Source organism: Lissotriton helveticus (genome assembly GCF_964261635.1).
Source record: "Lissotriton helveticus chromosome 1_1 unlocalized genomic scaffold, aLisHel1.1 SUPER_1_unloc_3, whole genome shotgun sequence".
Classification (NCBI taxonomy): Eukaryota; Metazoa; Chordata; class Amphibia; order Caudata; family Salamandridae; genus Lissotriton; species Lissotriton helveticus.
The window spans coordinates 1,653,764-1,725,852 of record NW_027611670.1 but is presented as its reverse complement, the minus strand read 5'-3'; the positions used below and the strand labels follow the sequence as shown (position 1 = coordinate 1,725,852).

The 72,089-nt window shown below is 47.0% G+C and overlaps 1 protein-coding gene and 1 long non-coding RNA gene across 2 annotated transcripts in view; both read right to left on the bottom strand.

The window, feature by feature from the left end:
- Positions 1-6,854, bottom strand: part of LOC144805857 (uncharacterized) — a 303,652-nt gene extending 296,798 nt beyond the window's left edge. The window contains 3 exon segments of the mRNA XM_078672338.1: positions 5,650-5,861; positions 5,942-6,499; positions 6,752-6,854. Of these exon segments, the coding sequence (XP_078528464.1) occupies positions 5,650-5,861; positions 5,942-6,499; positions 6,752-6,854 (873 nt within the window).
- A 13,118-nt stretch (positions 6,855-19,972) lies between these two features.
- Positions 19,973-38,427, bottom strand: LOC144805850 (uncharacterized). The gene is made up of 4 exons (XR_013605612.1): positions 38,339-38,427; positions 30,379-30,449; positions 29,697-29,750; positions 19,973-20,023 (listed from the first exon to the last, which is right to left on the bottom strand). It is a non-coding gene; the product is annotated as an uncharacterized LOC144805850 (long non-coding RNA).
- Positions 38,428-72,089: the final 33,662 nt, after the last annotated feature.

The following is a 72,089-nucleotide window of genomic DNA, read 5'->3' as shown; positions in this document are numbered from 1 at the left end:
GACCACATCTCTCCTGCCTTGAAAGCCCTGCATTGGTTACCGGTTGCCAGAAAATCCGCGCTCAAGCTACTTTGTATCACCCACAAAGCACTATATGGAATGGGACCGCTCTTCATCTGGAATAAAATCATCAAACACATTCAACAAAGGAACATCTGCTCTAAAGGGGCATTGTGCCTCAAAGTCCCAAAATACCAGAAAAAAACATGGGTGGCACATCCTTCTCTGTTCAAGCAGCCAAACTATGGAACTCTTTACCCCCCAACATAAGATCCCCTGACAACCACCTTATCTTGAGAAAACTACTCAAGAATTTGCTCTTCCCCACCGAAGCACTATACGCAAATAGAAATTTACAGCATATCCCTCTGTATATAAGCATTTATTTCACTATAGATTTGTACCTATCTTTGTGTATTGCATTGTATAAACATGCAGAATAATTATGTTGTTAATAAAAAATTGTAAAAAAAATAAAAAATCATCTTTGGTCTACATGTACTTTCTTCCATTGTGCATCTATTTACCTTCAATGTACTTGTATCTGTGTGTCAATTACTTTTCTCCTGGAAAATCATATCCATAATTAGTCACGAAATACATGTGCTATATACAATGTGAAACTGTTAACTTTACATCGTGCTTTTAATAGTGCATCCATTTGAGTACTCATGCTCGGATTTTATAAGTATTTTCTTGTACTCTCCAAACATGTTTTACCCTCATATACTGAATGTTCAAACATGTTGAATTCTTCCCGCTTTCGCATTGTATATAGCACATGTATTTCCGGACTAATTAGCTTTCAATGTTTTTTATGTGTTTCACCACAATGTATATACTTCTCAGAAATAATGATGTCCCAGGTTTATTATGCCAGTGTTAATGCACTATCATAACTCAGGCATCTGTCACACGTGACAGGAGCTTTCCTCTCCTTCTCTGGTAATCGGCACATTGCCTTGTGAGTCTTTCAACTCTGGCCCACAGCGCATGTCCTCAGTAACCTTTTCCTGCAGCCTCCGGTATTTAATTATCCTCCGAGCGGGGCTGCACTTGCAATTCGTTTGTTGCTGAGATACCGAAGTGTGAGGACCCCTGTCTTCAGGTAATTAACCACGCAACTCGCGGCGTAATTGTAATGCTTTTACAGCCGCCTGCCTTTCCTTGCCAGCATGACTGAGCTTTCGCAAATTTACTTCACAGACCGCTGATCGCCTTGAACCGTGATTAATACATGGACCACGACGGTGCCCCTACCTTTACAACTATGTCCAGGCTTCATTCCTGAATAACACTGAGGTATGTCTGATCAGCACTGTAACCGACATATACGCTATCCTCGATGGCGGTCAAGGCATTTTCTCTCCATTTTTCCTCCTTAGTTAATTAATCTTCTTGATGGTTACTCCAAATGGAATTTACTAGTGAATACGACATGGCTTGATGAACTCATCCCTTGGCTTCTCACCACATGCGGGGGGTAAGCCTTACCTTTTTCAACCACGCGCACTGCTTCTTGATGCGCACCTTTACATACAGCAACGGACCTGACCCAAGCTTTTATTCCCATTAGGTGACTTATCCACCTTTATCTGGGTTGCCCCACACCACCCCAGTCCTGAAGAAGATTTGCACGGCCGAGGTTGTGAAATTCCCTTGTGCCCTAAGTCGGAACGAAATGTCAACGCTCTTGGATAGGCCTAAACTTACCCTTTTGTGTCCTCTATCATGCAAATTTTGAATATTATTCTGCAATTTTACATATGACTTAAATTGTGTACAAATACATGTGGAGCTAGGCTGCTTATGACGATGAATGACAACCGATCATAGAATACGCATCTCTTATTTTCTCCTATGTCACTGATTTCTTTCCTTCTTAACACTGAGCACTCCTCATCCTATGAGCACCTTCCCCCTTTTGGAGCAGCCTCTACTTAACCGGTAATTCTTGAATATTACCTGTCTCTTGAATATTACTTGAGTATTCACCAGAAAAACTAGTATATTAAATGACTTGGTGCACATATATTTTTTGGTCTGTTTTGTCTGTTGATCCTTATGTATACCTGAGTTTTTGAAATGTACAAGCAGATATAAACCAGGCTTTCCTGTAGTACCAGACGTCTGTATACCAGGCTGTGTTGGGAGTGCAAGCGCCCCAATTAGATGAGTATTTTAATAGACTGTCGATCCCCAGACTTAACCCCCTTCAGGGACATACACCAGATGAAACCCTGACCACTGAGGAAATTGGCTTCATGATTGACTAGATCACGTGCAACAAAACTCCTGGGATGCACGGGTAGAGCAACCCTCACTCCAAACCTACTCCAAATGTACCAACAGGCCCGGCAGGAGGGCACATTGCCGGGATCCCTATGGGAGGCTATGATATTGGTCCTGCCTAAGCCCAACAAGGACCCCCTGGAGCTACGCTCCTACTGGCCACTGTACACCGACCACTAGATTCGCAGGAAGGTCCTTGCAAACAGGTTGCTCCCCTGCCTCTCTACATTGGCACCAAGACCAGAATGGTTTCGTACCTGGGAGAAAAATGTGTCTAAACCTATGACGCCTCTGCAGCTGATGGAAAAGAATCTTCAAGAATTTGCCTCCATAAACAGCACTCTCACTAGATATAGAGAAGGCCTTCAACACCCGGAGTAGTTTTATTTAATGAAAGTGCTGATGTGCATGAAAGTAGGTGCAGAAATACTGCACTGGATAAATCGCTGACCCGCATCCGGACAGGCAGAGATCTCAGTTTCTTTTGAAGCATGTGGCAAAGATGCCCGCTGTCGATTACTTTCGCCCTAGTCATGGACCTGTTCGCTGGCTTGTTTCGTTCACAGCACCCAGCAGTCGGTATACCAAGTGGGCCAAATTGGGAGGTCATTTCACTGTATGCTGATGATGCATTTGTGTACCTCAGGTACGTGTATGCGTATCTACTGCAGGTGATGGAGGTTCTAGATGATTTTGGTAGGGATTCTGGACTGAGGCTAAATTGGACCAAATCTAGCTTATATCCCATGCGAAAACTCACAACTTAGAACAGGAAGTGCTGCCCCAATTAGCACTGGGTTGGCACCTTGACATCTGCAGGTATTAAGCGGTGAACTTACCACACTGACGAAGAACTTATACAGGGCAACTTAGATGATGTTCAATGTTTGCATCTCCCTGTCGTTTTGGGGCTCCCTGCCACTATCAACCCATGGGTAGAGTGGAAGTTGCAAAAATGCTGTTAATACATTTATACTGCTTCTCTGCCCCTCTAGTTTACCTGCCCTGGCGCTTTTTCAGGAAATTGGACTCTGTTTCTGTTCTTACGGACTTAATCTGGGGAGCGGACAACAAGAGAATTGCGCTTCGCAAACTTTACTCTACCTTGGAACATGCTGGGTGGATGTACATTTAAAAGACTGAAGAACTACAAACTACTGTGTGACTTTGGAAGATGATTATTTCTCAATACAGCCCTTGTTTGTGATCTCGTTACAGTTCTCACATTTTCACCCGCACTAGAAGAAATGGGAGCCTGGAGTGTCTGATCACAGAAACTCATTTACATACAAAGGGGGGGTGAGAGCCTGTTCACAACGCACAGCACAACTTGTTTATGTAAAGGTTTGTACATTGCACAGGGATTGTGATACAGGTAACAGTGTGAGTGTTGTATGGCAGCAGCGAGCAGTCTTAGTTGCTGAGATATGAATCTATGACGGGTGCATCTTTAGCTCTTTCAACTGTTTGAGAGAGGGTGGCAGTCTCAAATTCTTGGGGCACAGATACCAACAGCTTAACTCATAAGCTTTACTTTTTGCATCTACAGTTGGTGCAGATGTCCCTAAGAGAGTAACCATAGTGTGCTTTCTGTAGTCAGCCTGCTTTGATTTTCCCAAACTTTGGTCAGCAAAGGTAAATGTGTCTTCTACCAAGTGTTCTTAGCACGCTTTTGGTAACGTGGCTTGAGCAGTATGGCCTAAGGCACGCTCAAAGGTAAAGAAAAACAGTGGAAGTCACAAATTTCAATAGTGTATTAAAAATAGAGAAGGAATTTTAGGATTCAAACCAAGTTTAGATCAAAAAGAATATTTAATAATTATTCAGAAGCAAAATCTAAAGGTGGGCTGTGATTTAAGGATTACTAATTAGCAAAACCACTGTCAAAACCAAATAATAAGGTAAATGAATAAAAAAAAAGCAGATCCACTGAATCAATCAGGAAGTCACCTACAAAATTGTAGCTGACTTTGGTAGCTATGCTCGAGAGGACAAAGATACGTTTAGTCTCTGGTGATGATTAACACTGGAATTTGAAGCAAGGTTTTTGGCTGAATCAGTGTCAGAAGGTGACGAGCTGCACAGAAGTGGCTTGAAGTGCAAAACTCCCACAGAGTAGAGTTGGGCTAGCAAGTTGAACCTGAATCCACGGCCATCAAAATGCGGGAAACTTCAAGCAGTTACAACAGCTGCAAATTCTTCGGCGCTTCCAAGTTATGGAGATGGTTCAAGGTTGATGATAAGAGCCAAAGCATGGAACCTGGCAGGCCTGAGGCATGGTTAAGGGGATAGCAGGTTCCATTTGAAACAAAAAGAAGATGGAAGGAGGCCACTCGTGTGGATCTTTGTAATACGAGGCTGTGTCCTTTTGGAACAGAAGTCATTAGGACTATTTAGGATGGGGCCACGAATGGTTTGCATATGGCTGACCTTGTCTGTAGTTACACAAAGACTAGAGAATAATGTGGCGGGATGGTGCCAAGATTAACTACCAGCCCATCCATCGCCTTTAGTTTTTCTCAATGATCAGCCCTACGTGGCACAGGCATGAGCAGACGTTGGCCCCTTAGAGACCTACGACAAAGGGACTCCTGCTGCAGCCCCCTGGTGAGGCTCATTAAGGCTGGAAACAGTTTGAGGTTACATACATTCAAGACCCTTGGGGACGTGGCCTCAAAGTTCAGGATCCAATGGACTTTGTGGGTCAGTCATTGCTAATAAACACTCAGGGAACAAAACACACTGAACGGAATGAGGCCACAAATAGTAACAAAGGAATGAGGTTAATTCAAGCATTTCCATCCCACGCTGTGTTATTTTCTGAGTAGACAGTTTGTTGGACAATTAATGGAGTGGAGTCTTTGTGGCTGCTTCATGTAAATGTTTTGCGAGGCTGAAAGCTCCTCCTCAGGGTTTACAGTGAGCACCTTTTATTCTACCACATTGTCTTTCCTATGTGGTAAGGTTACATTTACAACTGAAGTTTTTGTCACATTGAGAGCACAGATCATTTTCTTTCACATTGTGGGTTCTCTATTGTTGAATCAACCTAAATCTCCAGCAGACGCTTCCCAGGCATTTAGAACAATGACAAGGTTTTCCAGGTAAGTTCTCGCAGGTTGAGTGAGACCAGATTTCCGGCTGAAACTTTTCCAGCATTCAGAGAGCTAAGACGGTTTTTCCCCCAGTGTGAGTTCTCTCATGTGTAGTGAGAGTTGCTTTATGACTGAAGCTTTTCTGGCATTCAGAACACTGATACGGTTTATGCCCAGTGTGGGTTATTTCATGTACAGTAAGGCTGGATTTCCGACTGAAGCTTTTCGAGCATTCAGAGCACTGATAAGGTTTTTGTCCAATGTGAGTTCTTTCATGCACAGTAAGGTTGGATTTGCAACTGAATCCTTTCTAGCATTCAGAGCACCGATACGGTTTTTGTCCAGTGTGGGTTCTCTCATGTCTAGTTAGACTTTCTTTCAATCTGAAGCTTTTTTGGCATTCAGAGCACTGATACGGTTTGAGCCCAGTGTGGGTTCCTTCATGCACAGTAAGGTTGGATTTCCAACTGAATCCTTTCCGGCATTCAGAGCACCGATATAGTTTTTGTCTAGTGTGGGTTCTCTCATGTCTAGTGAGACTTTCAATCTGAAGCTTTTTTGGCATTCAGAGCACTGACACGGTTTGAGCCCAGTGTGGGTTCTTTCATGCTTAGTAACGTTGGATTTCTGACTGAATCCTTTCCGGCATTGAGAGCACTGGTAAGGTTTTTGCCAAGTATGAGTTCTCTCAGGGTGAGTGAGAGTTATTTTATGACTGAAGCTTTTCTGACATTCAGAACCCTGATACGGTTTGAGCCCAGTATGGATTCTCTGATGCTGAGTTAAACCAAATTTGTAATAGAAACCTTTTTGGCATTCAGAACACTGATACGGTTTATGCCCAGTGTGGGTCCTTTCATGTTTAGTAAGGTGGCCTTTTTGATTGAAGCTTTTACAGCATTCAGAGCACTGATACAGTTTATGCCCAGTATGGGTTCTTTCATGTACCGTAAGGCTGCTTTTCTGACTAAAGCTTTTACAGCATTCAGAGCACTGATACGGTTTATGCCCAGTGTGGGTTCTTTCATGTACAGTTAGAGTGGATTTGCTACTGAAGCTTTTACAGCATTCAGGGCACTGATAAGTTTTTTGTCCAGTGTGAGTTCTCTGATGTTTAATCAGACTACCACTAAAACTGAAGCTTTTTTGGCATGAGGAGCACTGATATGGTTTTCGTCCAGTGTGAGTTCTTGCGTGTATAACAACACTAGATTTATGACTGAAGCTTTTCTGGCATTCTGGACACTGATAGGGGTTATGCTCAGTGTGGGGTCTTTCATGTACCGTAAGGTTATATTTGCGAGTGCAGCCTTTCTGGCATTCAGGACACTGATACGGTTTTCGTCCAACGATAGTTTTCTCATGTTTAGTGAGGTGGGATTGATAACTAAAGCTGTTCTCACATTCATTGCTCTTATTCGAGTTGTTTGTTTCTCCAAGTTGGGTTTGTTCCTGAATACATGCCATCTTAACCTCATAGCTGCTATTACACATTCCTCCCCAGTGCTGCGCTGTCCATTAGAACTAGTGCTGAATGGACGTTCAATGGTCGTGCGCAGCACTGGGGAGGTAGCGCTGCTGACGACCACTGGCCGTCAGCAGCACTTAAGGGGTTAAGACTGAATCTGATTTCGGATCGTGTACTTGTTTATGTTACAACTCAACAATAACTTCCTACCTCTAAAGGCACCGATCTAACTTGTCTTATTAACTTTCACTGAGGAGCCCCTTGTATTGATTAAGAGGCCTCTCATGGATTCATTTTCTCCAAGTTATGCCCGGGTAAATTCTCTCTAGTTTAATTAGTCTCATTTAGTGATTCTAGTTTATCACATTTGATTTAGGAGTTTTAAAAGCACTGATAAGGTCCTTGGGGTTTAGTGTTTGCCTGTTAGGTATGTTTGTTCATACAAGTAATGATAGATGATTAGGGCATGCCAGGGTGGGTTATGAATTATCAACAGCGTAACACTGGCCCCTTTTATACTTTCTGTCAGTATATGCTTTTTTGCTAAGTGGCTAAGACAGGTACATGATCCACTTTGGAGGTACAGGACACTCTGAAACCACTCGGATCAACCCAAGAGTTGGTGGGGAAAGCTTTGTATATTGGAAATGATAATCCAGCATCTTTGCTGTAACGACATCTGAGAAAGCGTATTTACATTGACTTCCTTTTAAACAATCTTTTTTCTCCTCTCGTCTCTAGGAGACAGAGACAAAAGCTTGCGCTTGTAAACCGAGGATATTAGTCTTTTTGACGGTTCTGTCACATCACATCACATCTACGGATACTGATCTGTTGGGGAGGGTTTAGGTCTCCAAAGCATTTCTCATAAGCCATCAAACAGAATTCACAGCACTGAGTTTTCTCAAGTGCACTGGGTGGGGACCAATTGTGGCCAATGTTCTCCTCAATCTCAGTTACTGACACTTGGTTAATATATATGATCATTTTACTTTAGGGATTTGACAACTTTCACATTCACCAGTTTCTTCCGCTCCAACATTCTCACCATTCCTGCCACATAGAAGGTGTTTCTTCTCTAGAGCTCGAGAATGTCTTTACTTTCCTTGAAGTATTCCTTTTCGTTGTATTTCACTAAATTTAAACCTTCTTTTTTGTCTTCATGCTTCTGTCACCTGTAGAAATGGGGTTAAAAATTGTAAATGAACACAAAGAAAAAATATTTGTGACCTTATACTTTGCACAAAGAAAGTATTAACAAAAACAAGATAGGAAATCAGTTTGAGCTGCATTTCTGATAGTGGTGAAACAGAGACCTTGGGATCACTGGAAATCAAGGATGTGAGAGCAAAAGAAGTGAATATTTAAGAAAGAAACACAGATTCTCAGAAGCAGACAACACTATCAAATTGCAACTTCTGTGGCAACGGCTGGCGTCATAGTGTGATATTAGTGAAGTAGTGTGGCTCACTGGTTAGAGGCGGCAGACCCGAGAGCAGAGGACGGCCCGGGACCAGGGTTCGATTCCCGGTGCGGCAGGTTTCTGGACCAGGGTCAGCGGACTCGATAATTCTCTCGCCTCGGTGCCCACTCTGATCAGCGATCACACTCGGCAACTCTGGGCATTAGCTTGCCTCATCTTCACTAACGGCCTCACCAGACCGCCGGGGATGCCTGGTCTCACCCTGGAGATACCCATTAAGGGACCATCTCTCAGGGAAGCCAGGAAGGGTTTCGCAGCGGTTGTAGCGCCTTGGGACCCTACGGGTAAGTAGTGCGCTATATAAATGCCTATACATTTACATTTACATATTTGTAATACTTTTAATGAAATATTAGATGTTATTTACTCCCCTGCCAACCTTGACTGTTAATCAAATCCTTTTTCCAGTGATCTAGGAACCGACATTTTATTGAATAGCACAACAGTAAAGGAAACCAAAAAGGGTCAAGAAAAGAAAAACACAAAACAGAGGAAAGAGAAAAAAGGCTATCTTCCACTTTTACCACAGGGGTCCGGCACAGGAAACTCTGCGGCAGATGCTTGTAAACACATAAGTTACTTCTAAACACAGTGCCCCCAAGGTCAGCACCAGGAGCAGCTCCACCGGTCGCACCACCCTAATGCAAGCCCACATGTACTGTGTCTTTTGCTTGTAGTAGACAAGTCAGAAAAGGGTAGGATGGGAGGACGCAAAGAGATGAAAGTCAGATCCAGAGATGAAAGATGCCGAAAGAACAGACAGAGGGAGCAAACTTAGCCCAGGGGCATCAAGGCGCTCCGGATAGGGATCATGATCAGGGGTGTCCATAGATACAGGGATTACAGATTCGTATTGGTAAAGAGCCAGGTCTTCAAGGCCTTACGGAATGAGGAATACGTTTCCAGAATCGAAATTGAAAGAAGAAGGGAGTTCAATAGCCAGCGAAAAGGACCTCCCCCCATCTAGATTTCCTGAATCTAGGCACAGTCACCAAATTCTTGCTGGAAGATCTTAACTGCTTACCAGGGACATATCACCAAAACAGTTTTTTAATGCCTTCTGATCACATATTGTAAAAGACCTTGTGCACCAAACACAGGACTTTAAACTCAATTCTCTGACCCAAAGGAAGCCAATGAAGGCTCTTGATGGTAGCTGCAACAGAGTAGAATTTAGCAAGGCCCATCACCAGCCTGCCAGCAGCATTCTGCACAAGTTGGAGTCGGTGTAGGAGACTGTTCTATTTATTTGGGGGCCCAAGGAGAGGGAGGTATCAACTCTGATGCCTTGATTTTTGGCACTGAGGCCAGGGCCAGGGCAAGATCCAAGCGCATCTGGCCACCAGGCCCTGGACCAAATCTCCTGATTGTCTCCGAAAAGTAAAATCTCAGTTTTATCCCCATTGAGTCTTAGATAGTTCTCTACCATCTATGCAGCTACCGCCTGCATGCAGCTTTTAAAATTTGCTGCTGAAGCTTCAACACTCTCAGTGATGCTAATCAGGATTTGAGTGTCATCAGCATAGGATAACACTTCTAGGCCAAAAGATCTTACAACCCAGGCAAGCGGGGCTACATAAAGGTTAAAAGGGTTGGACTCAACGAGGATCCATGGGGAACTCCGCAGAACAGCCGTTTAGGAGAAGAAAGGAATTCACCCATTGTAACTCTTGACGCCTGTTCCGTGAGGAAAGTTGTAAGCAAAATAAGGGCAGAACACTCAATCCCTATTTCCCGGAGCCTCCCAGCCAATCTAAGGGGAGAGATAGTATAGAAGGCTGCCGTTAGGTCCAGAAGGGTCAGTAAGGGGGTGTGACTTGTGTCGACCTGCTGTCGAATGTTGTTAAAAACAACGGTTAACGCCGTCTGGATAGGTGCTAAGATGGAGGTTCAGGTAGTTCGCCAAGATTTTAGCTGGGACGGGCAACAGGGAAATAGGCCGGTAGTTCTTTAGTTCCGCCGGATCTAGAGAGGAGAGGGCTTCATTAAGAGAGGTTTAACCATGGCTGTTTTGCAGGCAGTGGGATACTGGCCAGAAGTAAAAACTTCGGGCTGGACTGTTCCCATGAGGCACAGGGTCAGACTGATTTGCATATGACCATGTCTGAACTGGGGTGGCAGAGTGGGCTAAAGAACGGTGATGGATCAAACCCAGATCTGTTGACTGAGTGTGAGTGTTTGATTGGTTCAGATGCTCCGTCCAGCACCACCCCCTTTTGTACCAGAAGTAATAACGGCATTAAGAACTACGGACAAAGTAGGAACAATAGCCTCCATTCGTAGTTTCAGGATCTTCAGGGGACATGCCTCCGTGGGGGAGCCAGATCTAATTCCCCTTAACATCCGCTCCATGCCTTCTTGAAGTATGGGGTGAAAGGCGCTCAATCATCAATCCTTTGGAGGAGCTACCAGAGAATCCGAAGGACCGTCGGCCTTTGACCCTCCGACATTCGATATCTCCAGGGAGGAATATATGTCCTTGATTTTGTCATACAAAAGCATGCCTTTTTATCACATAGTTCCTGGGAGACCTCGGTGTTGGCAGAAGCCGAGGGGGCTAGGAGGGAATTAATCACAGTGAAGAGTTCCCTCTGGGATTTGATGGATTCCGTCATCTTGGAATAGTAGATAACCTTTTCCTCATTAATAGCTAGCCTGTATTCCTTCAATCTGAGTTTATGCAGGTCCCTTTCGGCTGGGATAAGCTCACAGCGCCATATTTTTTCCTGCCGTCGGCATACCTGCCTAAGGTTTCTCAATCTTTTGGTGAACCAGGGTGCCGAAGGGCGTTTTCTGGCCACATAAAGCTCCTTAAGAGAGGCAAGAGAGTCCAGAGCCGCCAAGAGCCAGTTGGAAAAATCATCAAAGATTGAGTTAACATCCAGGTGGGTGAGACAGCAATAATTACTAAGCTTAATTAGAAGACCCTCCTTATTTATGCGGCTAAGGTTTCTCTTCATCTCCACCCTGTTTTTAAAATTAGGATCTGGGTGGGATTCTGCAATTCGCAGAAAAAATTGAATGGCATAATGATGAGACCAAGGGAGTGGGATAGGATCATTCACCTCTATCCTCGGATCGTTAGAAAAGATCCCGTCCAGAATGTGTCCCGCCGTATGAGAGGGGCTCCTCCCCAGCTGAGGAAGGCCGCAGGAGTCCATAGCTTCCAGGAAAACCTGCATTTCAGAGCAGAGTTTTCTCCAAATGGAAGTTAAAATCACCCAAAAGAGTAACATTGGATCTAGCCAAATAAGGCACAATCCGATTGCTGAAGTTATGTTATGTTATGTTACATACATTTGTAATGCGCACTGCTGCCCCAGCTAAGGGGCGTCCAGGCGCATGGCAGGTAAAAATGCAACACCACAGGAAACACAACAGAAATGAGGAAAGTGAATTTATTAAAACAAAAAGGTTTTTAAGGCTTTACGAAAGACTAAAAGATCATCTAACAGTCGCATCTCTACAGGAAGGGAGTTCCAGAGCTCGGCTGCTCTGACCCGGAAAGAACGGCCACCGACCCGACACAGTCTGTATCGGGGAATCACAGTAAGTGCATGTGGACTGTGGGTTGCTGCGGGCCGGAATAACAGGCGTGGAGGCCGTATATATTGGGCTATGGTAGCTCTTTTATTGTTCTTTTCGACAACAGAAAGGGGGTATGTACATAAAGGACTCCGGGGTGTAGCTTTGGTCGTCTCCCAGCGGTACGTGGTCCAGGGGATCTTCCAGAGGTCTTCACGTCTTCCGGGCGTTGGGATGACCTCGGAGGGAAAATAGAGAAGCAGGGGTTAGTCCTTAGGTAAAGACTTCTCTGGTACCGTTACCAACACCGGGGTGTGTGGGGGAAAAGAGAGAACCGTGAGGAAGGGGCGGATAGGGGTGGAGAAGGGGGGGGAAAAGAGGTGGGAGAGGGTAGAAGGGAGGTGCGCTGGTGTAGGGGGGGTGTAGGGAATATTATACAAGATTGACTAGTGAAGTGCCTCTAATTTAGTTTATATACAGTGCAGAGGTGCTCTAACAGTGAGATCTAACTCTATACAAATATCTACAGGTATCTACAGAGGGGGTACACGGAGACGGTAACAAGGTACTCACGTGCCCCGCCGTAACTCTTCCGCGAGTTACGGCCGCTCTCCAGCCACCTCCTGAGGACTCCACCACTCCTCGGTCCAGACGTCCTCCAACTCTCCGTCTTCGATCCTCGTACTCCTCTCTCTCTCTCTCGATGGTTCTCTGTGCGCTGTCTCCTGCCACGAGTCGGCTATCGGGAACGTTCTCCTCTCTTCTTCGGCGTCTTTTATAGTTCCGGGCCCTGTGATGGAGGTGGGACTTCCGGTTTCCCGGTAGGCGGCTTCCGGTTTGGGACTTCCGGGGTCAAGGCGCTCGGGAGGTTCCGTTTCCGGGATGAGTCTGGGTTGGTTCCAATGGTTGTGTACCTGCAGGGGAAACAAAGAAGAAGGACTCCTGGTTGTCAGAGACGCAGGAGGATTAGAACTCGAGGAACCCTCACTCGAGGGTCTCTCCGTTGAGGTATGTCTCGTTCCCCTTCCACATCCCCTTTCCCTAGCTATCCTTCTTGTGGGGGTGGAAGGTGGGGGATATCTGGACAGGTAGTCTGCATTTCCCTGCTCGGCCCCTTTTCTGTGTTTTGTCTGGAACCTGTAGGGCTGTAAGGACAAGAACCAGCGTAGGACCCTGTCATTGTGTCCCCTGTTGCGTGCCATCCATTCTAGGGGTGCGTGGTCCGTATACAGAATGAACTCTCGCCCTTCTAGGTAATAACGCAAGCTCTCAATGGCCCATTTAATGGCTAGAGCTTCTTTCTCGACTACCGCGTAGTTCATCTCACGGGGAAAGAGTTTCCTACTGAGGTAGAGGATAGGCCTCTCTATGCCTGCCTGGTCTTTTTGAGATAGGACCGCTCCCAGTCCCTGTTCCGAAGCATCAGTCTGGAGAATGAAGGGTTGTGTGTAGTCCGGACTGATGAGAACTGGTTCGGACAACAGTGCATTTTTCAGGTTCTGAAAAGGCGTCAACATTTGAGGTGAGGGTTGTCGTAGTAGGGTTTCTGTTCCAGGGGTTTTCTTCAGGAGATCGGTTAGGGGTACTGCAGTCTGAGAAAAGTTTGGGATGAACCTCCGATAGTATCCTAACAGCCCAAGGAAGGCCCGGAGGTCCTTTTTGGTTTGGGGGAAAGGGATGGACTGAATGGCTTTTATTTTGTTATCTTGAGGTCGTATAACCCCCTTCCCGAGGAGGTAACCCAGATACTTCACGGTTTGGGCCGCCAGAGTAGTTTTGGCAGGGTTAATGGTGAACCCATATTCCCCCAGGGAAGTGATTACTCTTTCGAGATGGGACAGGTGTTCAGGCCAGTCGTTGCTATAAATGACTATATCGTCAAGATAAGCTCCTGCGTATTGGGCATGTGGTTGCAGGACAATGTTCATAGCCCGTTGGAAGGTTGCTGGGGCCCCGTGAAGCCCGAAGGGCATAACTCGAAACTGAAATAGTCCGTCCGGCGTAGAGAACGCCGTTTTCTTTTTATCTTCGGTCTTCATGGGGATCTGCCAGTATCCTTTACAAAGATCCAGCGTACTGATATAGCGAGCCCGTCCAATGCGTTCTATCATTTCGTCTACCCGGGGTAGTGGATACGTGTCGAAACTTGATACTTTATTGACTTCCCGGAAGTCAATACAAAATCTTGTGGAGCCATCGGGTTTCGGAACAAGCACGATGGGTGAGTTCCAACAACTAACGGAGGGCTCAATAATACCCATTTTCATCATTTCTTGTACTTCCTCTTGGATGATTTTGCGGCGGGCCTCTGGGATGCGGTAGGGACGTTGTCTCACGATTTTTCCAGGTTCTGTTTGGATCGCATGCTCGATGACTGTGGTGTGTCCCGGAGACGTGGAAAACACCTTTTGTATGGGTGATAGGATTTTCCTGAGGTCTTGTCTCTTGTTGGGCGGAAGTTCCGGGTCAACACATTTTACGAAGAGCGGATCCCCTGGGTTGAGCCTGCTGGAGAGCACGGGTTGAGGCCCCTCCCATTTCTTAAGCAAATTTATGTGGTAGATTTGCCTCTGTTTACGAACAGGGTCTAGTTCAATCTCATATGTAACAGGGGTTACCTGTTTTGTCACCGGATAAGGGCCCTGCCATTGTCCAAGCAGTTTGTGGTCGGATGAGGGTATGAGAAGTAACACTAGGTCTCCAGGAACAAAGGTTCTGGGTTTGGCTCCCCGGTCATATTGCCGTTTTTGTGTGGCTTGGGCGGTCAATAGGTTCTGCCTCACGATTTCCCTAATTTGGCCCAGATGAGTTTTAAGGTTGGCGACATATTCCGGCAGGGGTCGGGTACGGTCAGGCTCGGCTTCCCAGGCTTCCCGAGCCATGTCTAGGAGGGTTCTCGGGGGTCTTCCGTAAAGGAGTTCATAGGGGGAGTAGCCTGTGCTGCTCTGGACCTTGCAGCGGATAGCGAAAAGGGCCAAAGGAAGCATTTCCTCCCAGCGACGGCTTTCTAGTCCGAGCAACTTCTTGAGAGTGGTCTTTAGAGTCGCGTTGTACCGCTCTACCAGTCCGTCGGTCTGGGGGTGATAGGCAGAAGTTCTTATTTGTTTTATGCCCAGTTGTGAACACACCTGACGCATGAGAGACGAAACAAATGGGGTACCTTGGTCTGTTAATATCTCACGGGGAAAACCCACTCGGGTGAAGATGGTTACCAGGGCTCTTGCAATGTTCTGAGTGGTGGGATGTTTTAACGGGATGGCTTCAGGGAACCGAGTGGCATAGTCCACGAGAACGAGAGCGTACCGACATCCACTTTTCGAGGGCAACATGGGGCCTATCAGGTCCATCCCCACCCTGGTGAAAGGGACATCAATAAGGGGGAGTGGCTGAAGGGGGACTCTTGGAGGCCGGTATCGACTGTTCTTTTGACATACCGGACACTCTTTGCAGTATTGACTCACTTGTTTATGTATGCCCGGCCAATAGAATTTCTCCAGTATCGTTTGTCCGGTTTTGTCGTCCCCGAAATGGCCTCCTAACAAATGGCTATGTGCTAAGAATAATACCTTCTCACGAAAGGGACCTGGAACGAGCAGCTGGGATTCTTGTTGGGGTCCACCTTTCCTATACAATAGACCATTTCGTTTAAAGAAATAGGGACATACGTGCAAGGGATCCTCATTATCAAGGGCTCGTCCCCAGGCGTCCTGTAGTACTGGGTCTTCTTGTTGTGCTGCACGGAACTCTCGGTCATTTTCCCAGGGATGCGGTTCCACCTGCACAGGATATGCAGCGGCATAGGACCTTTTCTCTTTCTTCTTTTGCCCTTTTGTCTTCGGAGCCTTGGTTGCGGGCTCTACAGGAGGTGGATTACGGGAAAAAGGAGCCTCGGACCACCATCTCTCCAAGGAGTTGGTGGCGTCGTGTAACAGTCGGGGAAGTCCGTGGTAATCACTGCCCAAGATTACCTGTTCCGGCAGGTTGGGTACTAGTCCCACATTAAGGGGACTACGCTCTCCCGAGTACTGTTGTACTTGTACCCGGGTGGTGGGATATCTCCGGGTATCACCGTGTACACACTGGATGTCTACGGTGCCAGTCATCGGCCCCAGAGGGTTGGGCATTTCTTGCGGTCGTATCACGCTTTGCCGACAACCTGAGTCAGCTAAGGCCATCATTGGATGTCCGTCGATCCTTACCGGACATCGGAAGGGAGGTGGACTAACCTCCTGGGTGAGACATACATAGTTCCTAGTAAGGCCGACCTCCATTGGTTCTTCCTTTTGAGGGCAGAACCTTGCAATATGTCCATAACCCCCACAATGGTAGCATTGAGGGCCGGGAGGAGTTGGTCTTGGGGTCACCGGGAAGGGAACAAAAGGAATAGGCTCCGGTTTTCGGGGTACTAACGGCCTCGGGGGTCGAGGATGGCTTCCATGGACCGTTCGTGAAGGATGTTCGTCCTTCTTCTGAAAGTCCTGTGCCCGGCTAAAGGCACTGGCGATTTCGACTGCGGTGTCTAAAGTGAGTCTCGAGTGCTGACGGACCCACTTCTGCGTAGCTGGGTGCAGGGAGGCCAAAAACTGTTCCAAGTAAATTTTTGCAAGGATTTCGTCTTTGGTGGATGTGGCGGGCTTCAGCCAGCGGTTGGTGAGGTCTTGGATGCGGAAAGACAAGGCTCTGGGGGTTTCCTGCGGTCCTTCCCGTACTTGTCGCAGCCTTGTCCTGTAGGTCTCGTCGTCGATCCCAAGTCGCTCAAGGATGCACGTTTTTATGTCCTGGTACGGGGTCTGCCCTTGAATATTGGCCTGTTGGTATGCCGTTTGGAGTTCGCCCGTCAGCAGTGGCCCAAGGTAGTGGCTCCATCGGTCAGCGGGCCAAGCAGCAGTCTCAGCCAAGCGCTCAAAGTTTGTAAAAAAGAAGTCCGGATCCTCTCCGGGAACGTACTTTTGTAATACCACCGAGGGCAGGGTAGTTGCTGGTCTCGATTGTCCCATGACGTCCACAAGCTTCCCAAGGGCTCGATCTTGAGAGGTGCCCTGGTCTTTCAGGACATCGTGCAGCTGGCCACGGTCATCCTCGGCGGTTTTAAGAAACCGCTCCATCATCTTCCCTAGGAGTTCCTGGCTTTCAGCGAGTTGCTTCACGGCGGCCTCCATGCTTCCGGATCCCACTTCTGACACCAGGTGTGGACTGTGGGTTGCTGCGGGCCGGAATAACAGGCGTGGAGGCCGTATATATTGGGCTATGGTAGCTCTTTTATTGTTCTTTTCGACAACAGAAAGGGGGTATGTACATAAAGGACTCCGGGGTGTAGCTTTGGTCGTCTCCCAGCGGTACGTGGTCCAGGGGATCTTCCAGAGGTCTTCACGTCTTCCGGGCGTTGGGATGACCTCGGAGGGAAAATAGAGAAGCAGGGGTTAGTCCTTAGGTAAAGACTTCTCTGGTACCGTTACCAACACCGGGGTGTGTGGGGGAAAAGAGAGAACCGTGAGGAAGGGGCGGATAGGGGTGGAGAAGGGGGGGGAAAAGAGGTGGGAGAGGGTAGAAGGGAGGTGCGCTGGTGTAGGGGGGGTGTAGGGAATATTATACAAGATTGACTAGTGAAGTGCCTCTAATTTAGTTTATATACAGTGCAGAGGTGCTCTAACAGTGAGATCTAACTCTATACAAATATCTACAGGTATCTACAGAGGGGGTACACGGAGACGGTAACAAGGTACTCACGTGCCCCGCCGTAACTCTTCCGCGAGTTACGGCCGCTCTCCAGCCACCTCCTGAGGACTCCACCACTCCTCGGTCCAGACGTCCTCCAACTCTCCGTCTTCGATCCTCGTACTCCTCTCTCTCTCTCTCGATGGTTCTCTGTGCGCTGTCTCCTGCCACGAGTCGGCTATCGGGAACGTTCTCCTCTCTTCTTCGGCGTCTTTTATAGTTCCGGGCCCTGTGATGGAGGTGGGACTTCCGGTTTCCCGGTAGGCGGCTTCCGGTTTGGGACTTCCGGGGTCAAGGCGCTCGGGAGGTTCCGTTTCCGGGATGAGTCTGGGTTGGTTCCAATGGTTGTGTACCTGCAGGGGAAACAAAGAAGAAGGACTCCTGGTTGTCAGAGACGCAGGAGGATTAGAACTCGAGGAACCCTCACTCGAGGGTCTCTCCGTTGAGGTATGTCTCGTTCCCCTTCCACAGTGCATGACCCATGGATCTCAGGGGCCGAGTAGGCACATACCAAGACAGAAGGTCCGCAAGAATAGGGGGACCTACCCCCCTCAAAATCTTGAACGCCATACACAGCACTTTAAACTGAATTCTGGCCCTGATAGGCAACCAGTGCAGTGATCTCAATGTGCTGGAGACAGAACAAGTACGGGGTAGGCCAACAATAGCTCTCGCCGCAGCGTTCTGGACGCGTTGGAAGCGGGTAACCTCAGCCACATTGGACCCTGCAAGAAGAGAGCTGGCATAGTCCAGGCGAGATAACACTGTAGCCTGGACTATCAGCTGCCTGGTGCGATGGTCAAAGAACTTCAAAACAGGGCGAAGCGACCGTAAGATACCAAAGCAACAGGCCGCGATTTTCTTCGTGTGGCCAACGTAGCTGAGGGAGGGATCCATCCATACTCCTAAGTTCTTTAATTCCGTGACCGGAAGGGGGGCCGGCCCCAGCTCCATAGGCCACCGCCTGTCCCCCCATAGCTCCGATCTCTTGCCGACGATCATGATCGCTGTTTTCTTAGCGTTGAGCTGGAGACAGTTGTTCTTCATCCAGCTCGCCACTGCCCTAAGTCCACTCTGAAACCTGGGGGCATCCCGGTCCGCATCCCCGCTGATCGTAACCGCTAGCTGAGTGTCGTCAGCATATGAGACCATAGTCATGCCCCATTGCTTGACGACCTCAGCCAGCGGTCTCACGTAGAGATTAAACATTCCTCTGGGTCCGGGAGGCCGGAAGGTGAACACTCCCACAAAACTATCAGTGGGTAGGATCTTAAAGGAGAAATATAGGGCCTGATAGGGATCTGAGGGAGTGGTGAGGGCCTCTGTGAAGCACAAGAAGGTGTCTTTATAAAGTACTCCCAAACCCCCCATCTTTCCTCCCTTATCAAGTCTGGACAGAGCATACCCTGAGGGGATGGCCTCCACCAGGTCAGGCCCTGAGCAATGTCTAGCCAAGGTTTCAGTAATAAATACCCAATCAGGCCTACGGAAGGAGACAAAATCATTAAATTCTGCCCTATGTTTAATCAGAGATCAGGCGCTCAGGAGATACCCTGAAAAGGACTGTTTCATAGGTAAGGGTAGGGCTGACACGTCCCCTTGGGTTTTTTAGCTACCGCAAATGGAATGACTGTCTTACACTCATAAAGCCCAATGCTCACAGTTCATCGACCTGCAGTGCACATCCTTCTGTCATTGAAATTCCAAGAGCTGTCCTCTTGCGTAAACAAGGGGTTTATCAGGATCTACAATAAAAAGGCCACCGTCCCTGGCACAAGGCGTAAACTTGGCACAGACAGGCGTGTCTTTGGCGCGCCTGCTGCGTGCATTTGCAGCGCGTCCGGCCTGGCATTCAGATTAAATAGCTGGGCCAGTCAGAAACAACTAGAGCACTGCCCATCGATCTGGGACAGGAAGTGGAGTAGAGAAGCAACAGTGAAACACCCACTTCCTTCCACACAATTGGCGAGCCGTGGTGGACCGGGAAAGGAGCAAAAGACCCTCACAAGCCCCCACCCCCCTGAGATGAAAAAAAAAAGCAGAAGAGCGCCTAATATTTTTAAAATATTGCCCCATTAGAACACACAAAATGATTCAATAACATTTTTAAATCACAGTCACTTGCTAAACTCAGTAGCTGCGCAACAGCATGGCACCTCTAATCAGGGTGAACCACCACCACGTGGTGTAGAGGAGGAGACAAATGTGCTAATAGTTAAGGAACTGCTAGGCAAAACTGACCTAAAAAGGAACTGGACCTGCACTACAACCCCCAACATGTTCCAGGAGGAATGTGGCTCCATCAGGTGATTATCAGAAGTTTGATAACAACAAGAATAGTGCACAGAGGGAGTAATAGAGTTATAAGAATCCTTACCTGACAATTATTTTTTTGGTTCCCCCAAGGGTGGCAGCCACGCTGCACTTCCTGTCATCCCAGAATACCTTGAAAGGAAGTAAAGAAATTATTTTGCATCAGACGACAATCACACTTCATCACATTTTACAAATAACCGTCCTGGATTTACATAACAACCGAGCACAGGGAGAACCAGAGTCTGACTTCAGCCTCCTTCCACAGCTATTGCTGTGAATGTTCCACAATTAACCACCGTGGTCCCGCATGCGGCTGTTAACTGTTAACATTCACAGCAACAGCTTTGAAACAAAGGTTTCAGAGTACCGGAGGTGTTTCAACCCCCTCGGTCTCTGGGACACCGTTGTTTTATTAATTAACACATTCTGCCCTCATGGGGCAAACAGTGTAAAGACCTTATAGTCAGCCGTAGCAGGTAATACAGCCCATTAAAGGACCGCTCCCTCGGTAAAGGCCCTTGCCTTTGGAGCTTCAACAAGCTTCAAAGCTATATTAAAGGTATCAAATAATTACTGAAGACATAAACATGGTTACTCAGTCACAGAAATAATTTTCATAATATTTGCAGGAGAATCACATAATGGTAACCTCTAAAGTATATCAAAAGCCAGAATCAGCAATAGCTCTATCTGTAAAGTCAATTGACAGACCACCACAACAAATGTGTGCTTAGAAATAAGAAAACGTTTTTCTATAATATCAAATAGCAAACTGACATAGAATCTGCTTAGTTAAAAATCAAGGAAAAGTTCTTAAGTACAAAATCAGTAAGAGGACTGACATGTAGTCTGCCTTTAGGAAAAGGGTAAAATAAGACAATTGCAGCAAGTATCCCAAAACAGTAATTTTATACTTTTTTTTAGACATAGAGAAAACATTATTTACATGTTTCATGATGAGGTAAAAATGACAGCACACAATGAATATTCATGAAAACATGGCGCAACAAAATGTAATTTCATAAACCAAAACCTACAAAATGAATAATGAATTGTGACTCTTCCCCTAAAAGCCACAAGTAATTTTGCAAGGTTATTCCCTAACATAATAACTGGATCTTAAGTTTAAGTTTCTGGCCATTCATCATTGACCTAATTTGTACGGGAACATTTGCTGGCAGCTTATTAGTTGTTTATTAGAAATGCCTACAACTTGGAATCCTTTCCCAGGAGGGGTTGGTTGGGCGCTCCCATCAGTCTGACTGTGGAACGGGTAGCACATTCATTGATTAAAAGAGATGCCGGATTCCCATTTACTTCTTCTACTCCTGTAATACTCCTAACAGCATGCGACTCTTCTGATACTACTACCAGCACTCTCACACTCGTGCAATACTACTGAAAGCACACCACTCTTCTAATACTACTGACAGCACTCCTCATTCTAATACTAATAACATCACTCTTACACTCTTAATACTGCTGACAGCAAACCACTCTTCTGATACTACAAACAGCACTCTTCTAATACTACTAACATCACTCTCACACTCTTAATACTGCTGACAGCAAACCACTCTTCTGATACTACAAACAGCACTCTTCTAATACTACTACCAGCATTCTCACAATCCCGTAATACAGCTGAAAGCACATCACTCTTCTAACACTACTGACAGCACTCCTCATTCTAATACTAATAACATCACCCTCACACTCTTAATACTGCTGACAGCAAACCACTCTTCTGATACTACAAACAGCGCTCTTCTAATACTACTACCAGCATTCTCACAATCCTCTAATACTACTGAAAGCACACCACTCTTCTAACACTACTGACAACACTCTTCTACACTACTAACATCACTCTCACACTCTTAATACTACTGACAGCATGCCACTCTTCTGAAACTACTACCAGCACTCTTCTAATACTACTACTAGCATTCTCAGAATCCTCTAATACTACTGAAAGCACACCACTCTTCTAACACTACTGACAACACTCTTCTACACTACTAACATCACTCTCACACTCTTAATACTACTGAAAGCAAACCACTCTTCTGATACTACAGGCAGCACTCTTCTAATACTACTAACATCACTCTCACACTCTTAATACTACGGACAGCACAGCACTCTTCTGAAACTACTACCAGCACTCTCACACTCCTGTAATACTACTGAAAGCACACCACTCTTCTAACACTACTAACATCACTCTCACACTCTTAATACTACTAACAGCATGCCACTCTTCTGATACTACCAGCACTCTCACACTCCTGTAATACTACTGAAAGCACACCACTCTTCTAACACTACTGACAACACTCTTCTACACTACTAACATCACTCTCACACTCTTAATACTACTGACAGCAAAGCACTCTTCTGATACTACTAACATCACCCTCACACTCTTAATACTACTGACAGCAAAGCACTCCTCTGATACTACAGACAGCACTCTTCTAATACTACTAACACCACTCTCACACTCTTAATACTACAGTGGTGTGCTTTCAGTAGTATTACCGTAGTGGGAGAGTGCTGATAGTAGTATCAGAAGAGTAGCATGATGTTAGTAGTATTAGGAGTGTGAGAATGATGTTAGTAGTATGTTTAATTGATGGAGCGCAAAGAGTGATATAAAATGATGGACTGAGAAAAAAGTAACTGGAAAATTGATGCAATTTAACATAAATTGAAAACCAAAAACGAACTAGATAACCACAGCTGTGTGACTTGGAAGCCTATTATTTCTTGATACAGTCCTCGTTTGTGATTACGTTACAGTGCTCACATTATCATCTGCACTAGAAGAGATGGGAGCCTCGGGTGTCTGGGCACAGAAGCTCATTTACATACAGAGGGGGATGACACCCTGTTCACAACGCACACCACAACTTGTTTCTGTAAAATGCTTGTACACAGTACACTGTAAAGTGACTCAGGTAACAGTGTGACTGTTGTATGATATGAGTGGGCAGTCTCAGTTGTTGAGACCTGAATGTCTGCAGGGTGCATCTTTAGTTCTATCAGCTGTTTGAGAGAGGGTGACATTCTCACATTCTGGGGACACAGCTGCAAACAGCTCCCCTCATGGTTTTTACATTTTTCATCTAGTCGGTGCAGATTTCACCTAAGACAGTAACCTTTCCAGGTCAATGGTCTGCTTCCTGGAATCAGCCTGCTTTCCTGTTCCAATACTTTGGTCAGAAAAGGTAAATGTGTCTTTCACTAAAGTGTCCTTAGCTCGCTTTTGGTAACGTGGGTTGAGCAAAAAGGCCATGCTTGAAAGTAAAGCAAAACAGTGGAAGACACAAATTTCAATACAATGTAGTAAAAGCTAAAGAGACAAAGAAATTCAACATTCAAACCAAGTTTAGATAAACAGTAATATTTAATAATTACTCTGGAGTAAAATCAAAACCAGGTCAGTGTTTTAAGGATTATTGATTAGCAAAACAGCTGTCCCAAAGGAAATAAAGGGCACAGTTAGTTCTGTCTTCGAAACCACAAAAAAAGACAATTAAGAACAAAAAGCAGATCCACTGACTCAATGATGAAGCCACATACACAATAGTATTTGTCCTCATTAGCCATGCTCAAGGTGGCACCAGTAAGTCCAGGTTCTGGTGATGATTATCACTGGAATTTGTTTCAAGGTTTTGGACTCAATCGGTCCCAGAAGCTGACGAGATGCACAGAAGTGGCTTGAAGTTAAAAATGAACACAAAGTAGAGTTGGTTCATCAAGTTGAACCACAATTTACGGCCATCAAAATGCGTGAAACTTCAGGCAGTTACAACAGCTGGAAAGTCTTCAGAGCTCCGTGTTATGGAGATGGTTCAAGGTTGATGATCCCAGTGAAAGTACGGATTGTGGTATGAGAACAAGCAGGGTACTGGAGCTCACGCTGATGGTTCAAACATGAAACTTGTAACCGTCAAGTTACATCACAACAGGTTCAAAGGTCAATCAACGCTTCAAACCCATATTTCAGTTATCCACGTGTAAAGGTAGAATACCAATGAAGGCAGCTCAAGGTGCAGGGATCTCAGATTTTGGGCTCTCGCTGCTTACATTGTAGTCGTACAGCGAGAGTAATAACTGTTCATCGTGTAAGAATAAAAGCCCCTCAGAACCAGTTAACTGCAGATGAGATTTCAGCACCAATGTGCCGGTAAATACAACAACTTCAGGTAATAGGAAGAGGAGAAGGGTACATATCAAATCAAATCATGATAACATGGTTAACAAAATGGAGAAAGTACCTTATCCTACTACTACAGTATCAAATAGCTGCTACAAGAGTCCCTCAGGAGGCCGAGGGAAGTAGCAGGTCCAGGAAAATTACTTCAAGATATTCGTTGCTGCTCCTCAGCCAAACAAACACATCAGACGAGTGCTCTGTTGTTTTCGCAGGATCATCCTATTCACTCTAATAACTGCCCAAGTGCTGCGTCCACTTTAGCATTACCACAAAAATGAAACTCTCAGGTTGAGTTGGACGCCTCGAGGCTATTCACAAATGTATCTTACACCAGTGTGTAATCTATACATGCAAGGATGCTCTTAGAGTAACTTTGCTACTTTTAGCTATTCACCATTACAAGTATAAAGTTACTGAAAAGTGTGGACTTCTACGTCTTCACACACTTAAATAGAGGTGGAGTAAAATTTACAAATGAAACTTACTACATACAAAGTGGAGCAATAGAAGGTGCAGCACCACACATGGCCAACCACTGGTAATGCAAAACCGTCCCTTAGAAAATAATGGAGGGAGAGACCTAAAAATCGAACCCGTTAGAAAATAAAGATAAAATAATGTGTTTTGCCTTATAAAACTACATATACCTTCAAAAGAATGCTGTAAAATGACATATACTTTAAAATTCATTAGTTTGTGATAACATATTTTAATCTTTTAATTTTAAAAATATTGCAACTATAAAAAAAGAATTAATTTTATACATACATTTTTAAGGATGTGTCCCCTCTGAACAGAAGTAAGGAAATTCAGTAATTCTGAGTACATAATAGGAAAATAAGATGATCTTACCTAGTTTGGATTTTTAAACAGATCTTTAAATAATTTTTTTTACATTTAAAATGAATTAAATATCTAATTAAAAAACAAAATATTACTGTAGCATTTCTTACTTTGTTCTATATTTAAAGTATATACAAGTTCCATTTGTATTTAACATAAAAATATTACATTTTTTTCAAGTGTAATGAACAATTGAAACATTCTTTATATTTTTTACACAGGGAAAACTCCACCCAAGTTGAAAATATAGAAGATTATATTCTTTTTAAAGTTCAATTAAATGTGTCCCACCTAAATTAACATTTATATTATGTATTAATAATTTTGTAAAAAATGTGATGAGGAGCATTAATTATAACAAATGTAATTATACTTTTCTAAAAATGAATGTTATATTAGTGTTTCAATCAAACAGATGTTATTAAAACATTATAAAATAATGAGTTTTGTTTTCTTTTTAGATATTTTTTGCCATTGAATTTATTTTATTTAGATTTTTAACTAATTTAAAATATTTAATTTACCATGATTTCCTACGGGGTTTTAATTCATGTCCGTAGCTCCATTATTATTTATGGGAGTGTATTGCAATTCTAGTGGATGGCCGTATGTGTTGTTGCCCTTACTCCGGCTCTGAGCTGGAGTACATTTAGAACTGTTTTACGTACATTAGGCCTGTAGTGACTTTAGAGCTGTGTTTTATAAATAGCAATGGGTTTACTCATTTGTGGGTGAGTGCTTGTGATTCCCTAAATCCCTCCTTACTCCTTCCTTAGCCCTCCCCTTTATTCATAAATATTACACATTTTACATCCACTCCCCTCTGTCCCTCTCACATTTGCTCCACAAAAGTATACATGTGCAGAAACTAAGCAATCGAGGCAGACAACTCTACAAAGAAAAAGATAGGAGAGGTAGAATGACCGCACGTAGTTTGTGAATAGCATTTTGTTGTATTTTAGTCATATAGTAGTTTATGATTAGGCTCTTGGGTGTATCTGATGTGATTGTAAAGCTGGTGAAACTGTCCTCAGCAGATAGGAAGCAGGTTCCATTTCTAGCAAAAAGGACATGGAAAGAGGTCAATAAAGTGGATCTTTGTAATACGAGGCCGTGTCCCCTCAGAACAGAAGTCATTAGGACTATTTATGGTGGGGCCAAGAATGGTTTGTATGGAGTTGGCCCTGTCTGTAGTGGTACAAAGACTAGAGAATGATGTGGTGGGATGTTACTGAGATCAACTACCAGTCCATCCATCACCTTTAGTTTTTCTCAATGATTGGCCCTAAGTGGCACAGACATGAGCAGATGTTGGTCCCATAGAGACCTACGACAAAGGGACTCCTGCTGCAGCTTCCTGCTGAGGCTCATTAAGGCTGGAAACAGTTTGAGGTTACTTAGATTCTTGATCCAAGGGGCGTGGCCTCAAAGTTCAGGATCGAATGGACTTTGTGGGTCCGAGCCACGGCTTATAAACACTCAGGGAGCAAAACACACTGAACGGAATGAGGCCACAAATAGTTATTAAGGAATTAAGTTATTACAAGCATTTCCATGCCTCGCTGTGTGCTTTTCTCAGTAGAGTTTGTAGGATAATCAATGGATTGATTTCTTTGTGGCTGCTTCATCTGAAGGTTTTGCGGTTCTGAAACTTCCCCCCAGGGTTTACAGTGAGCAAATTTTATTCTCCCACATTGTATTACAACTGAAGTTTTTGTCACATTGAGGGCACTGACAATTTTCTTTCACGCTGTTGATTTTCATGTTGAATCAAATTGAATCTCCAGCAGACACTTCCCTGGCATTTAGAAAAATTACAAGGTTTTTCTCGGTAAGTTCTTGCAGGTTGAGTGAGACTAGATTTCTGGCTGAAACTTTTCCAGTATTCAGAGAGCTAAGAAGGTTAGTGCCCAGTGTGAGTTCTCTCATGTCTAGTGAGATTTATTTTCTGACTGAAGCTTTTCTGGCATTCTGAACACTGATACAGTTTATACCCAGTGTGAGTTTTCTCATGTCGAGTGAGCTCAGATTTCTGAATAAAGCTTTTCAAGCATTCAGAGCACTGATAAGGTTTTAGTCCAGTGTGAATATTCTCATGTCGAGAGAGCTCAGATTTATGAATAAAACTTTTCCAGCATTCAGAGCACTGATAAGGTTTTTCCCCAGTGTGGGTTCTCTCGTGATGAATTAAAATGGATTTCAGACTAAATTGTTTATGGCATTCTTTGCATTGATAAGGTTTTTGCCCAGTGTGGGTTCTTTCATGTACAGTGAGGTTGGATTTCTGACTGAAGCTTTTCTGGCATTCAGAGCACAGATACGGTTTCTGCCCAGTGTGAGTTCTCTCATGTCGAGAGAGCTCAGATTTCTGAATAAAGCTTTTCCAGCATTCAGAGCACTGATAAGGTTTTAGTCCAGTGTGAGTATTCTCATGTCGAGAGAGCTCAGATTTCTGAATAAAACTTTTCCAGCATTCAGAGCACTGATAAGGTTTTTGCCTAGTGTGGGTTTTCTCATGATACATTAAACTGGATTTCAGACCGAATTGTTTATGGCATTCTATGCATTGATAAGGTTTTTGCCCAGTGTGAGTGCTCTCATGGTTCGTGAGAGTTATTTTCCGACTGAAGCTTTTCTGGCATTCAGAGCACCGATACAGTTTGAGCCCAGTATGGACTCTCTCATGTACAGTTAAACTGAATTTCTGATGGAACCTTTTTGGGCATTCAGAACACTGATAGGGTTTATGCCCAGTGTGGGTTCTTTCATGCACAGTAAGGTTGGATTTCCGACTGAAGCTTTTCCAGCATTCAGAGCACTGATAAGTTTTTTGTCCAGTATGAGTTCCCTGATGTCGAATCAGACTACGCCAATAACTGAAGCTTTTTTGGCACGTGGAGCACTGAAATGGTTTTTGACCAGTGTGGGTTTTCACATGTTGCATGAGAAAAGATTTGTGACTGAAGCTTTTCTGGCATTCAGGGCACTGGTAGGGTTTTTGTCCAGTGTGATTTCTCTTGTGTTTAGTGAGGGGGGATTGAAAACTAAAGCTGCTTTCACATTCTTTGCTCATACTCAAGTTGTTTGTTTCTCCAATTTGGGTCTGTTCCTGGATACATGCCATCTTAAGACTAAATCTGATTCCAGAGTCTGTACTTGTTTATGTTACACTCAACATTAACTTATAAAATGCACTGCAGATGATCTTCATAACATTTGTATTTAACTAATTATAGTTTTTACCTGGAGATCATGTTCCTACCTTTAAAGACACCTATCTAACTTCTCTTATACACTTTCACTGAGGAGCCCCTTGTGTTTATTAAGATGCTCCTCGTGGATTCATTTTCTCCAAGTTATGCCTGGTGATTTTGTGACTCCAGTTTATCACATTTGATTTAGGAGTTTTAAAAGCACAGACGAGGTCTTTGATGTGAAGTGTTTGCCTGTTAAGTGTATTTGTTCACACAAGTAATGACAGATGATTAGGGCATGCCTGGGTGGTTTTATGTATTATCAATCACACAACATTGGCCCCTTTTAAGCTTTCTGTGCCAGTACATGCTTTTTACACCTACCGGCTAAGGCTAAGGCATGTACATGATTGACTTTGAAGGTCTGGGAAACTTGGAAACCACTCGGATCAACCCAAGAGACAGATTTGGTGGGGAAAAATCTTCCTATATTGGAAATGATAATCCAGCGTCTTTGCTGTAACGACATCTGAGAAAGGGCATTTACAATGACTTTCTTTTAAACAATGTTTTCTCTTCTCTGAATCACAGGAGATGGAAACAAAAGCTTGCGATTGTAAACCAAGGATATTAGTCTTCTTGACAGTTCTGTCACATCACATCTACGGATACTGATCTGTTGGGGAGGGTTTGGGTCTATAAAGCTTTTCTCATAAACCATCAAACAGAATATACAACACTGAGTATTCCCATGCGCACTGCATGGGCATCAATTGTGCCCAATGTTCTCCTCAATCTCAGTTACTGACACTCAGTAAACATTTATGGTCAGTTTCCTTTAGGGATTTTGACAACTTTCACATTCACCAGTTTCTTCCGCTCCAAGTTCCTCACCATTCCTGATACATAGAATGTGTTTCTTCTCTAGAGATCCAGAATGTTTTAACTTTACTTGAAAAATCCTTTTCGTTGTTTTTCACTAAATGTAAAACTTTTTTCTGTTCATGCTTCAGTCACCCGTAGAAACGGAGTCAGAGATTGTAAATGAACACAAAGAAAAATATTTATGACCTTATACTTTGCACAAAGAAAGTATTGACAAAAACAGGATAGGAAATCAGTTGAGTTGCATTTCTGATAGTGGTGTAACAATGCAGATCGGGAGCTTGGGATCACTGGAAATCAAGGATGGGGGAGCAAACATAGTGCATATTTAAAAAAGAAACTCAAGTTGCACATATATTGCGCCACAGATTTCAGAAGCAGCCAACACTTTCAATTTACACTCTCTGTGAAACAGGCTGGTATGATAGTGAGATATTTGTAATTCTTTTAATGAATTATTAAATGTTACTTACTCCCCTACTCACTTAAATTATTCATCTATTCCTTTTCCAATGATCTAGGAAGGGACATTTTATTGACCAAAGAAATTGGCCTTGTTGCACTCAGTTCTTTAAATGGCACTGTAGACTGAGGCTGTGTCCCTTTAGCTCAGTGGAATTCACTATTTCAAATTGTGCGGATGATATGGACTTACTTGGTGGCTCACAACTCATCACACTCCTCCGACAGGACCCGGGCAACGCAACACCTGAAAAAGAGAAAAAAACAGCACAACAGTAAAGGAAACTAAAAAGGGTCAAGAAAAGAGAAACACAAAATAGAGGAAAGAGAAAAAAAAGCTTTATTCCACTTTGACCACATGTTCCAGCACAGGAAACTGTGCAGCAGATGCTTGTGAACCCATAAGTTACATCTAAACACTGTGCTCCCAAGGTCCGCACCAGGGGCAACTCCACTGGTTGCACCACCCTAAAGCAAGCACTGTGTGCACGTGTCCACACATTTGTACTGTGTCTTTTGCTTGTAATAGACAAGACAGAAAAGGGCAGGATGGGAGTGCGTAAAGAGATGGAAGACAGATCCAGAGAGAAAATATGCCGAAAGAACGGACAAAGAGAGGATAGTATAACGTGGTGTTGAGGAGGAGACAAATGTGCCAATAGTTAAGGAACTGCTGGGCAAAACTGACCTAAACGGAACTGACTTTGCACTACAACCCAACATGGTAATTACCAGAAGTTTGATAACAACAAGAATAGTGCACACAGGGAGTCAAATATTGAAGTGAAGAGACAAAAACAAAACAGAGAACAAGAAAGGGAATAGAGAAAGAAGAAACAGGGGAAAAGGAAACTTAGAGTTATCGGAATCCTTACCTGGCAGTTATTTTATTTTGTGTTCCTCCAAGGGTGGCAGCCACAAGCACTGCCTGGTCATTCCAGAATACCTTGAAAGGAAGGAAAGAAATAGTTTTGTGTCAGACGGCAAATACACTTCATCCCATCTTCCAAATAACCGTCCTGAACTTACAAAACAAAATAATTTCTTGTTCTCTGGAGGCCATTGTGAGAAGCAACTATGGTTAATGAATAAGTACTTTTTTGGTTCACCAAGAACCAAGATCCCTGGCTGGTAAAGGTCTCTGTGAATATAGCGTGCACTCACAGTCTCAGAGAACAAACCCTAACAACCCAGTCCACTTCATAAGCACATCTTTCCATTTACAGATCATGAAACTTACAAATCAAAAAAATCTGGTTAGCAAAGGTACGTTAATGTCCTTGTACATAATTCTGCCCACACTTCATGAATCTACCACACTCTTAGATTTATAGAAACCATGCTCTCTCAGTTCAAGTTCAAGTTGATGCAGAGTTCGAATGCTGAGCAATGTAAGCAACAAGGCATCAATGTGTTGGCGCTTTTTATTGATAAATTATCTGAAGGGATGATGTGGAGGGTCAGTGTCTTTTGAGCCCTATAGGACAGCGACCAAAGTACTAGAACATTGGAATAAATCCTTCACGAGACAAAGCTTGGAACAATGAAATGTTGAGACCTCCATTGGAGACAACGGAGCAGCAGCAGCCTATACAACCTGATCTAGGCCCGCTGCTCTCAACATTACAATGTCCTTATACACAGCCTCTGCCTCTCTGAAATACATGGAGTGGGCAGGAAAAAGCAAAGGAAAGAGCCTGCAGCAGGGCACACAGGAGCCTCCCCCATTCCTCCTCCCGTAGCTCCCAGTGTCAATGGCGTCTCAAAGGGAAGCGGGGGGGTCCTGCTCATCTCCTGCATCTGTTTCGGCTCACCTGAATGATGAAAATCAGTTTAGACGAGCCCAGGGAGAGCCAGGGGCTGACTTCAGCCTCCTTTCACAGCTATTGCTGTGAATGTTCAACAATTAACCACTGTGGTCCCGCATGCGGCTGTTGACTGTTGAACATTCACAGCAAAATCTGTGAAACAAAGGTTCCGGAGTACTGGAGGTGTTTCAACCCCCTCGGTCCCTGGGACACTGTTGCTTTATTAATTAACATATTCTGCCCTCATGGGGAATACAGTGTAATGACCTTATAGTCAGCAATAGCAGGCAATACTGTCCATTAAAGGATCGCTCCCTTGGTAAAGGCCCTTGCCTTTGGAGCTACAACAAGCATCAAAGCTATATTAAAGGTTTCAAATAATTACTGAACATGGTTACTCAGTCAGAGAAATAATTATCATAATATTTGCAGGAGGATCACATTTTGGTAACCTCCAAAGTATATCAAAAGCCAGAATCAGAACTAACTCTAGCTGTAAAGTCAATAGACAGACCACCACAACAAATGTGTGCTACGAAATAAGAAAACATTTTTTTTATAATATCAAATAGCAAACTGACATATAACCTGCTTATTTGGAAATCAAGGAAAAGTTCTTAAGTTTTTAGACAGAGAGAACACATTATTAACATGGTTCATGATGTGGTAAAAATGACAGCAATCAATGAATGTTCATGAAAGCATGGCACAACAAAATGTAATTTAATAAACCACACCTACAAAATGAATAATTAATTGTGACTCTTCCCCAAAAAGCCACAAGTCATTTTACAAGGTGATTCCCTAACATATTAACTGTATCTTAATCACAGTTTAAGTTTCTGGCCATTCATGTATGACCCAATTTGTACGGGAACATTTGCTGACAGATTTTTTCTTGTTTATTAGAAATGCCTACAACTTGGACTCCTTTCCCAAGCGGGGTGGGTTGGGAGCTCCCATCAGTCTGACTGTGGAACGGGAGGCACATTTATTGATTAAAAGTGATGCTGGATTCCCATTTACTTCTTCCACAAAAGGGCCACTCTGGGTGACCTCTAGGACTGCCCCAAGCATGCAATCCGTCTCCCGTCCCAGGCACCGTCATTGTGTCTGATTCAGTCCAGTAGAAACTCCTAGTATAGATGTAAGTCGTGGAAAATCCATAATAATCACTAAAGGATTTTGTTGAAATCCTGAATTTGTTGAGAATTTGGCGTTCTATTCTGCATTGGGCTGTGGGACTATCTGGACTGAAGGTATGTTCCAATATATCAGCCTTTGTTTCTGCATGCTCGGCACAGAGGCCATTTGGCGCTGGGACAATTGACTGAGACATCTCTTTCGGTGCCATCTGATTCATGTTCCAGTTTCCCAGGTTCCTGAAAACATCGCACAGGTCATGTCTTATTCTGCACATTATTAGTGTTTGAGGTATTTAAATTGCCACTGTTAGTAAACCATATACCCTAAGCAGGGCCGGACTGGCCTTAATGGGCTTCCGGTTTTTCCCCAGGAAGCTATAAGAGTGGGGACCGATTGTTTAGTGCCGGGAAACATATTGGTCACTCGGGGCTGGTTTTGCTGTGGTGCTGCTATATCGCCCCCCCCAGCAACAAAAGAGGCAGGGAGCTGGTCCGTCGAAATTGTCAGGCCTGGTTTGGGTTCCCAGTACCGCCCTGACCCAGAGGAACAACATTTCCTCCTTCCACATAATGAACATCATTATTCTGTACACCAACGCTGTGCATATCCAAATTCATACCAGTCACAAACCCAGAATCAAAACAAGAATACAATCCGTGAGAACCACTTTCGTCACCCGTCTCGAAAATTTTTGTCTGAGCGCTCATTATTATTATTTTGATCTTCTTCTGCTTAGTAATACAATTGTCACTACAGTACTTTGGTTACAACAAAGTCTCATCCAGAATGTTGGTCTGCAGCGCCTCACATTTTGCTGGACATGTGCACTAACCTCTGGATGCAACGCTAAATGATGCGTCCTCTTTCACCCGGTCTTCGACTTTGCAATATTGTCTGTAAATCTGCATTATTCTCTTGTAATACATAATAAAATATTTTGAGGCGCTTCACTCTGTGGCTCTTCAATTGGCCAGTTTACAAGCAACTTACACTCATTCCACAAATCTCTTGGGACAACAATGAACAAACTTAAACTCAGCTCTCTACCACCCTGCCTGGACGAACAGGTCTCATCTCCACTGCATCCCTCCTGGACAGGCCCCACCTTCTATGAACCACCCAAACACAGGACAGGCTTCACCTCATCTGCACCCCTGGACAGGCCTCTCCCCCTCTGCACCCCTAGACAGGCCTCACCTCCTCTGCACCCCTGGACAGGCCTCATCTCTTCTGACCCCTGGACAGGCCTCATCTCCTCTGCACCCCTGGACAGGCCTCACCTCCTTTGCACCCCTTGACAGGCCTCTCCCCCTCTGCACCCCTAGACAGGCCTCACCTCCTCTGCACCCCTGGACAGGCCTCACCTCCTCTGACCCGTGGACAGGCCTCACCTCCTCTGCACCCCTTGACATGCTGCACCTCCTCTGCACCCCTTGACAGGCCCCACCTCCTCTGCACCCCTTGACAGGCCCCACCTCCTCTGCACCCCTGGACAGGCCTCTCCTCCTCTGCACTACTAGACATGCCTCACCTCCTCTGCCCACCTGGACAGGCCTCACCTCCTCTGTACCCATGGACAGGCCTCAACTCCTCTGCATTCCTGGACAGGCCTCACCTCCTCTGCACCCTTTATCAGGCCTCACCTCCTCTGCACCCCTGACCAGGCCTCTCCTCCTCTGCACTGCTAGACAGGCCACACCTCCTGTGTACCCCTGGACAGGCCTCACCTCCTCTGACACCTGGGTAGGCCTCACCTCCTCTGCACCCCTGGACAGGCCTAACCTCCTCTGCACCCCTTGACAGGCCTCACCTCCCCTGCAACCCAGGCCTCACCTCCTCTGCTCCCCTCGACAGGCCTTTCCGCCTCTGCACCCCTGGACAGGCCTCTCCTCCTCTGCATGGCTAGAAAGGCATCGCCTCATCTGCACCCCTGGACAGGCCTCTCCTCCTCTGCACCCCTGGACAGGCCTCTCCTCCTCTGCCCCCCTGGACAGGCCTCACCTCCTCTGCACCCCTGGTTAGACCTTTCCTCCTCAGCACCCCTGGACGGGCCTCACCTCCTATGCACCATGGACAGGCCACTCTTCCTCTGCATTCCTGGACAGGCCTCACCTCCTCTGCACCCCTGGACAGGCCTCACCTCCTCTGCAACCCTGGACAGGCCTCACCTCCTCTCCACCTCTGTACAGGCCTTACCTCTTCTACACCTCTGGACAGGCCTCAGCTCTTCTGCACCCCTGGACAGGCCTCACCTCCTTGCACCCCTGGACAGGCCTTACCTCCTCTGCACCTCTGGACAGGCCTCTCCTCCTCTGCACCCCTGGACAGGCCTCACCTCCTCTGCACCCCTTGACAGGCCTCTCCTCCTCTGCACCCCTGGACAGGCCTCACCTCCTCTCATCTGCACCCCTGGACGTGCCTCACCTCCTCTGCACCCCTGGACAGGCCTCTCCTCCTCTGCACCCTTGAACAGGCCTCTCCTCCTCGGCACCCCTGGACAGGCCTCACCTCCTCTGTACCCCTGGACAGGCCTCACCTCCTATGCACCCCCTGGAGAGGCCTCACCTCTTCTGCACCCCTGGACAGGCCTCACCTCCTCTGCACCTCTGGACAGGCCTCACCTCCTCTGCACCCCTTGAAAGGCCTCACCTCCTCTGCACCGCTAGACAGGCCACACCTCCTCTGCACCCCTTGACATGCCTCACCTTCTCTGCCCACCTGGACAGGCCTCACCTCCTCTGCACCTCTGGACAGGCCTCACCGCCTCTGCATCCCTGGACAGGCCTCTCCTGCTCTGCACACCTAGACAGGCCACACCTCCTCTGCACCCCTGGACATGCCTCACCTCCTCCGCCCACCTGGACAGGCCTCACCTCCTCTGCACCCATGGACAGGCCTCACCTCCTCTGCACTCCTGGACAAATTCAAGTTCAAGTTCAGGGATTTATATAGCGCACTACTCACCCAGAGGGTCACAAGGCGCTTGGGGAAGGGGGTTTGGCCTCACCTCATCTGCACCCCTGGACAGGCCTCAACCCCTCTGTACCCCTGGAAACAGGCCTCATCTCCTGTGCACCCCTAGACAGGCCTCACCTCCTCTGACCCCTGGGCAGACCTCACCTCCTCTGCACCCCTGGACAGGCCACACCTCCTCTGCACCCCTTGACAGGCCTCACCTCCTCTGCACCCCAGGCCTCACCCCCTCTGCTCCCCTGGACAGGCCTCTCTACCTCTGCACCCCTGGACAGGCCTCTCCTCCTCTGCACCCCTGGACAGGCCACTCCTCCTCTGCATTCCTGGACAGGCTCACCTCCTCTTCACCCCTGGACAGGCCTCTCCTCCTCTGCACCCCTGGACAGGCCTTGCCTCCTCTGCACCCCTGGACAGGCCTCACCTCCTCTCTACCTCTGGACAGGCCTCACCTCTTCTGCACCTCTGGGCAGACCTCACCTCTTCTGCACCCCTGGACAGGCCTCACCTCCTTGCACCCCTGGACAGGCCTCACCTCCTCTGCACCTCTGGACTGGCCTCCCCTCCTCTGCACCCCTGGACAGGCCTCACCTCCTCCCTACCTCTGGACAGGCCTCACCTCTTCTGCGCCCCTGGACAGGCCTCACCTCCTTGCACCCCTGGACAGGCCTCACCTCCTCTGCACCTCTGGACAGGCCTCTCCTCCTCTGCATCCCTGGACAGGCCTTACCTCCTCTGTACCCCTTGACAGGCCTCTCCTCCTCTGCACCCCTGGACAGGCCTCACCTCCTCTGCACCCCTGGACAGGTCTCACCTCCTCTGCACCCCTGGACAGGCCTCTGCTCCTCTGCACCCTCTGGACAGGCCTCACCTCCTCTGCACCCCATGACAGGCCGCACCTCCTCTGCACCCCCTGGGCAGGCCTCACCTCTTCTGCACCCATGGACAAGCCTCACCTCCTCTGACCCCTGGACAGGCCTTGTCTCCTCCGCACCCGGGACAGGCCTCACCTCCTCTGCACCCCCTGACAGGCCTCACCTCTTCTGCACCCCAGGCCTCACCTCCTCTGCTCCCCTGGACAGGCCTCTGCTCCTCTGCACCCTCTGGACAGGCCTCACCTCCTCTGCACCCCCTAACAGGCCTCACCTCCTCTGCACCCCAGGCCTCACCTCCTCTGCTCCCCTGGACAGGCCTCTGCTCCTCTGCACCCTCTGGACAGGCCTCAACTCCTCTGCACCCCATGACAGGCCGCACCTCCTCTGCACCCCCTGGACAGGCCTCACCTCTTCTGCACCCATGGACAAGCCTCACCTCCTCTGACCCCTGGACAGGCCTTGTCTCCTCTGCACCCTGGACAGGCCTCACCTCCTCCGCACCCCCTGACAGGCCTCACCTCCTGTGCACCCCTGGACAAGCCTCACCTCCTCTGACCCCTGGACAGGCCTCGTCTCCTCCGCACCCTGGACAGGCCTCACCTCCTCTGCACCCCAGGCCTCACCTCCTCTTCTCCCCTGGACAGGCCTCTGCTCCTCTGCACCCTCTGGACAGGCCTCACCTCCTCTGCACCCCATGAAAGGCCGCACCTCCTCTGCACCCCCTAGACAGGCCTCACCTCTTCTGCACCCATGGACAGGCCTCACCTCCTCTGCACCCCTGGACAGGCCTCACCTCCTCGGCACCCCTTGACAGGCCTCACCTCCTCTGCACCCCTGGACAGGCCTCTCCTCCTCTGCACCGCTAGACAGGCCTCACCTTCTCTGCACCGCTAGACAGGCCTCAACTTCTCTGCACCCATGGACAGGCCTCACCTCATCTGCACCCCTGGACAGGCCTCTCCCCCTCTGTACCCCTGGACACGGGCCTCACCTCCTGTGCACCCCTGGACAAGCCTCACCTCCTTTGACCCCTGGACAGGCCTCGTCTCCTCTGCACCCTGGACAGGCCTCACCTCCTCTGCACCCCCTGACAGGCCTCACCTCCTCTGCACCCCAAGCCCCACCTCCTCTGCTCCACTGGACAGGCCTCTCCACCTCTGCACCCCTGGACAGGCCTCTCCTCCTCTGCACGGCTAGAAAGGCCTCACCTCCTCTGCACCCCTGGACAGGCCTCTCCTCCTCTGCACCCCTGGATAGGCCTCTCCTCCTCTGCACCCCTTGACACGCCTCACCTCCTCTGCACCCCAGGCCTCACCTCCTCTGCTCCCCTGGACAGGCCTCTCCGCCTCTGCACCCCTGGAAAGGCCTCTCCTCCTCTGCACCCCTGGACAGGCCTCCCCTCCTCTGCACCCCTGGACAGGCATCCCCTCCTCTGCACCCCTGGACAGGCCTCTCCTCCTCTGCCCCCCTGGACAGGCCTCACCTCCTATGCACCTCTGGACAGGCCTCTCCTTCTCTGCACCGCTGGACGGGCCTTGCCTCCTATGCACCCTGGACAGGCCACTCCTCCTCTGCATTCTTGGGCAGGCCTCACCTCCTCTTCACCCTTGGACAGGCCTTGTCTCCTCTGGGCCTCTGGACAGGCCTCACCTCCTCTTTACCCCCTGGACAGGCCTCTGCACACCTGGACAGGCCTCTCCTCCTCTGCACCCCTGGCAGGCCTCGCCTCCTCTGCACCCCTGGACAGGCCTCTCCTCCTCTGCACCCTCCAGACAGGCCTCACCTCCTCTGCACCCCTGGACAGGCCTCTCCTCCTCTGCACCCTCCAGACAGGCCTCACCTCCTCTGCACCCTGGACAGACCTCTCCTCTTCTGCACCCCTGGACAGGCCTCGCCTCCTCTGTACCCCTGGACAGGCCTCGCCTCCTCTGCACCCCTGGACAGGCCTCGCCTCCTCTTTACCCCCTGGACAGGCCTCACCTCCTCTGCACCCCTAGACAGGCCTCTCCTCCTCTGTACCCCTGAACAGGCCTCACCTCCTCTGCACCCCTGGACAGGCCTCTCCTCCTCTGCACCCCTGGACAGGTCTCTCCTCCTCTGCGCCCCTGGACAGGCCTCTCCTCCTCTGCACCCCTGGACAGGCCTCACCTCCTGTGCTCTCTCTTCCTCCTGGGTCTGGGGGGAGGTCTGGGGGGGGGGGGTCTTTGAGGGTCTGAAGATGGAGGTAACTGCTAACACAGACAGGCAGGGCTCCTTCCTCCTCTGCAACAGGCTGGACACAGAGCACAGGGAGGAAGTGATGTCAGCACTGCCTGCTGGTGCTGTCTCTGCCACCGCTGACCCAGTAGAGGAAACCCTTCTCACTTTCATCCAATGTATTGCTTAGTTGGTTTCATCATCAGACAAGGTGCACCCTCTGGTGGCCGCTGACAGAACCGCCACCTCCAGGCTCCAGGAGTGAATACATTTCACACAAACAAGCACTGGTGCCTGTAAAGACCTGGGATTTCAGATGTCACAGACGGGAATGTTTTTAAGGGTCAGACAGTTCAACTACAGGGCCTCACACTTGGCTGCTGTAAAAAAGCATTTATAGCTTCACTTCAGATGAGCATCTTCCAAACACTGATGTAAAGGACTTAAGAGTATTTACAGAAAGGTGACAACTGGAAGTGGCAGTCTGTATTTCAAATCATAATATATCTGTATTTCAATTAATATATAGGTATATGGGTCAGTTTTGCAATTAAGCTGGGCAGCTTATTTATTCTTTTAAAAAATTTATTTGCAGTTTTTCAAATCCACAACGTGCTAGATAGCAAAGTAAACAGAGGTTAATACCATGGAGTTTAAGACACCAGATCAGTGACCATGAGGCATAGGTCATGTGTCTAAGCGACAATTGAAGGAACAGCTTATTTCCTGTGCCTGTGGCTTATTCCTTACATTTAATACTGTTTTATATCCTTGAACAAGACTGAATTGTCGGTTCTAATTAGGTTTTGACTTTCTGGTTTAAGAGCACAACAGTCTCCTAAAATATTAGGATAGCGGTCTCTTGCAGGCTTTGTTTTTTTTGTATCCAGTAACCACCATCCTCTCTCAACAAAGATTCACTGACAAAAATAAAGCTATATATCTTTGAAACAATTAATTCCTAAGATAGGGCAACCGAGTATGAACAAGAAATTTCTCACACGGTTTACATTGTGTTAATGTTAATGTTAATGTTATGGGTGTCTTATATAGCGCTCGGCTACTCCATGGAGTGTCCCAGCGCTTTTTTCCAACCCACAACAGACTACAGAAAAGAATGGCAGAAAGGAAGAGGGAAAAGGGGCAGGTTACTGTCCATACAGCCATGTCTTCAAGTCCTTTCTGAAAACCAGCAGACTAGAAGTACATCGAAGTGACAGAGGAAGGCTGTTCCATAACTGGGGAGCCAGGCGTTTGAAGGAACGTCCCCCAATCCTAGCCTTCCTGACAATGGGGGCAGCGGCAAGGCCAAGGGAAGCGGACCTAAGGGATCTAGTAGGCTTGTAAAAAACAAGACGTTTCTGAATGTACTCTGCTCCCATAGCAGTCAGTGCCTTATGTGTCAGTGTCAATGTTTTAAAAACAATCCGCTTGCGAATAGGCACCAATGTAAGGAGTTTAGCAGGGCCGAAGCTCTTGCTCGGCGGAGAAGGCAAAAATTTGCCCGTGCCGCTGAGTTTTGGTCCACCTGAAGTTTTTGAAGTAAATAGTCAGGGAGGCCCAAATAGAGAACATTGGAATAGTCCAGCCTAGAACAGATCAGAGACTGGACAGTTGTTTTCCTATGCACTATTGGAAGCAAGGGAAGAAACTTGCGTAGCATTTTGAGCAAACCATAGCAAGTACCAGTCAGACCCAGAATCTGGGACTTAAACGAAAGGCTATTGTCAATTTTGACCCCCAGATTCTTAGCAACTAACGAGGAGGATGCAGGAGGACACATGTTGATAGGCCACCAATCCTGCCAGTTCGGGTCTGCGTGACATCCAAAAAAAAGCACTTCTGACTTGTCAGGGTTGCATTTAAGGCTATTTCGTTGAAACCATTCGAACACAGCCCGAGGCAGCTCCGAATGCTCTCACCGTCAAACTCTGCTCCCTTTATGACAGGTGAAAAGGAGCTGGGTGTCATCGGCGTAGGATATGATCTGAGCACCAAAAGACTCAGCCAGTACCGCCAGAGGGGTCATAAAGATATTAAAAAGAGTCGGGCTCAGGACCGAGCCCTGAGGGACTCCGACCTCCAGAGGCGGCACTGCGGCTGAGTAAGGGGGGGCCCAGACCACCTGTCGGCGACCTGCTAGATAAGATTGAAACCAGCTCAACACCGTCCCTCTCAGACCGATCTCGTAAAGTCTGCCGAGAAGAGCCTCACGAGGGACGGTGTCGAAGGCCGCCGACAGGTCCAACATAACCAACATAGCTCTTCCTCCTGCATCCAACACATCTTTTATGGCCTCATTGACCTCCAGGAGTGCTGTCTCGGTACTAAGATTGGATCGGAAACCCGACTGAGTGGAATGCAGCAGACTATGGGTTTCATAAAAATGAGTGGGTATTACTGGTCTGAAGAACAGGGGAGGGGCATTTCATTACTCGAAAATATTCTACTCTTTCACATAGGCTCTTATATCACAGTACGCTTGTCATCAATACACCATTGATTACTGAGTGCGCATAGCTGCCAAGGTTTCAGATTGCCTTGTGTGACATTTTCATAACTTCAGTGTAATTATGAGTGACATTTCAAGAACTATGAGTGACACTTTCTCGTGCGCAAAACCTAGTAAGGAAGACTAGGGAAACACATAAATGTATGAAATGACATCCTTTTGAGCAAGGTAGCGCTAAGATCTTGCCCTAAGAATACATTGCCCTACATAGAATATGGAAACCTCAGTGTTATAAGCGTGGTCTCTTCACTTATGAGTATTGTGTAATCCTTGTCAAATCAGCCGATCTTCATGTACTCCGCTCTGTTACCAACAACTTGTAACTAAAAATCCCTCTATTGCGCACCTGTTTTGGAAGACCATTGCTGGTTTGTACTGGGGTTTCTACATACATTTTTACCGAGCATAAATGCATACAATGTTGGCAACTTTGATATTCTTTATTCTTCAGTGTGGTATTTTAATGTGGATCCTTACTCTGACAATATGCAAATGCTCCACTGCACTGTAGTCCTTTGAATGTTTACTGGTGCTCTGTTACCCTGCGGCTTGAATATTTGTTTGTGTTTTTGAGTGTACGTGGCACAGCTGTATTTCCTTGAATTAAGGAGTAGTAGAAACACTTCCGATTTTGTTTGTTTTAAAATACTAAACCCATTTGCTTTACATTCTTTATTGTTCTAACACTATTGCAGCAAATACAATGTATTATTGAAGGGCGTGACTGAATTGCACAGCAAGGCCATATTTCTAAAGGAATACCCAGGCATTCTTTCTCATTTTGGCCACATGACCCGCAGATGCTAAGGGTCGCAAGGACAGTGCCAGGGGTCGCAAAAGACACATCAGGGGTCACAGATGCGACCATTTTGCGATCCGTAAATGGCATCCATGCACACACTGCGGTATTTGTTTAATCTGTCTCGGAAGAATGAAAGGGTATTCATTTTAGAGATCTTAGCAGGATGAAATGCGGAGCTGTACACAGCAGAATGTCACGATATGAGGACTGAGGTAGCCTGAAACAAACGCTAACAAATCCATGATCCAGACGACTTCTCACGACACAACGCTTCCTGTAGGAATAGAATTAGCAGTGAAGACAGCAAAAACCCAAGTAAACAAACACACGCAAACACTATAGAAAGGCTCCTTCTTCTTCACCTCCACACTTTAAAACCGAACGTGCAAAAATGAGAGAGTAGGAGGAAGAGGAGGACCACAAAAAATTAAGGATGTTGGAGACGGCTTCAGGAGGACGCTGCATAAGAGGTGGAATACGGAGAAAGAGTTCCGGTAGGAGAGACAGAGGTTACCAGATGCTCTAAGAGACCTTTCTGAAGCTCGCCCAGAGGTTGTTGTTAGTGTTTTGCTTCAGTTCAAAAGAGCGTAAAAACAGCCCTGGGTGTGGTAACGGTCTAGTTGTTCCCAACTAGCGCCGGAACACCTGAACAGGAACCGGAAGGCGGCCATCTTGTGAGGCACCGACCGGTTCAATGAGAGTCACGCAAACCCGGCGCTCCGGGAAATAAAGTACATCTCGAATACACGCCTGGCTCCGAGTTTCCTTTACGAGAAGGGTTCCCACAATGGCGGCGAGGCGGGACACGAGCCAGTTCTGGGCATAACAAAAAAAATGCACATGCACGGAGCATCAGGCACCAATCCCGGAGCGTGGCAGAGGGCGAATGACGGCGCAACGACCGACTGAATTGAAAGTACCTGCTACGCTCAGCGACGCAGGGGAGGTACAAGGAGGCGCCGTGCCAAGGCACAAGGGCACAGAGCGACCAGTGGGCGGCCCATAAGGGAAAGCGCGGGAAGAGAGAGCGCAACGCGCTACGCGAGACCAACGCGGCGAGCCCAGTACCACGCAGAGTAGGAGAGGGAAGCACAGCCAGACACGCACTCACCCTCTGGCCACGGCAAGCTGGCGGAACAGCAGAGACGAGGTGAGGGGTCAAGCGAAGTGGACAGGGGCAGACCGCGAGCGAACCCAACAACTGAGGGGGCAACAGGAGGTGCAGACAGCAGGGAGAACAGTGAGGAAGACGGAGACGAAAGACAAGCGCCAGACAGCCCGCCCAACTGCACAGTTCCTGCACAGGCAGGCCCGAGGGGCGACAGAAGGATGGCTACACCGTCTACTTCCCTCCCCCACATGGTGCCATTCCTCCCAAGAAGAGGAGAACCCACGATGCCCTGGGAAGATTGGAAACGGTACTTCCTAAATTATTTAGAGGCATTAGAAGACGAAGGTGAAGCGGCTTACTCGAGCCCGAGGAGAAGGAAGAAACTGTTACACAACCTGGGCCCAGAGGGTTTGAGAGTATTTGACACCATCGTCAAAGGTCCGAGGGACGCGACGGACACGGATGTGTTTAGACATACCATAGAGGACTTGGATGCGCACTACAGACCGGTAGTGTGCGTAGCCATAGACAGACACAATTTTTTCCAGAGGAAACCAGAGAGCGGAGAGATGGTCGATGAGTACGTGGCGGCTCTACAGAAGTTGGCACTGACGTGCAAATTCGGGACCCTCCACGACGAGCTGGTGAGGGACCAGATCATAATGCACACGTCGAGCACACACATCCAGGAAAAACTATGGGTAAACGGCGATGCTCCCATGAAGGAGGTATGGGCCTTAGTGAAAAAGGCAGAGATGTCCAAACGATGTGCCCAGGTGGCCAGGAAAGACACAGGAGGAACACAAACGGTCTGTAGAGTCATGACGCACAACAAGAGGGACAAGACCAGACAAAGGGAACCACCCAGGGGCCAAGACACCAGGAGGCGCCCACAGACAGGGGGGGCAACCCCGAAGACAGGAAGGGGAGGACGACCAAGCTGTTACAGATGTGGAAGTACATCGCACCTGGGCAACGACAAGGTGTGTCTGGCGTTTAGGGCGAAGTGTGCATTCTGCGGAGTATTTGGCCATTATGAAAAGGTGTGCCGCCGGAAACCCAAGAGCGCAGTCGTCAGATACATAGACCAGGGAAACACGGAAGAAGACGATACACAGGTGGAGGAAGAGGACCTCGAGGAAGTCCTCTACATTGATGCCCAAGTCCTGGACGTGGGATGTAAAGAGTCAGACAAACCAAGACTTAACATGCACATCGGAGGAGTACCGATTGAAATAATAGCAGACTCAGGAGCCCCCATCACCATTGTTCAAAGGCAGGTATGGGAAGAAAAGTTTGTGACTAAAATAAAGGATGAACTGCGTCCCATGGACGTGAGACCAGTTACTTACACTGGCCAGAGAATAACCATGCTGGGCTATTGCCCATTGCTTTTCGAATTCAAAGGGGGTCAAGCCAACTGCAAACTGTACATCGCAGAGAAGGGGCCATCTGTGCTCAGCTGGAAGGATCAAGGTGCGCTGGGAATCCAACTTAACCCAGGAGGAATAGAAAAGGTGCTACTGATGAAAACGGAGGAAGGACGCGAAGATGAGGCCTGGCACAGAGAATACCCGAAGGTGTTCAATGGACAGATAGGAGAATTGGCCAAGTACAAGCACCTGATACGGTTGAAGGAAGGAGCTAAACCGGTCATCCACAAGGTGCGAAACATCCCTTTCCGATGCAGCGAGGCAGTGCAAGCGGAACTCGACAGATTTGATACGGTTGAAGGAAGGAGCTAAACCGGTCATCCACAAGGTGCGAAACATCCCTTTCCGATGCAGAGAGGCAGTGCAAGCGGAACTCGACAGATTGGAGAAAAGCGGGGTGATACAGGCCATAGAGAGCGCGGAGTGGCTCTCACCCTTGGTGGTAGCTCAAAAGCCGAACGGAAAGGTGAGGCTGTGCCTCGACCTCAGGGAACTTAACAAAAACATCTTGGTAGATAAGTTTCCTCTTCCGTGCATAAATGAGATGCTGGCCAGGACAAAAGGAATTAAATGGTTCTCTACGGTGGACTTGTCATCAGCCTACCATCAGGTAAAACTCCATGCATCCAGCAGTCATCTTACATCCTTCATAACACCTTTCGGGTGTTACAAGTTCCTGAGAATGCCGTTTGGGTTGGCATCGGCCGCTGTTATCTTTCAAAAACTGATGCACAGACTCTTTCAGAAGGTGGAAGGAGTTCAGTTCTTCCAAGACGACATCCTTGTCATGGGCAAATCCAAACAGGAGCACAATGAGAAACTGCATACCGTGCTACGCACATTACAAGAAAACGGACTCACCGCAGAGTGGACAAAATGCAAATTTGGTGTACCGTCAGTGACCTACCTCGGTCATGAGGTTAGCGAGAAGGGAATAGAGCCAAAGAGAGCCAACATGAAAGCGATAATGGACGCACCAGCCCCAGGGAAGAAAGAAGACGTTAGGTCATTCTTGGGCATGGCCGAATTCTATAGTAAATTCATTCCCAACTTTGCCACCAAGACGCACTACCTACGCCAACTACTTAAAGAGAGAAATGGGTTCAAATGGAACAAGGAAGAGCAAGAGGAATTTGAGACCCTAAAGCAGGAAATGGGCGAAGCCATACATCTGAAAGGATTTGACCCAGACGCACAATCCGTACTCACCACCAATGCCAGTGACAGGGGCCTGGGGGCAGTGTTAATGCAGAAGTCAGACAATGGTGAAACATCTACAGTCAGCTTCGCATCCCGATCCCTGGCGTCCAACGAGGAGAAATTCAGCGTCATCGAAAAGGAAATGTTAGCTGTGGTGTGGGCGATGGAACGCTTCAGACAATACTTGTGGGGAGCCAAGTTCCTAGTCCGCACATACCATAAGCCCCTAATAAAAGTTTTAACATCAAATGGTCATGCACATGCCACTCCGAGAATTGCAAAAATGACATTAAAGGCTGCTAGACTTCGTGTACGAAGTGGAGTACATACCGGGGCCCCAGAACAAAGTAGCAGACTTTCTAAGTAGAGCGGCGGCCAAGGAAGAAGCGGACAAACAAGAGACACCGGGGTGGGAAGGCTACATGGTGGCGACAGTACAAGACATGGAGCAAGTGATCAGTGTGCAAGAGTGGGCAGAGGCCTACAGACTAGATGAGGACCTGGAGGCGGTAAAGGGATACATTATCCACGGGTGGCCGGAGAAGAGGCACCTGAAAGAAACCTTGAGGAGGTACTGGGAAGTGAGGGAGGAACTGTCGCTCGGGGAAAAACCCCTATTCCTGCTAAGGGGCGACAAGGTCATCCCCCTCCCAGGGACTCATAGACCCCTTGATGGCGTTGTTACATGAAGGACACCTGGGGATCACAAAGACCAAAGCCCTAGCTAGACAAGCGTACTGGTGGCCGGCTATTGATGCACAAGTGGAAAGGTATGTGAGACTATGCGACTCCTGCTCCAAGGCGGATAAATCCCAGTCTGTGCTGTGGCCACAGTTTGGGAAGTTCCCTGTGCCAAGGACCTTGGGAGATGGTGTCCATCGACATCATTGGACCCATCCTGAACACGGAAGGCATACAGAAGTATGCTATAGTATTGATTGACAGATACTCCAAGTGGCCGGAGGTGGAAGTGAAAGACAAAGTGGACACTGAAGCAGTCATAACGTTCCTGAACACCATATTTATAAAGGAAGGAATCCCCAAGGTCATAACATGTGACAATGGGCCACAATTCACCTCGGCCAAATGGGAGGCTTTCATGTCCAGAAATGGGATAGAGGTTAAGCACACCCCCGTATACCACCCAGTGGGAAATGGACAGGTGGAATGTTTTAACAAGGTAATAATGGGGACAGTCCAAGCAGGTATAAACGACGGGCAAGATTGGGAGAAGGATTTGCCCAAGATGTTATGGGCCTACCGCATTACGCCAGGCAGCACGGACAACAGCCCCTTTAAGGCACTGAGGGGAAGAGAGCCATTCACTAAAGACAATGTCGCGTGGAGGCAAATGGTGGTGCAGAGCAAATGGTCACCAGCGATAGTAAGAAGAAATCTAGAGAAAGCGCAAGAGACGTACACTGAACATTTCAACAGGAGACGCAACGTGCAAGGAGTGTCACTAGAGAAGGGTGATTGGGTGAGAGTGAAGGTAGCGACCATGAGAAGGAAACGTGAGAGCAAATTCACTCCGTCCCTGCAAGTTCTAGAGCCATATGCCAGATCGGCATTACTCAGCGATGGCAAGGTGTGGTCGCAGGACAGAATGGCGAGATGCAGCAAAATCCTGAAGTGGGGAGCGGAAACAGATGAAGAAGCGGGAGAGTATGTAGAGATGGCGAGTGAGGAATGTTGAGGAAGGAGACAAGAGCAGGTAGAAGAAGGAACGCAGCAAGTAGAAGAGAGAGAGAACGCACAGGATGGGAGTAACAGTAAAGGAGAGAATGGATATAACACAAGTAGGAAAGGAAGTGAGAAAGAGAGACCAGAAGGGATAAAGGAAGGAACTAAGACAAAGGGTATGGTAGCAGTACCAGAAGCACAAAGAAGCGAGAAGGATGAAGGTGTGGTGAAAACGAGAGCAGGAAGAACTGTAAGAACTCCCAAGAGGTTCAAGGACTTTAATATGGACATTAAGTTGTTGTCAGTTGCATGAAGGGGGAGATATGTGGTAACAGTCTAGTTGTTCCCAACTAGCGCTGGAACCGGAACACCTGAACAGGAACCGGAAGGCGGCCATATTGTGAGGCGCAGACCGGCTCAATGAGAGTCACACAAACCCGGCGTTCCGGGAAATACAGTACATCTCGAATACACGCCTGGCTCCGAGTTTCCTTTACGAAAAGGGTTCCCACACTGGGCAGAAAAACGTCACCTAATTATCTGACCCGCAATGCAGGCAGCAGATAGCGTGCTGCCACTAAAAAGCTAATTTAATTAACACAATCGCGAGCTGCACTCACTAAGTTACAAGGCTGCAAGCCACAGCAATGGGCCCAGACCTGGCTGCTGCAACGTCACCACAGCAAATTCAAACAGAATATCGTCTCACATGTGCAAATCACGAAAATAATTACGTCAAGTTTATAAAACAATTTCAACCACAAATTAATAAAACATTATTTCCTTACATTTTTTGAAGTTTTTGCTCACCTCAGTGTGCCAGAGGACCGCATGAGATCACATCCGATAAGGGGCAGGCCTCGGCGCCCTGTTGAGTGTGGGCTGTGTGTCAGTTTCACAGCCTGCCGCGTGGCGCCGCGGGCGGGACGGGATCATTAATTAAGGCTGCCTGGCAGGCGCAGCTGAGGCCGCAAATTTTAACAAATGTAGCTAGCGCACTTCCAGCCAGAGCTGCAATCCTTAACTGTTTATGAGCCAGAGAGCGCTCAGCGGCCTGGCGGCAAGTGACTATGCTGGAAGCAACAGAGCTGTGGTGTGCTAGTAGTAGCACCCAAGACAGTGGAATTAAAATGCGTGACAAAACATTTCAGTGCGGTGAGGCGGAACACCGCACTGAAATGCGTTAGTGTCACACATGATGCGTGATACTTGGCAGGACTGAGTATGTCAACTCTTTGTAGCATTGTCATACAAGCAGCTTTGAGTGCCTCAACAGTGACATTAGTTCGGAGGTGCATACATCAGAGCCCTCAAGCCTCACTCATCACAAGTGACACTGACACATTTGGAGGTCGGTCTGAAGTCTCACTCAAACCTGGCCCATTCTTCAAAACTATGGGGATTAACTAGAACTTCACAAGTGACTACTCGGCACAGAGCAGGCCCTCTGTGCCACATTTTGGTGGCAAAACCTTTCTCATATTTGACCATGAGTACTGCACACAGTTCAGTGGAATGTTACATTGAATGTCTATTTTAGTGAGACTTGGTTGTAATTTTATCACTTTACATGTGTTCTGATCATGTCTATAAATTCAGTAAGGTCTCTTCCTTTGGAATTGTCAAAGGCAAATGTTAAGTAACACCACTTCCTGTGTCTTTTTTTATATACATTAATTCTCTATTGATTTGTAATATACAATGAGCATTTACAGGGATGGAAGTTTATTGATTCAGCAAGATACTGTGTAAACTAGAACTTGTGAGAAGACATTGATAACAGGAAAAACAATAAATGAAATAACCCCTCTAGATAGAGGTGATGTGGCTCAGAAGATCCCGCAGATGACCAGGGAAGGAGGATGAGGGAGAACACGAGGGGAAATGACATGGGAACAGGAAAACAAATATGTTAGGGTGCCAGGCCCAAAGGTCGCCACCAAAAAAGACAACTCCCACTATGAAGGCCATAGCCAGCGTACTCTTACCGTGGGGTGTTAAATCCTGGAATACTGACATTTTGTGAAGCAAGGTCAGATGGGCCATTAATTGCGGTGCCACCCCTAGGTTGGTCATCAAGGTATCCAAAACAAAGCCCCAGTAGCACAAAGTACTGTACAGTCTGCAGGAAATGTAAAATGTCACAGGCGAGTGCATCACACCTACAGCACCTCCGGCACTTGGAATCCTCCAATATATGTGCTTTATAGATCCACTCCGGCGTCCAGTTCCAGTGGTGTAGGAAGTTGAAATAACTGAATTTCAACCTGACCTCCTGGAGGAAACTGCCATGGTCTTTCCAAAGGTCGTACCCGTCCTGCTCAGACAGTGAGAGGGACAGCCTCTGCTCCCACAAACAAAGTGTGGGCAGTGGTGCTTGAAAAAGGCTGTCCATAGTGGTAACATATAATCCCACCATAGTCTCCTTGAATCTTTCCACATCAGAGTATAACTCAACATTGGGGCACTCTTCAGACCATAAGGGGGAGCACCCGGCATGTGTCGCTGGCTCTGCATGAGCTGTCGGTACTGTCAGTGATGCGATTGTGGCAGCCCATAATCACGCATGAGAGTAGCAAAGGGGGCCGACTCACCGTCCCTTACTATATCGTAAACAGATCGTATCCCTCTGGTCCTCCACTATGTAATCGGAGTTCAGATCATACTTGGCCCCAAGCAGCTCCTTGAGAAGAGCAGGTGTCAGCAATGCGTTATACGTCTGAGCCAGGTGAAACTCAAGGTCAGTCAACCAACACTATTATGCCTCACAGTGGCACTTATAGGCAGCCAAATCGTTCATCGGCCTTCCTGCACTCTCACAGCACCTGTGCAGAGGAGATGGACCCAGCGTTCTCTTCCAAGTACTGACTCAGATATTGGAACCGTCTGTGTTTGTTTTCAGGGGCTTTATACCATGCTGTATGCATTCTCCAATGGGCCTGAGGGGTTTGCAACAGTCGAAGATTATGGTTGAGTTGCAGAAGATCATGATCAGAGGTACTGTTTGGGAGGATCAAGGTGTAAACGTTTACAATGGACGCAGGAGGTGAAAGTATAGTCCACGTCCCTCAGGTGCGTCAATCACCATGGATCCATCAAGGCATGATCATCAATAATGTCAGAGAGGATGAACCGGTCTCGGGCTACCTGGTCATTTGGTTTCTGGACTTGTCAAGGTGTCATATTGCAGCACCCCCCCTCATGAATACCCTGGCTGTCCAAAGGAGAGCAGGAGTTTGGTCAGCCGCCGGGGCATAGATAGAGCCCATACACGAAGAGTCATTGAGAATCTGAACCTTGGCAAAAATATATCTGCCCAGGGTGGTCCCAGCATGTCTGCAGTGTGCAAACCCCCAGGGATTTGTGAAAAAAGATGTCCAACCCACTCTCCCTATGTTCCAAAGGAGTAGATGGGTGTGTAAGGGTAGTCAGGATCCTGCTGGCATGTAGTACCGTACTCATCCAATCCCTTCTGAATATATCATGTTCAATAGGTGACAGGTGTGTGTCCTGGAGCAATGCTACATCAAGGCGGTGCATCTTCTGAAATGAGAGGATTTTCTGTCTCTTGAAAAAATAGGTCAGGCTGTTGACATTAAAAGGCATATTTACAAGGAAGTGGTGGAGCACGGCGTTGGCCTCCTTGGCTTAACGCCACGCTCTCCACTTCTGAAATGCAGGGCTACACCGTATTTACAAGAATACGGTGCAGCCCTGCATTTCTCCCTGTGCTGGTCCTGAATTTAGCTGCCTACCGCCAATGCAGGCAGCCTTGCACCATACTGCAAGGGTGCCTGAGTTGAGGGGAGCAGGCCTGACAAGTACCACGCAGCAGGGGTTAGAATAACACATTTCAATGTGGTGGTCCGCATCACCGTATTGAAATGCAAAGACACACATTTTTATGGCTTCCTGAGCTGTCAAGTGCTGAAGCGCTGCTATAATAATTAGAAGTCAAACTGAGCAAAGCTGGCAGCGCACATTTAGGGGTTCTGGTTTAGCTACATTCAGGCATGGTATGTATTTTATTATGTTAAGTGAATTTCTATAGCGCATGACTCTCCCGGGGGCATCTCAGCACTCGCCTAGAAATTTGGCCCGAGGACTGAAAGTCAGAACAGAGTTAGAGCAGGAATGCTTTTAGTTGTTTCCTAAAGGTGCTGTATATGGAAATTGTGTTTAGGGACAGCAGTAGTTTATTCCAGTATCTTGGGTCCAGATACGAAAAAGCTTTTCCACCAGTCTGACTCAAACGTATACGAGGAACCTGTAGAAGGCCTAGAGTACTGGATCTGAGATCTCTGTTCGGTGTATGAAAGGTGAGTTTCTTTTGTAGATAGTAAGGGCCTCTGCGATTCAGCGCATTGTAAGTGAGACGACAGATTTTGAAAAAGGATCTCTTCCTTACAGGTAACCAATGCAGCTCTCTCAGAAAGGGAGCAAAAGGGGAGACAGCAGGGGGTTCAGTAACATTCTGGCCGCCGTGTTCTGAATCACTTGTAATTTAGTAAGCAGGGTCTCTCCAACTTCTGCCAACAGAGCATTACCATAGTCTAATTGACTGATGACCATGGCTTGAACTGAGGTTCTGCGGTGATTAGTGGGCAAGTAGGGAAGAATTTTGCGAAGTAAATGCATACTATAGTAGCAGGAGCTAGTAGTGGCAGCAATGTCGTCTTTCATGGTTAATGACTGATCTAATCTTAGGCCTAGATTTTTAACACATTATTTAGGAACAGGAGCTAGTCCCAATTGTGAGGGCCACCATTCATCAGACCAGCTAGCTGAGGCTTTCCCCGTTAGCATGACCTCGGTTTTTCCAGGATTCAACTGGAGGTAGTTCTGTGTCATCCAGCTAGAGATTACAAGCATTCCGCGGCAGAACCGCAATTTCTCTGCTTCTATCTTTGGGCCAATAGTAAATATAAGCTGAGTATCATCAGCATATGAAATTATCTCAAAACCTAGCTGTTCTACACATTTTTATAACAGATGTGGCCCTAGCATGATAGTTTACGTTCTGTCTGACAAAGTTCTGCAACCACTTCAAGGCTGTCCCTTGAATGCCACGGGAAGCTAGGCTCTCCGCGAGCACTAAATGTGAGACGTATCAAAAGCCACGGAGAGATCTAGAAGGATCGGTATCCTCCAATGTCTATTTTCTGTCTGAGCGAGTCAGTTACAGCGAGCATGGCAGTCTCGGTACTGAAGCCCGGTTGAAACCTGGATTGTGATTGATCCAGAATTTCCTTGGACTCCAGACATAGACTTAGTTGCTTGTTAATTATTCTTTCCAGCAGCTTGCCCAATAAGGGTACCAAAGAAATAGGCCGGTTCTTCAATATTGGACGTACAAATGCTTTCCTCCATGTTATTGGAATGGTACCTGATTGTATTGAATAATTATTGATATTTAGAATTGCTGGCACGCAACGAGTGGCTAATTGGGCCATTGTCTTTGGAGGAAAAGATCTTGGGGTGAGCCAGATTTTGAGAAGGAGAGAGCATTGGAAACTTCCTCAAGCGTGGTTAACTTGAAACAATCTAAGGTGCTAGCTGCCATTTTTTCTAAGCCCTCTGTTCTAGTAGAGGCTGCAAGGTCTTGAGAGGTGATTGATGAAAAGTTAGCTTAAATATTAATTATCTTTTCTTGAAAATAGATTGCTAACGAATTACAAAAATCTTGGGTTTCCATAGGCAATTGTCTAGAGACATGAAGAGATACGAAGACTTTTACTATATTAAAAAGGGCCTTTGGGACGTTACTGGCACGTTCAATTTGGTTAATAATAAATAGACGTCTGGCTGATTTTAAATTCAGATTACAGCTAGACAAGAATTGTTCAAACCGTAGTTTGTTTTGTGGGTCTCTAATAACTCGCCAAAGTTTCTCCAATCTCTTGCATTTGGATTTTTCAATCTTTAGCTCCGAAGTGCACCAGGGGGCTGATGGTGGACATTGGGGAGAATCCAAAACTGTCACAATGGCGGTATTAAATTCTTCCAACGTCGTAGGAGCATTCTTATCCTTCTTTGGTGATTCCAGGTGAAAACCTCATTAAAGGCTTCTACAGAAAGATTTCGCCAAGGTCTTGCGCCACTTGTTTTTTCCCTGCACTTAAGTCTGAGCTCTTAGAGCATGGCTGTTGGATAGAGAACTTAATCATTGAATGATCGGTCCAAGTGAGAGAGTCTGGGAGGTTACAGGTTAGATGATCAATATTAGAAAAGATTAGGTCTAGCGAGTGGCCAGCTGGACGAGTTGGGCCTGTAACTCTTTGGGTGAGTACAATCATGTCAAGTGTAGAGAGGAGTTTATTAAACGCAGGGTTCGTATGATTTTCACCATGAAAATTAAAATCCCCCTACAAAAGAAATGTATTTGAGGGGAGCACATGTGTAGCAATTAGATCTATCAGTTGGTCCGTGAAATTGGTCTTAGTTCCTGGGGGACGGTATATTAGTGCACCGTTCCAACTATCTGTTTGTGACTTAATAATCTTGAAAATTTCCAGTTCTATACTTTCATGCATGGCACTCAGATCCGTCACGTGAGACATCCTGTGATTCTGGGCAAATCATTCAATATCCACGTGCCTAACACAAATGAATGTGTCCATCTGTAACGCAACTGGGGCTCAAATAAAGCACTATGAACCCCGATACCTTCGGGTCGAGTGCGAGCTTAATAAAACTCTGAAAAAATGCACGGGACATTCCTATTCCAACTTTAATGCTAACCCTATGAAGCACCCTACAACTTTAGGGCTACTTACACAAAGACGGACTGTTATCCAAGTCACAGAGTTTCAAACCCATTACTTCCTGAAGTAAGCCTAAAGGAGGTTCTGGCAGTGCCCTACCAAAAGAACCAGTGGAGGCCAAGTTGTCCGAAGTTTGCGGTTTAGGGAACGTGACTCTTCCTCCTTCAAGAGTTTGACATCAGCCGCTGTCCTAGTGGTTTATGATTTCAAACCAGTTTTTATTGGTTGTTTCCAGACAAAATTACATAAAGTAAATCATATAAAGACATACAAGAGTATATACGGAAGGACAAAAATCAACTAATCATATAAGAAAGTAACAAGTGCAATGGGATCGTAGTTAACATCAATGTGCAGAATGGTACAGTAGAAAATCATAGATAAATATAATACTAATACATACTAAACACAATTTGGTAGGAGAGGGCCTGATCCAATCACTTATTACGATCAGTGTGGATGATTAAGTGGCGATAAACAGGCTCAACATTGAAATCCATCGGCTTTGAGTCTCTGTGAACTCCCCTTGAAGATTTGACTAACAGTGTCACATCGAGACCCTAACAACTTCCGATGACGAAGACTCTAGACATTCATTTCAAGCATTGTCTCTTCATTGTGCCAGACTCCCTGCTGACAGCAGTCACACTGTCGGGACGGGACCCCCTTCTAATGCCACCTCTGTCAGACTCTCTGCAGACAGCAGTCACGCTGTCGAGACAGCCCCCCCTTCTAATGCCACCTCTGTCAGAGTCTCTGCTGACAGCAGTCACGCTGTAGAGACAGCCCCCCCTTCTAATGCCACCTCTATCAGACTCCCTGCTGACAGCACAAATTATCTTGAGTTTAGGGGAGCAATCTAATTTCTTTACAATCAGCAGTCAAATGGCAATATCCAAATCATTTTTTTTATTCCTTTACATATCAAAAAACATGCATTTCTTTTTAACATGTAAAAGCTAGTAATTATTGTGTACATTTTATAGCATCTTGATTGGTTCTAGCTATATATTATTTTTGTGCAATCAATCTTTTTGTTTTTCATTTCTTTTGTGGAACAATCATTTCAAAATTTGGCTCCATTAGCCATCTAGAAATTGTTGTCTAAGAATGTAAAATGGTGATTTTGCCTGGCTATCAAACAGTGTGAGGCTCTGTGACTTTTGTGAATGAGCCCGTACTGTTGTGCTCAACCTGAATATCACACAACATGCGTCTCATTGACATTTATAAATGATTCTTCACTCTCCTGAAGAGAAGCTGCGTGCTCACCCTGGCTATCAAAGAGCATGTGGGTCGGAGAGTTTCATTATTAATTTGTATCTGCTGAACAGACACCTTGTGCTCGGCCTGGCAATCACACGGCTGCAGCTCCGTGGCCTTCATTATTTATCCTGAACTCTTCTGAAGTGAGGTACGCAACCTGGCTATCACACAGCTGCAGCTCCATGACCTTCATTATTGATCCTGCACTATCGGCATAGTTAGAGCGATCTTGAGGAGTTCACGCGTCAGCTGCTATGATGGGCAAAATCCTTATCGCTCAATGGCTGAGAAGTGTCAATGTGCCATGCCCATTATAGCAGCTGACGCGTGAACTCCTCGCGATTGCTCCAACTATGCCGATACCACGGCCCAATACATGATCCGAATCCCAAAGTGAAGCAGTTACATCGCTTTCCTCCACTCTAAATGCCTTATTGACTACCCCAGTATATCCATCACGGCAGAATCAGGCTTTTGGAAAAATACTGGTAACTCTACTGATTGATTAAGAAGATGGAATGGGGAAATCACATTTGGAAGAACTGTTGGGTTTGTTCTAAGAACCACTTTGTTGCGATGTATTTGTAAAAATGGTTCTTGTACGGTTAAAGCCGGAATCTCACTTACTCTCCTGAGAGAGGTGATTGCGACAAGGAAAGCTACTTTCCATGTAAGGAATTGTAATTCGCATTTGTGTAAAGGCTCAAACGGGTGACTCATGAGCCTAGTAAGAACATTGTTTAGGTTCCAAACTGGAGAGGGTGGCAGTCTGGTTGGAATTATTCTTTTAAGGCCTTCCATGAAGGCTTTGATAGCAGGTACCCGAAACAATGACAAATGTTGCCTCTTTTGTAAGTAGGCTGCAAGAGCAGGTAGATGTAATCTGATTGATGAGTATGTAAGATTTCATCTTTGTAGATGTAGTAAATAGCAAATAATGTTCTGAATTGAAGCATCTAATGGGTCAATTCTGTTGTTATTGTAGTTAATGACAAATCTTTTCCATTTAGCTGCATAGCAAGCTCTAGTAGTGGAGCGTCTGGCTTCTTTAATAATATTCATACAGTCCATGGGAGGTTCAGGTAACCAAACTCTAAGATTTCAGGAGCCAGATTGCTAGATTCAGTTGTGCTGGATCTGGGTGCCTTATCTCTCAATGGTTCTGCATCAGCAGTTTTGGGGCCAGTTGTAGTTTTTGGTGTGGAACTACTGAGAGTTCGAGGAGTGTTGTGAACCATGGTTGCCGTGCCCATGTGGGAGCAACCAGGATCATCTTGAGAGACTAATGTTTGGGCTTGCGTACTACTAGTGGGATGAGTGGGAGTGGCGGAAAAGCGTACGCAAATCTCCCTGGCCAGTTCATCCATATTGCATTGCCCTTGGACAATGGGTTCTGGAACCTGGCAGCAAAGGTGTGGCATTTTGCGTTTGAGTGTGTGGCGAACAGATCTATGTCTGGTTGGCCCCACATCTGACGACTTAACTGATCCGCTATCTGAATGTTTACTCATGGAAGATGTTCTGCCAGGAGATATACTTTCCGCTACGTGAGACAGCTGCAAAGAATGTGTTCCTCCTTGCTTTTATATGTAGTACATTGCTGTCATATTGTCCATCCGGACTAAGGCAGCCTTGTTGAGAAGATGTACTTGGAACTAGAAATATTGCCAGTGGTTCTAGGTGATTGATGTGGAGCGCTTTTTGTTGAGTGGTTCACTTGCCCTGAATTGTGTGATTTAGGAGATGGGCTTCCCAGCTGGTGAGTGATGTGTCTGTTGTTAGCACTATTTGTGAAACTGGCTCTAGGAACGGCCGTCCTTTGGAAAGGTTTTTTGTGTTCCACCACTGCAGAGAGCGATGTGTTTGGCTGTCTACCAACATCAGATCTGTAAGTTGTCCCTGAGCCTGATTCCACTGTCATGCCAAACATGCTTGCAAAGGGCGCATCTGAAGTCTTGCGTGAGGTTCGATGAAAATGCAAGAGGCCATCATCCTTATTAGCTGCATAAACGCTTGTGCTTAGAAAGAGTGTTGAGGCTGAAACTTGGTGATGAGGGTTTGCAAGCTGGCTATCCTGGCTGGATTGGGGTATGCTAGAGCTTTGCAAGTGTCTACTGTAGCTCCTGGATACTGATGTACGTAGGAGGGTTGAAGGTGTGACTTGGTGTAGTTTAGTGTGATCCCTAAGTCGTGTAATAGCTGGATCATTTGATAAGTGTGATGAACACACTGACGTATGACTTGGCTTTTAAGAGCCAGTCGTCCAGGTATGGAAATGCGTGGATTTGCTGCCTTCTTACGTGCGCTGCTACTACTGCAAGGCACTTTGTGAACACCCTGAGTTCTGTGGTTACCCCAAATGGATGGACCTTGAACTGATAATGCTGGCCGTCCACTGTGAATCTTAGGTATTTCCTGTTTCAAAGCAACGTCCTTGCTGTCCTGACGCCTCGCTACCCTGCTGGATCTCCGTGTGCTACAGCCTGCCCTCCCGCCTCCCGCTGCCCGACTCCATTGACATCCAGGAGTAAAGAGGTGGCTGAGTGGAGCGTGGTCGAGTGGGTCTGGACTACAGTACCCAGAAGCCCAAGCGGCGCACGCCGCGTCACCTGCGCGCCTGGAGGCGCTGAAATAGTGCATCACCCCCGTCTCGCGGGACTCCGGGCGAAGCCCGGGCCAAGGGCGGGCCTGTTTTAGCCTGTTCTAGACTGTGAGAGACTGGACTGGGCCACCCCTCTTTGCCCCAACATCCAACTCCTTTTTGGGGTAAGGCGACATACTTCTACATTTCCTGCGGTCATTGTATAACTGGTCTATTATTGCTACATCTACTACCAGGGCTCCGTTGCCCAGAGTTGTCCGATTGTCATGTCGAAGCAAAAAACACCTGTTACCCCGGCCAACACAATGGACAATTACTTGGTCCAGGTAGTGGCCAAAATCAATAACGTCCGGAGGTCTTCTTTGGGACTTATGGACTCTCCACCCTGTGCCCAAATTAATTCCTCAGGGGTATTCCACCCTGCCAGCGACGAAACAATCACCACCGACTTTGTCGAGGTCTCTAATGATTGCCCTACAATAAATGTGTCCACGGCATCTATCGACCAACAACCTGATTTTATTGCCAATTTACTCATTACAGAAGAGTTAAATAAATCCGATACAATTGTAGAGCTAGACTCAGAGAGCATTTCCCCTCCTACCCCTGTGCCCGCACCTAGAGTTAAAAGAGGGACCAACAAGGCTCCACCTAGAAGAGGTGGCCCTCGTTCTTGTAAGAATAAACCTGCAACTCCACCTAGAAGAACAAATAAAAGGGCGGAAGAAGGGATAAGGGAGGAAGAGAATGAAAGTATAGCCTGGGAGGATATGTTTTCAAATAAGCTCTTGGGTATACTGGAGTCCAAATTATCAGGACTAATGAAACCCCTTATATCAAAAATAGACCAACTAGCAAACAAAGTAAATACATTAGAGACCCTCTTGAGAAAAACCAATGAGGGGGTGGGGGAAATACCAAATTTAATAATACGTAAACTTGAAGATATAGAGGCTGCAGGGAAAACGCTGGGGGGGAACCCGAACGTAGGCCCACAAGTCTCACCTGACCAAACTCAGCAAGCCAGTTCTAGATCCGGTGATATTCCTGACATTGCTCCAATCTTAGATCTAGCGCAAACAATAGATAACACTACCTCTGAGATATCTAACCTAGAAACCGGCCCAGTTGAACTAATTGTTGAAGCTTCTCCCCTGATTCTAGTGCTTGCTAACATACCACCACTGAAAACAGGGCAGATTGAGTCTTTAGATTCCTTACGAAATAAGGCCCTGCAGTGGCTTAGTAACAACATGCATATATCTCCCTGGGGCAAGGAAAAGCTATCTGATGATTTGCTTACAGCAAGAAGGGTCAAGTGGATAGGCACTAAGACAAAGAAATTTAAAGGGGATTGTGTGGTTTTGAATTTTAAGGGCCCTGATGTATTACCTGATGTCCTATGGAACATCTTCCCTCCACAACTTAGAACAGCAGACATAATACCACTGACATTGGACTTCTTCTATAGTAGAAGAGGCCTAGTAGCTAAACCTAGTATACTAAGAACAAAGTGGACAGTTGTGGGAAACAGAAGGGTCAGGAATGGCCCATTATGTGAGTGGGGGTTAAATCTGGAAAACCACTACTCTGCGCTATCTGATTTAAACGAGTGTGACTGACTCGTGGGCTCTCCTCCTGCCCCTCCCAAAATTCAGTTGCACCAGGGGCGCGATAGGACACTTACCCCACATGAGCGCTTACCAAAAATACTGACCCTGGTCTCCAGGGAATTCTACACTTCTGCCCCAGAGGATCAAAGCGTAGTTTTAAAGGGACAAAATAGAGTATTAGAGGTGACTGAGAAATTACCAACACTGAGTGGAGGTCTAACACCAAGTACAGAATTTGAAGAAGCAGTAAACACTCCTGATAATGACCAGCCATATCATCAATTGGACATCCTGCCCTTATCTCTTGTCTCTTGGAATATAGCTGGCATTACAAACAAGCTAAACATCCCAGATTGGGTCGATTTTATCGACCAGTATGATATTATCATGCTGCAGGAAACTTGGTCGCTTACCCCAATTTTCCGGCAAGGGTACCTGAACTTCTGTATCCCAGCTGTAAGAAATCGAGTAGGTCGACCCTCCGGGGCCTGTTAATTTGGGTACGCCAAACATTGAACTGCATAGTTAAGCAAAGGTCTATACCCTCTAATGATATTCTAACTCTTGATATTACTTGGCAAAATGGCTAACAACTTGCCCTGTTTAATCTTTACTCCAGGGGAGTTGGTGGGGGTAAATTATCAGAGACTATAATAACTCTTGAGCATCACATTGAAATGCTACCAGTGCCACCTCATGTAATACTAGGCGGGGACTTTAACACCACCTTTGATCCTCTGGGTGAAGAGGATAGGATCCTGGCCGAAGATGAGGATGCCAAGTGGAGAATTCCTCAACTAGACGTTCCAGTCATTAGAAAATGGAGCACAGTAGCAATTCAACTAAAGAGCTTTTGTCTCTCAAGAGGACTTAGAGCAGTCAATGGACGGACACCCTCTGATGTAATGGGGAAAAATACATTTGACAATGGCCGAGCAGCCAGCAGAATAGATTACATACTACTGGATGTAAGGGCTTGGAACAAATTGGTAGACATGGAAGTGAAAGATAAAATGGAAAGTGACCACAATCCTTTGTGTCTGACACTCCATCCCTACCAAGAAGTGTTCAAACATCCAAGAGGAAATGAGATGGTAACGCAAGATCTTGTGAGTTCAAATAACCTTCGCCACTTGAAGTGGAGTATGCTCCTAGAAGACGCTACTAAACTAGAGATCCTCGAGGAATTAGTGGTGGACGAAGTCTCCAAGATCAAGTCCCATTATGGGATGACTGACTTCATTGGTTACATGATGGAGGCCCATGAGAAACTATTCTCCAAAATTCAAAGTTTCTTTGTTAAAACGGTAGCCCCAAACAAAAACAAAAAGGTCCATGAGAGTAAAGGGTGGTATGACAAAAGTTGCAGGATAGCACGGCAAAAACTTAGCCTGGAACTGAGAATAGGAAATGCATCAACAGTTAGGCTGGCGAGAAACCAGTATAGACAGACCCAAAAACTGGCAAAGAAGCGTTGGGATGAGGACTACTGGCGCGAACTTAAGGAGGCATGTGCCTCCAAGGATTCCAAGCGTTTCTGGGCTACAGTAAAATGGGAAAAGGGTGGCGTAGCCCTTCAGCCGATGAACTACGTCCCGAAAAGCGATTGGGTAGAATTTTTCCAACCACAGTATGCCCGTAACCCAACATTCATCAACGATTGTCCACCTCCACCTGTCTATTACAAATCTCCAATATTTGTTGAAAAAGATGTGAGTATTGTATTGGATTGTGTAGCAGGGGGCAAAGCTCCAGGTATGGATGGAATTCCGGCTGATATCTTTTTATCGGATCGGAACTCCTGGTGCAGTTATTTTACTATGCTGGCTAATGCGGTGGCAATGGGAGGGAAAGTACCTGCTTCATGGAAGGGAGCCGAAATTATTCCCATATTCAAGAAAGGTGATAGAACTCTGGCTAAAAACTACCGACCCATTAGTCTGATCGATACAGCACAAAAACTAATGGGCCGCTTAGTCCAGAACAAACTGCAGCAATGGATTGATGAAAATAATATTTTGTCATCTTACCAAGCTGGGTTTCGCCCTTTAACCAGTAGCGTTGATCAAGTTCTCCACTTTCTAACCATCTACTGGAGAAACGTTACGTTAAAGAAGGGGACATTGTATGCAGTCTTTGTGGACCTAAAAGCCGCTTTCGACTTGGTCCCCAGAGAAAAACTCTGGCAGACCCTGGCGGACGTAGGCTTAAGCCAGGAATTGCTTACACTCCTTGTCCGTCTCCACGAAAACAATTTTGCAAGAATAAGATGGGGCAAGCAAGGAGAAGTAACTGATCCCTTTCCGGTAGAACGTGGGGTGAGACAAGGGTGTGTCCTAGCGCCGACTCTCTTCTCAATTTATATAAATGGTATTGTTGAACACCTAGAGAAGATTGCTAGTGACACCCCAGTAATTGCAGGCTCTCGTGTCCCCGTCCTTATGTTCGCGGATGACACGCTCTTACTTTCCCGCACCCCCAGTGGCCTCCAAAAAGTGGTTGATGCCTTTGGTGAGTTTTGCGATGGTAGGGGCCTTGAACTGAATACCACCAAAACAAAATTCATGTGCCTTAACCAGCAGTCCACCTTTAAAGGTGTAATAAAATATAAAGGTACACCCTTAGAAAGGGTGGACTCTTTCTCTTACCTAGGCATCATCCTACAGGAAAACATGAGCTGGAAATCACATATAAACACAACCCTATTAAAGTTTAGGCAGTTAGCAGGTGCAATTACCCTAAAACATCGATCCTCGCTAACAAAGCCGGTAAACTGTGCGTTGGAAATTTACTCTATGAAAGTCCTGGGGGCTTGTTTATATGGCTCTGAATTATGGGGGTTTTCTAATTTGGGAGAACTGGGCCGAGCAGAAAATAGATTCCTACGAGGTCTTGTGATGGTTCCCCAAAGCACACCTATAATCCCATTAAAACTGGATCTCGGAAGAAAAGGTATAGAGGACACAACGAGGCTACGGCCTCTTCTATATTGGAGACGGATCATGGTGACCCCAGAATTGAGCCACTATGCGGCGGCCTTGATGGACGTCATTAAGTTTGACCGTTTCCATAGTATCCCATGGCTAAAGGAGCTCCGGGGACTCCTTATAAAACTGAAATTGGGTTACCTATGGGACTCCAAAGATGTGACTTGCTTCCCTACGAAAGCAAAGCTGAAAGAATTATATTGGGAGATGGTGTATTTTACAATGTTCAGTGATGGTACAAGTTCAAGTCTAACATCTCGCTTCTTGGATATAAAAATGTACCCTTCATACGAATCTTTTTGGGATATCATTGAAAAACCTTATGATAGAAAACTTTACTTCAAATTTCGCATAGGTACACTCCCGGTGAATGCTTTCAAGAAGCATTGGTCCTCAGCTTGGGACGAACACTGTCACCACTGTAATGAACAAACTGAGCACATTTCCCATTTTTTGTTCTGTTGCCCTCTGTACTCGATCCCCAGACGTAAATGGTTAAAACCAGTGTGCTTAATTATGGGAACCCGCAGCCAATCTGTAGCTCTTAGGATACTTGAAACAGATTGTTCCACTATGCTCGTGGTTGGGGTAGCAACATTTCTGGCCTGGGCATGGACTATTCGTACCCGATCACTAATGGCAATTACATCTCAATGAAATTATGTATATTATTAATTCTGCACTTTGCCATATGAATTATTGTATTTTAATTTTTAGAACAATTTACTTCTCAAGAAGTGTGATAATCCAGTGTATTTTTATCATGTATTTATTCGACAATTCATGTTTAATATCTATTTTATTTTAGCAAGTATTTTATGTGTAGTATTTATTGTATTAGGGTTAGGTGAATGCTTTTATGACAAATGTCGAATAAAGCTGTAAAACTGAACTGTATTTCCTGTGAGCAGGGTGAATGGGAATTTGGAAGTAGGAGTCCTTGAGATCTAGTGTGGCAAGAAAGTCGCCTCTTTGAAGCAGTGGAAGGACCTGCTGAAGAGTGATCATGTGAAAAAGATCTGATTGAACGTAGAAAATGAGAGGTCTGAGGTCCAGTATTGGTCTTAGAGTCCCGTCTTTTATCGGGATTAGGAAATACAGGGAATAAACCCCTGTTCATTGATGTTGTATGGGAACTGGTTCTATTGCGTGCTTTTGAAGCAGTGAAAGAACTTCTTGTTTGAGGAGTGTTAGATGTTCCCCGGACATTGGAGCCTGTTTGGGTGGTAAGTTGAGGGGAGTAGCAGAAAGTTCCGGACAGTAACCATACTGGATAATATGTCTTACCCACTTGTCCATAGTGATGGAATTCCAGACAGGTAGGAACTGTGATAGTCTCCCTCCGACCGGAGTGGAATGGGCTGGAGGGAAGTCACTGCTTTCTAGCGGGGGAGGTGCGAGTGTTGTTGTTACCTCGACCTCTCCCTTTGTTGTTACTTTCCCTTTATTCACCTCTAAAATATCCCCTACTGGGAGATGTTTGTGTGGTGTTTTTGTATGAAGAGGAAGTAGTGTCTGTACCAATGTTCTTGGATGATCCTCTGTAGAAGGAGCGGCAAAAGGAACCACGTATGGATGGAGACTGTAATGCTCCCATGGATTTAGCAGTGTCCGTGTCCTTTTTAATTTTTTGGTGTCTACAGCCGGACCAAAAAGTTGTTGCTGATTGAACACCTGGTTGAGGATAGTTGTTTGTACCTCCTGTTTGAAGCCAGAAATGTGCAACCAAGCATGTTGTCTGAGTAACATGCTAGTGTTAAAGGCCCTAGAGGCGGTCTCAGCTGCATCAAGGGCACACTTGATTGATGCATTGGTTATTAATTTACCCTCTTGGATGAGATCATTGGCCTTGGTCTTGTATTGATCTGGTAAATGTTGCAATAGGGTTTCTAGTTGGTCATAGTGAGCCCTATCATACCTAGCAAGTAATGCTTGTGTGCTGGCTATCCGCCAGGGATTAGCTGCTTGAGCAGCAACTCGTTTGCTAGAAGCATCTAATAATTTATACTTCTTGTCCGGAGGTGGTGCCTCACCAGAGGTCTGAGAATTTGCCCGTTTTCTAGCGTTAGCTGCCACCAGGGAATCTTAAGGGAGTTGACTTTTGATGTAGGCGGGATCAATGAGAGGAGGTTTATAATTTTTGTCAATTCTCAGATTGAGAATTCTAGCCCTAACAGGGTCTTTAAATATGTCAGGGGCATGTTTAATGACACCTTTTAACATTGGCAGGGTTTGTACAGTCTTTAGTGACTGCTCAAAAGTGTCTGAATGCATTGAAACACCATGGTATGTAGCTGCCCTATTTACCAACTGACTAAAACCAATATTGTCATTTGGGGAGATGGCTTTGTTGGGTATGGAGGGTCGACCGGGTCATCATAATTTTCCCAGTAGACCTGTGGTAAGTCTGTGTCGTTATCAGAGTCTGTAAAAGGGTCATTGTTGCCTCCCCCATCCCCTAAATCATCATCGACCTGTGGTAATGGTGAGTTTGGTGGAAGTATAGGAGAGTGTGGAGGAGAGATAGGATTGGTAGGAAGAACAGTAGAAGAGGGTTGTATAGGTTTAGTAGCACAGTTTTTTTTCTTAACAGGCACTGTAGGAATGCCTGGTGTATCCAGTTTCCTCTTCTTGTGTGGAACAGTAGACACATGTCCGGTTTTAGGGTCTATGTGGAGTGTTTTTTTTTATTCGTATTGATAGTATCCAGTCGAAAAAGTTATTCCTCTTCGGTAGACGCTTTCTGTGCCGATCCTTTCGGGTCCAAGCGAGGTTTGGATTTCTGCTCCGGAGCCTTGGAAGGTGTTTTTGGATCCTTCGGCTTCGATGTGGAGGCGGAAATCTTTTTCGGTTCCGAATGTGTTGGTTTCGGATCAGATGCCTTTTCTTTCGGCGCTGGGGTGGTCGATGCTGATTTCTTTCTGGGAGTAAGCTGTACTCCCGACTTCGGTGCCGATGGAGCCTGTGGGACACTAACATGCTGCTTGCTTGGTCACGAGCTGCCTGAAGGCTTGTCCTTTGTCTTTTGAGCAGAGCCCGGGGGCGGGGCTTCTGAACATTGTTTTCGGCTGGGGCCAACAGGGGAAGTCTTGACCAGGGCCTTCTTTTTTGCAGGTGGGGTTGGGGTTGCGGCAGTGGTATTCACTCGTTGATCTTGAGGGATGGGGTGGTCTGAGTCTGAGTCGTCTGCTTCGGACACGATTTCCAGTTCCTCAGAATCTTCCTCCGGGACATCGGGCCTTCATCAAAGATGTCCACCAGTACCAGAGCTGCTTGCTGCGCCATGATGTGTCATCGGGCCCAGCGATCACGGATGGTCTTTTTGGTTCGAAAGGAGGCACAGGCCTGGCAATTATTCTTGTTGTGCTCTGTCGAGAGACCCAGATTACAGACCTTGTGGTGGTCACTGTGTGGAGTCCTTTCCATGAGCCGTAGGCCCGAATGGCGTCGATTGGCCCAGCGGCCCGTGTCGACGATCGGAATGGGATATTTGAGGAGTGCGTCGAAGGTCACGCGATCGCGAAAGAATACCGTCGAATTTTCTGATGGTTTGCGCATTGAAAAGGTTTGGAGATATGGTGCCGAACCGGAGCGCAGAAGTTACATCCGAACCCGATGGCGGAAAAAAACTATCTGAGAATGGAGTCGATGCCCATGCACACTATCGTCCAAGAGAGGAGTCACCTATCTCATGACTACAAAAGACTTCTTCAAAGACAACAGCAAGGTGCAAGCATCCAAACCCAACACCAGATGGCGATCTAGGCACAGAGTGTGAATTCTGCAGCTCATATGCCTTGAACAGTGGGTTTCTGTTGAAGTAACTTGGTGCAGAACAAAGTGAAGAGTCGACATGGCACACATTCTTGTGTGCCATGCCCACAAACCACTGCCCTGGCATACATCAGTCACCACTCTCGCTGGGTGCCCTATGCCAGTGGTGAGTGTACAGGTGCATGAGCCCTATATCCCTACAGTGCCCAAGTCTATTCCTGGGCATTGTAAGTGCAGTGCTGCCATTAAAAATATATGGTGCTGGGAGCTTGTCATTACGAACTCCACAGCACCATAATGGCTACACTGAAGACTGGGAAGTTTGGCATCAAACTTCTCAGCACATTAAACCCACACTGATGCCAGTGTGGTATTTAATGTAAAATGTACAACAGAGGGCATCTTAGAGATGCCCCCTGAAACTCAACCAACTCCTAGTGACCTGACTGAGTGGCTGCTTAGGCTGCCACCACCAGACATGTTTCTGGACCCCTGGGTCGAGAGCTTGCTGGTCTCGTGGGCCTGAAACAATGCACATCCTGGGAAGAGGTGCCAAGCCTCCTCCCCAGGGTTCACGAAGGGGAAGCTTCAAAGGCATGCCACCCTTGTGAGACTCTCCAGACCATTTGCCGCTTTCAGCAATGGGTCCCCACTGGTTCTACCCCCCACTTTGGGCAGGAGAACCGGCGGGAAAAACAAGTGCGGAAGAGAGGTGTGCCCACCTCTACCAACTCCACCCCTAAGGTGGGGGAGGCGAGGTGAAGCACAACCTCGAGTCCCCACCATCTTGAGGATGAGGGGACCTAGCCAACCAGGGATAGGCTCCTGCCCCACTCCCACTGGAGAGTGACAGAATAGGGGGTGTACCCACCTCAGGGAAGGGACCCATTGGTCCCTGCCCTTTACCTACCTCTAACGTCCCTAAATTTAGTATTTAGTGGCGGTCTGAATCTTCCTACCTCAGATCCAGCAACAACAAGAAAAGAAGAGAAGAAGGATGAGAAGTCATGCAGAGCTAACAAGAGGACGACGCCCACTGACTTGGCCCTAGCCCTACAGGCCTGTCTTCCCTCGAACCTGCTCCTGCGAAACCCAGGCGTGTCCAGCAGCCAGCACCCTCACAAACCCCAGAGGACCTGCCTTCACTTTCAAGACTGTTTCTCCTGTGAACACCAGACGTGTTTAAACTGCAGCTTCTGGTGCCAGCCAGAAACAGAGAATCCAGCCCACTCCACACCCGCCGAACCCGACCCGAGCTCGAGTGGAAAAACCCACAAGGAGGTCCCCCCGGAGATCCTGACCAGAGATCCGCTGACCCATGACTTGCCTCAAGCCTCCAGAAGACGCCTGTAGCCTCAATCCAGAGGACCCCACCTACCGTGACCGGAGCGGGTAAGAAATTCTGACGTCCAAAGGCACCCCTACATCTGACGCCCCACAGCCTTGTGTGCCCAACTCAGCGGTGCCTTGTGGTTCTCAAAATTCCGGACCCTGTTGTTCTCCCGATATCGAGGTCCAATACCCGTGTCACAAAACCTCAACGTACCAAGACGATTTTGGTGTCTATGAACCGATAATAATTGGGACATCATTCCTATGTATTTGCGTCACAATCGAGGGTTGCCAACACCCCAAAATCGTAGTTTCCGTCCCCATCCCTTAAAACTCCATTTTGTGAACGGCATCCATCTTGCATCTTGCCCTCATGTTAAGTCAATTAAAGGTCGAGCTTGATCAAAAAGGACACGTCCACCTTTTCGTGACTTCCCCCTGACCTGTCCCAACTGACTCCATTGCCTTAGGCCAAACTTGTTTGGGCAGCTCCTCGCCCAGTGGCCGGATACGATAGCATCAATACATAACATTCCACAAACCATTCACTACATACAGACCATGCTTTCTGCAAACATGCACCTGTCCACATTCCTTGTTTATGGCCAGTTTTATGACTGGGTTGTACCTTTCTTTATTGAGGTTTTCGTCGATATCTGATGGGAGTTCCAGGCTGTAGGAAGGTGGCTACCTGACTATGGTTACCCCGGATTTTTTGCCTGTGTTTAGCTGTTTTTTTTTACTTAGTTGACCTGGTTCCCTGCTAATCAGGGCCCCAGGCCATCTGCTCTCTCTGTAAAATGGATTCCATGTACCCTAGGTACATACCACAATTGGAAATGGACTCCTTGTCAGCCCCTGTATAATGCACTATAGGTGCCCAGGGCATAGGAGCCACCAAGGCCTACCAGGGGCTGCAGCATATCTTTTGCCACCCCTGGCTGGTTCTTAAATTGACACAACTGGCTGATCACTCAGCTGGGGTAAGGTGGTGTAAACACCCCTTGCTTAGATATAGTATACCTATATCTAAACCTATATCTGGACACATATTAACCTGTGAGCCACTCCTATGGAAGGCCTCATCAATTCTGGAGGCAGAGTGCGTGGTTTAATGTGAGATGGAGCTCTAGCATGAGCTGAGCCTGTCTGCAGCTGTCGGGAACAACTCCCTAAGCTGTTTCAGGATAACGCCATACCATATACTCTTAAGTGCCTTATAATCCTCGCGGTTAAATAGCATCTTTGGTTTGGCTTTATCAAAACATGTCGTGTAAGGTGTCATACGATTTGGAATACTATCCCCTCGCCAGTTCTGGCGACGGGGATAGCATTCCACCCCTCTAGAGGGGTAAGACATGTTACTTTGCTTAAATACGGTTAATTTCTAAAAGGGCCTTAGATCCACAAAATGGATGCCTCTGCCACAGACACGGGTCTGGACCCCTGCAGCTGACCGAAACTCAGCCAAATGGGGCCTGGACAAAGGGTTTCCTGTCACAGGAGGGTGTCACCACCCTCCAGACAGGAGATAGTGGATTGTAGCAGGGAGGTTTGAAAGAAACCAGACACTGCTTGGGGCGCACAAGGCTGCCCCTTGCATAATCCGGCCAAACCGGTTCTGGGGCACTCCAGCCCTCGTGCCAGGGCGGCCTGGATCAAAGGAAGGGGGTGTATCCACCCACTTCCTGGGTCCCACCCATAGGAGGGGACCTTAGCACGTAATCCAGCCCCCAAAATTAGTATAAGACTGGGAGCAGTGCCAATGCACATCAGATTTCCTGGAAGAAACATTAGAAACGAAACTCTGGACCCTTGGACCTCCTACTCAACGTGGAAGCCCGAAGAATCTCCCTTGTGGTCAAGGAGTGACCACCCTGCAGCAGCAGGCACCATCCAGCCCTCGACGTCTACTTTGTTGCAGTTCCCGCCAGAACTCGAGCGACAGAGATCGACGAGATCAAGCTTGCCTGCCTTCCAACAGCCCGATCCACAGTCCCTGCAGAGCTGAGACCCGTGGAGGCGACTGGAAGCGTGGGGCACGCCATCTTGAATTGACCATGAGACGCTGACCGTGCAGCCCACGAGTGACCCTCGAAGCTGTGCACCGGGGTTTGAGAAGCCCCCACCCTGAGCTACTCTTGAAACGAAGTTCAGCCCTCCACACTCGACGAGTGCTGCGTGGGGCCCTTCTGCTCCATTTGGCTCAACGCGTTGGCCCGGTCACTTGCCAGCTGGCTAGTGGTCCCTGTGCCGACAAAACTACAAAGACGACTCATGAATCTGGTTGCTCCAGATCCACACCAGCCCCCCTGAAAAGGAGCCCCCACTCTGACCTTCCTGGTTCGAGTGAGAAGCAATCTCCCGGTTCCGCGTGGATTGCTTTTGCCAAGTGTTGTTTGCTCCAATCTTGAAGCCGACAGCACCGACGGCGAGAGCTTGCGTGGGACAGATCGTGACCTGCACCTGGACGTCGCAGATGCCCCAGAGCCCACGTGACAGCGGAGAGAAGCTCCTCGATGACCACCTGATTGCGCCCGACATTGCCTGGTTCCGTCCTGGTTCCACCCTGGTCACTGCTGAGTGACCCAGACTCTGTCCCCTCTGCTTTCAGGTACTCTTTGACTTGAGTCCACCCTTGGACTCCACCGGACACTTCACTTTCAACCCGCCTGCAGCCCTTTCAGCTTCAAGCACCAAGAGCCTGCGTGTCAAAACCCGACGCCACTTCGACCTTGTGCACCCACTTCCTGTGGGTGAGGTAACTTTGCTCCGCCGGTGTTTCCACACTGGTACACAGCTCTAGGGTCTGTGTCTTAAGTTTTGTTCCTCTAGGTTCAGCGGAAGTGTCCTAAAACTCTAACTTTACACTTTTTACGCACCATTGGTTAACATTGGTGCATGCGTGCGCTTTCCGCACTGCTCCCGAATCCCGAGGGCCATTCCCGACTTCAGCATTGCTTGTCCCGACTGCTCCCAGCGATTCCCTAGGCCCTAGGCCTAACCACTGCTCGAGTGGCATCTCTTATACCACTTGTTTAGTATATGGTTTGAGTGGCCCCCTGCCCTCATCCATAATTGTGCAACTTGTATGTTTAAACAGTGCTTTTGATTTAACGCTTGTGCCCCTTTATTCATAAAGTATACTGGGGATTGTTTTTAGTAATAAATACATATATTTTTATAATATATACTTGTGTGGTGTCCTTTCATTTGATATTACAGGATTGTATGTGGTAAAACAGCTAGCTTAACACGACCTCTTAAGTTAAGCCTTTAGGCTGCTTAGTCCATGCTACCCCTAGGATAGCTTGTCTAATAAGGTTGACTTACAACCAGACACCATAAGGGATTGTTTGGTCTGATAATAGGTGGTTCCAGAATTGGAAACATCACCTATCAGGCCAACTTCTCACACAGGCCTAACTGGGTAATCTAACGAACTGGACATCTAAAGTATGGGCTTGCTTACATGACTTCGCTCTTTGTATTATTGTAGAAATATGTGTATAGCCATATCATAAACTCAGGAATTCTTGCTTGCAGCTATTATTTTTGTATATAAGGAGACGGCTGGTTCTGTAAAAACGAACAGTCTCCCGAGAACCTACTCGCTGTGTGGTGTACTTCTGGGACACGTGTTACTTGGTAGCTACCAATAAAACTTGATCTTTGACGGTAACTAGAAGACTCCGTGTTTCTGTGGTCCGGAACAAGGGAGAACTCAGAGGTCTTCGGGTGCTACCCCCTGGCACCACCGGGTTCCTAAAAACCCGGCACCTCAGTTGGCGCCCAACGTGGGGCGATATCAAGCGGTGACGGTCCAAGCCAGATGTTCGTGAGGAGCTTCGTGTGAAAATTCCGGAGGACGGCCAGCCACTTCAGTGACCCCTGTATGTCGACGTGGTTCGAAGGTCTTTGCTGCGAGGTTCCCCGCATCCCGACGGCTACGAAGGACTGCTGCCCTGACTAACGCCTTGTTTTGGACCCAGTGATCCTTGGTAGAGCGAAACGATAGACGAGTCTTCTAGCGACGTCACAGATCTTCAAATACTTCAGTTAAGTATAAGTGGAGCGTCTCCCAGTCCTTAGTTTGTCCTTAGTTTTTGGTATCCTTGAGATACGACTTGATTTGGTACTTGCAAGCCCCAAAGCCGAAGGACTCGTGTATTCACGAGAAATATCGTAACAGATAATCCTTTGAAGTTTGAAGCTAGACTAGTGAGCGAAGATGCCTGGTTTTAGCAGACTTGGAAACTTGTTTTGTCTTGGTTGTAGTAAGGACTCCCGATTAGAGGATTCTTGTCCGGTTCCTCCAATTGGAACTCCAACGTATGAGCTCTATGTAAAGCATGGCGTAGGTCCTATAACATATAACGAAGTATGGATAAAATACACCCGCAAGGATGGTGTTTTAAAATGGCCCCAATGTGGTAGTTTCGACTCAGAAGTTTTAGATAACCTAGAGGTCAAACTATTCAAGAAGAAAGCCCGACCGGCGATGTTTGACTC